General features: G+C 41.1%; 2 protein-coding genes across 2 annotated transcripts; both read left to right on the top strand.

Moving 5' to 3' along the window:
• Positions 1 to 214: 214 nt before the first annotated feature.
• On the top strand, positions 215 to 30721 carry LOC120433656. The gene is made up of 8 exons (XM_039600322.1): positions 215 to 313; positions 26650 to 26798; positions 26893 to 27029; positions 27322 to 27616; positions 29513 to 29664; positions 29752 to 30048; positions 30193 to 30338; positions 30594 to 30721. Exons 1-6 carry the CDS (start codon positions 215 to 217, stop codon positions 29871 to 29873), a joined length of 954 nt encoding a protein of 317 aa, XP_039456256.1. The 3' UTR covers positions 29874 to 30048; positions 30193 to 30338; positions 30594 to 30721.
• Positions 30722 to 49163: 18442 nt separating this feature from the next.
• On the top strand, positions 49164 to 58997 carry LOC120433654. Its single transcript, XM_039600314.1, has 10 exons — positions 49164 to 49236; positions 50339 to 50630; positions 50725 to 50861; positions 51167 to 51461; positions 56307 to 56458; positions 56542 to 56833; positions 56987 to 57132; positions 57423 to 57678; positions 58531 to 58709; positions 58806 to 58997. The coding sequence occupies exons 1-10, from the start codon at positions 49164 to 49166 to the stop codon at positions 58868 to 58870; spliced, it is 1887 nt and encodes a 628-aa protein (XP_039456248.1). The 3' UTR covers positions 58871 to 58997.
• The last annotated feature ends 1951 nt before the right edge of the window (positions 58998 to 60948 follow it).

Here is a 60948-nt window from a genome sequence, read left to right as displayed (position 1 = left end):
AACGAAAGGGGAGCTTCTGCACGATTGGGTTGACACTGTTGTAATAGTAATTTTACAATGTATGTTGAAGGAATATTACTGCCCTCTGTTGGTGTGTTTGTGCATTACATGCAATAAAGGTGTTCGTTAAAAATCAGGTTATGGGCCCAGAGGTCGCCAAAGGAAGCTGCTAACACGTTTTTTGGGAGTCATAAACAGGATTGTGGGATTCACAATGGAAGATAGAATGTTTATTGACAAGCTGAACGGACCGGAGAATTGGGCAACGTGGAAATTTCAACTGGAGCACCTGTTGAAGGCAAAGGACTGTGGGGTATGGTACAAGAGACGGAGCAGCTAGCTGCGGATGCTAATGCCCAAGTACGAGCTGAATTTGAACGGAAGAAGGAAAAGGCTTTTTCAGTGCTGGTACTGAATGTAAGTACACCCCAATTGTACTTGATAACAAACTGTAAGACCCCAAAGAAGCATGGGAGATGCTAAAAGCACAGTTTGAAAGAGATACTGTTGCTAACAAGCTATTTCTGAAGAAGAAGTACTTCCGTGTGAAATGAAGGAAGGAGAACATCTCAATGATCATTTAAAAGGATGAAGGAACTTACTGATCAGCTAGGGGCAATAGGTTCTGTAATTGAAGAGGAAGATCAAATTGTCACCCTTCTAGGTAGTTTGCCACCCAGCTATGCAACTGTTGTTACTGCTTTGGAGACAAAGATGGACAGTCTGACACTACAGTTTGTTCAACAAGCCTTGATAAATGAGGAACAAAAGCGAGTGCTTACTGACAACACCAATGTGTCCAGTAGTGTATCAGCTATGTCATCTCAGATGCATAGAAATGAGCAGAGTGGATCAAAAACAGGGGGAGCAAACAGCTCCGACTCATGGAGATGTTACAAATGTGGGAAGGAAGGACATATCAAGCGTGATTGTCCAAGCATTAAAAAGAAATACAAAACCCACAAGGCTAAAAGCGTGCTGTATAAAGACAAAGAGGACTCATATGAGGGAGCTTTTGTTGTAAATGAGTCATGTAAAAGTGATGCACAACAAGAAGAATGGTTAATTGATTCAGGAGCGTCAAAACACATGACATGGAATAAAGAAGCTCTACAGAACTACCAAGAGTTTTCAGAACCACAAACAGTGAAACTCGGTGATGGCAGAGTAGTTGAGGCTTTAGGCCTGGGCAACATAACAATGAAAATGTCATTCAGAGTTAGTGATGGAAAAGATGTCACAATGTTTGATGTGCTGTATGTTCCCAAATTATCAATGAACCTTTTCTCAGTGGGAGCTGCTGCCAAGAAGGGAAACACAGTGAAGTTCAAAAGGACTCATTGCTACATAAGAGGAAAGAATGGAGCTCTCCATGGAATGGGAACACAACGATCTGACGGATTGTATCAGCTGGACATCGAGGGAAACTGCACAACTTGTCATGGAGCGTCAACTGCATCAGTTCCAACAAGTATGTGGCATCAGCGCCTAGGTCACACTACAAATCTGAAAAAAGTCAAAAACTTGGTAAAAGGAGTTAGCTTTACAAATGAAGAGGAAGACATTTTTTGTGAAGCTTGTGTTGAGGGCAAATTATCAAGAAAGCCTTACAAATCAGTGGGAGAAATTCGATCAAAACGCAAGTTGCAATTAGTGCATAGTGACGTTTGTGGTCCTTTTCAAACTGAGTCACTAGGAGGAAAAAAAGTACTTTGTAACTTTCATTGATGACTACTCCAGATGTTGTAAAGTGTATTTCATAAGAGAAAAACGGAAGTCCTGAGCAAGTTCAAAGAGTTTGAAAGAATCTTCTCGAATGAATGTGGACAGGGAGTAATAAGACTCAGAACTGACAATGGTGGGGAATACACATCTAAAGAGTTTCAAGAATATTTGAAAGCTCAAGGCATCCACCATGAAATGACTGTACCACACACACCACAGCAAAATGGTGTCGCAGAGAGAAAAACAGAACTCTAGTGGAATCAGCTAGAAGTATGCTGTCACATGCAAAGTTGCCAAACACATTCTGGGCAGAAGCTGTTGCTACTGCAGCTTACATACAGAATAGGCTCCCAACATCTGCTTTAAAGAATGAAACACCCTATCAGAGATGGTATGGAAAAAAGCCAGATGTTAGCCATATGAAAGTATTTGGTTGTGTTGCTTATGCTCATGTTCCAGACACAGAGAGAAAGAAGCTGGACAAAAAGGCAGTGAAAGTTCGTTTCCTGGGATATGCAACCAATGCAAAAGGCTACCGACTGTGGGATGAGCAAAAGGAAAAATACTGATTCGACGAGATGTGGTCTTCAATGAAACAGAGTTTAAATGCAAACAAAGTGAAGATGATCTCTGTCTTGGGAATGAGGTGACACTACACACGGATGAAAGACAAACAAGTACTGAGGAGACTGTCGCCAGTGATGCTGCGAAAGGAGATCAGCGGATCAGAAGACCTCCAAAGAGATATGGATTTGAGGAGTTTGCTGATGTAGCTACAGTTGATCATTATGCAAACCTCTGTTGTGTCACAGAACCAAAAACACTGGAAGAGGCTATGACAAGTCCAAATGCAAAGGAGTGGAAAGAAGCAGCTGATTTGGAATATGAGTCACTGCTGGAAAATGACACATGGGACTTAGTGGATCTACCAAAGGATCGCAAAGCAGTTGGATCAAAATGGGTCTTTAAAGTTAAGCATCACAGTGATGGACAAGTGGAAAGATACAAGTGCAGACTTGTTGCCAAAGGGTATTCACAGATTTATGGTGCAGACTATGATGAAACATTCTCTCCAGTTGTACGATTTGGTTCAATTCGTACATTGTTATCATTTGCTGTGCAAAACAACCTGAATGTGCATCAAATGGATGTTGTGACCGCATTCTTGAATGGACACCTGGAAGAGGAAATCTACATGGAGCAGCCGGAGGGTTACATCAAACCTGGACAGGAACATCTAGTGTGCAAACTAAACAAGTCAATATATGGACTGAAGCAGTCTCCACGCTGCTGGAGCAAAGCTTTTACAGAGTTCATGAAAAGTATTGGTTTTACACAGAGTACCTCAGATCAGTGTGTGTTTGTTAGAACAGGTCAGGAGTTGGAAATATTGGCTGTGTATGTTGATGATCTGATTTTGATTACAGAATCAGCAGAGAGCATGACGAACTTAAAGGACACTCTGAAGAAACACTACAAAATGAAGGACATGGGTGAGCTATCGTACATTCTGGGCATCTCAGTGGTCCAAGACAAGGCCAAAAAAACCATGTTGTGCTTCATCAGAGACAGTATATTGAAAACATACTACAAAAGTATGGAATGTACAGTGCCAATCCTGTAGGAACTCCAGCCGACACAAATGTTAAATTGAGAAAGAGTGATGATGTCAGTCAACCTGTAAATCCAAGCATGTATCAGTCAATGGTTGGAAGTTTATTGTATGCTGCCATGGCCACACGACCAGATATTGCACAAGCAGTGAGTGTGGTGTCAAGATTCAATGCAAACCCAAACACTACACACCTTACAGCTGTGAAAAGAATCCTGAGATATTTGAAAGGAACTCTAAACCTGGGACTCAAATATCAAAGAACAGAAACAGGAACCTTGATTGGGTATTCAGATGCTGATTGGGCAGGTGATCAGGACGATCGACGTTCTACAACTGGAAACATCTTTCTACTTGCAGGAGGTGCAGTTAGTTGGCTTAGCAAGAAACAAGCAACAGTTGCACTTTCAACTGCAGAGGCTGAGTATATTGCTTTGAGCCAAGCCGCACAAGAAGGAGTTTGGTTAAGACGACTACTAACTGAACTTGGAATGGAAACCACAGCAACAGTGATCCTGGAGGACAATCAAGGAGCAATTGCAATCGCAAAAAATCCTGTTGATCATGCAAGAACAAAGCACATAGACATTCGTTACCACTACATTCGTGAATGTGTGCAAAATGGACAAATCCAGCTGAAGTATTGCTGTACAGAGAACATGAAGGCTGACATCTTAACCAAACCACTGCCTAGACAAAGGTTTGAGTATCTCAGAGAGAAGATTGGACTGTGTTCAGTTTAAAAAGGGTTATCCTTAACATGCCTATATTATGCTTATGTTAAGATGTCAAGCATATAACTGTAATGAAGAATAATGTTTTTGTCTAAGATGGACACAGTACATTTTTTTTTGTGTGAGTTCAAAACAAAAGAGAAAATGTTTATTTTCTAGTAACACTGTGATATAGGTGCATATTTTTTTTTGGAAAGAAATAAGCAATGGCAGTCAAGTAAGTGAACTCCATGGTAAAATTAAGTGGGAGTGTTGTAATAGTAATTTTACAATGTATGTTGAAGGAATATTACTGCCCTCTGTTGGTGTGTTTGTGCATTACATGCAATAAAAGGTGTTCGTTAAAAACATCAGACACCTCTTGCTGTGTCAAGGAATGAAAGTCCAGGTAGGTCTCCTTCATCCTTAGCCGAAAGAAGTTCCATCAGAAGATCACTCAACTTTGTTAACTTAGCATAGTCTCGATTTCCTACCTTTGGAAATGTGTCAATGCGCTTGAAGAGAGAATCCTCTATTGCCTCTGTTGAGCCGTAGGTTCTATCGAGTCTTTCCCATATCATATCCAGCCCAGCTCCTGGATGATTGACATGAATTGCTCTGATCTGCTCTGCGTGTTCTTTTGACTCCTTGCCAAGCCACTTTAAAGAAGATCCATCTCTTCACTCGCAGTCAAATCTAAGCCACTGGTTGCAGATAGAAATGAGCGTTTCCAGGCTCTGTAATTCTGTGGCTTGTCATTAAATTGAAGTAAGCCTGTAGACACAAGTTCACGGCGTGCAAGATATCTCACAAAATCATTTGGGTTGGGGCTGCTATAGCTGGCGTTAGGAGAAATGGGATAGGCTGAGGAAAATGCACCACTATAGTCATTTTGAGATCCGAGATTCGGGTTGAGTATCAAAACTGTGTTCAAATCTTACTTGTCGTGGCTCGTGAACATCTTCTTCCTTACAGATCTGAACTCCATGTGAGCTGGGGAATGGCTCTGATTTTATTGGCGTAACACTTTCATGCCGCTGATGCTCTGTCTCTGATACTTTGCCTTGGTCCGCAACATACTGTTGTGTCCGTTGAGTAGTTTCTAGAGGGTCGGAATCTAGTACAAGGTCACAACCACGTCTTTCACTATTGATATCAGCTGCAGCTTCTAGCACTTCTGCCTCCGCAATGGCTGCAGCAGTTTCTTTCTTATATTCTAGCATTTGCATTGAGGCTTCCAATTTAGCCTTTTCTAGTTTTAGGTTTATTTCCTCCTCAGCATAAGAAAGACGAGCCTTTGCTGCTTCTGCACGTGCTCGTGCCTTGGCTGCAGCAGACCCAGTTGATGATGCACAGGAGTGCACAGAAGGAGCGTCATGAGTGCGTTTTGACATGGTTGTTTCTTCTGACTTGGATTAAACAATTTCTTAGCGAATCTCTGCTCAGATGTGCTAATTGTCCATTAGTTGATTGTGATGATGGTCTCCCTACCATCTGTCGGCGTTTCCACGTTATCTTGCCCGCTAGGAAGTGTGGTTTCACTGTACTGCCTCTGCTATGGTTGGGCAGTCAGCTAAACTCCTTCCCCACATCAAGACTCTGACGACACGATTCCCGGTTCACAGGTTTATTGACACAGGAAAGGTGAAACTGTAACAAACAGTACAAGACATAATCACTGTACTTATTCACCATGTACATATATAATCTAAGAAAATATATTAACCCAGTTTTTTAATATGTCGACATGCAATGTTCATATGAATTACTTCCTTTTTAACTCAAATACAAACATCAAATTATGATTTTAACAAGTCTTGCTACAATGAATGCCTCCAATTGCTTTATCGTTCCCCTTTAACTAGCTCCATAAGCGATTGCTAGCGTAAACTGCATAAGATTGCATCATCATTAAACTTATAGAAAAATGAACTTACTTGAAAGAAAGTGGTCTATACATGCACATAAAATATAAAACAAGTTTGTACATACCCACAATGCTACCAAAGGCAAAGGATGTATGTGGATGCCACTGGATTTGTCTGACTAAGGCCACCATGCTGCACATGCCTTCTCCTTATTTCACAGACTTACTTCCTGTTTACTGACGACATCATGTCCTACTACCGACTACAGGTTTTAAGGTGGCACCAGAGAGTTACAATCGCATATTTAAACATTTAGCAAATCCAAGAAAACAGTCTAACTTAAAATAACTTTCAATATCAGAACATTACTCATTAAAGTGCTTTATGCAAAATGACCAGACTGTACATAAAGTATCAAAAGCAAAAGTAATGTTCGCCATCGGTGCTATATGGATCAACGCTACTGGTTAAGGGTGAGTCAAATCTATCAAATCATCTGTTTGTGAGTAATGAGCTCAGAAACATGAGTACACATGTTAATTTTAAATTCTATGTCAGAACAACCGTGTCAGCCGTGGGCAAAAGATGACAACCAATACAATTCTAAAAGATTATTTATTAGTACAATGATAAAAACAAACAAAGGGATAAAACAGTCCAGTGTCCCACTTGCAAAAGGGATAAAACACTCAATCCAAGGTCAGAGCCAGCTACGCCGCAAGTCATTTACACTTTACGTGTTGACCACTTTAACAGGGATCAGCAGTTGTCCTCCAACACCCACCATCCTGTAAGTAGAAGGCCGGTGATCACGCCGGCCTCAGCAACCCAACTCTGCCTTTAGGCTGCAGCATGTAGTAGGCCCTGGCCTGCACAGAGAGACAAAATATCACTGCAGTGTTTGTAAGTAGACCAGAGTATCAGACAATCAAATACACCCGCCTCCAACTAATACAACCCCATCACAACCATTGGATATCAGCAGATGTGGCACACATCAACATTAGTCCACCATGTTACATATATGTAAAAACAAAAAAAAATTACAGCTAAAATTATAATGTCTGAGTACTTTGTGAAATGTTTATTTGTTATTATCTATAAAGGCATTAAAGATATTAATAAAAAATTAGGTGGTGTATTAGCAAAGCAGCTCAATAAATGTGTTTTATTCAATCAAAGTTTTTTCTGTGGACGTTTGTTTCTGCCACTTAAAAAAATTTCTAATTTCAAGTGAATAAGTTGAAATTTGTCTCAATTTTGAGTTATTCGCTTAGAAGTTCAAGTAGGAAGTTGAACTTTTAAGGCAACGGCTCAAAGCGTTTGTATATATATTAGTGTTCAACACGTTAGCTTGTTAACATGTTAGCACCGTGCAGCCCTTGCAAGGGCGATCGGCGTTATCTATCTATATCTATATCATGGGACCACAGCTTCAGTTTCTAAAGCCCCAATGACATGTTGGATATTCCAGTGGCCCATCCTCATCTGATGGTTCATCCTCATTCAGTGGCTCAAGAGAGTATGCAAAATAGAACTAATGTTGGCTAAATCTGAAAAATCTGAATCTGAAAAGTTAAATCTTGTAGGCTAACCACTGTATATATATCTATTATGAGGGAAGGAGACGGGCAAAATATAAATTACAGGAGAGACAGCCTGAGTTTAATTAGCAGCGCTGTATTAGTGCATAGAGACCAAAAAGAGTTTAGCGAAGAAGAAACCCTCAGTGCATCATGGGAAACTCCCCAACAGTCTAGACCTATTTCACCTTAACTAAAGAAGGATTCAAGGTTACCTGAACCTGGTTCCACAGAAGAGCCTGAAAGCTGAAGGCTCTGCCTCCCATCAACGTCCCCTCTAATTTTTCACATGTGTGAGTGTTTCGATTAAGGTTGGAATTTTTTTTGTGCACAGCGCAGACTTTCTGTGTGTGGAGACTGTGTCAGCAGTGCACACTTGCGCACACGCACAGCTTAGAGAGAACATTGCCTCCCATTCTACTTTTAAATACTCTAGGGACCACAAGTAATCCTGCAGTCTGAGAGTGAAGGGCTCTAATGGAGTAATATGCTACCATACGGTCAGATAAGATGGAGCCTGACACAACACCTTGTATGTGAGGAACAGATTTTTTTCCCTGTCCAGCACTGTAGCGATCAGAATTATCACCTGAAGGCCAAGAAAAATGCCCAACAGATTTGTTTTCCCAAGGGGACCATTACGGGTTTTGCTATACTGGTCCACTTTTAGGGCCAAGTACAGTAACCGCAATTTTATCCGAATTCAGAAGCAGGAATTTAAAGATCATCCGTGTCTGAGACATTCCTGCACTTTAACTAACTGGTTTGTATCATCTCGCTTCATGGATAGATAAAGCTCGGTATCATCTGCATAGCAGGGAAATGGTCTAATGATACTCTCTAAAGGAAGCACATATAATGTAAACAGAATTAGCGTGTGAAGAGGACTCCACATTTACAAGAACACACTAAGTCTATTAAATAGATATTTAAAGTACTGCAGCCCAGCTTCTTTAATACCAATGGTGTGTTTTAGTCTCTGTAATAAAATATTATGGTCCACAGTATTAAACGCTACACTGATTTCTAGGAGGATATGGGCAGAGATGAGTCCACTCCTACTAAAGGTGTTTCAGTACTGTGGTGAGCTCTAAAACCTGACTGAAACTCTTCAAATAAACCATTCCTCTGCAGATTATCAGCTGTTTGAGATAAATGTTTGAGATAAAAGGAAGGTTAGCGATTGGCCTATAATTAGTTAAGAAGGCTGGTTCAAGCAATGGCTTTAAAAATATTGACGTTAACTCAACAGTTATTAAAGTTGTTGTACATGATACTTGTCATCCTGGCTAGTGCTGAAAAGACATATTGGAGTGTTCACATGCAAAACATGGAAAACAATGTAAAAGAACCTACAGGACCTGGCAGTGTTTGGAAATTGTGGGAAAGCGCAAAAGTAATTTGTTTGGAAGATGCAAATATCTACCTGGGTGTTTTGTCCTTTATACAAACACTGACTGCTGCTGTTGAAATTTTCAGACTAAATCAATTAGTACAGTGTGGTATTAGAAGTACTCTGAAGAAACTACAGAGAAAGTAAGCCGATCTACAAGTCAGCAGGGATATACCAATAATTAGTGTAATTTCTTTAATGTTATAATTGATTTGAGACTTTTTTACAAGACAGGAGTGGAATGGATTATATCTGGATCTTGACTGGTAAGCCAAATTACCTTAAATAATCAGTACCAGATAGTTGGTACTCATCTTTTCAACAAAACCCAGACCAAATACCTCAGCTATGGAGTAGAAAACACTCAATTACAAGATTTCCTCCACCTTTAATCATATCCTGGCTTACACAGACAAAATGAGGAAACACACACTGGACTTTAGCAACAAAATGTATTACAAGCAGTGATGAGGGAAGAACTGACTCATGCTCATGCAGATCAGTCAGTCAACAAAAACAACAGTAAGATAAATAACACTAAAAGACTCATTCAGCAGAGATATTGAGGAATATTCACTTCTCTTAACTCTTTCCTCACCGAGCACCTTTCTATTTAATTCCGAAACTACAGTTTCATTTGATATAAATGATATTTTATGTTCATATCACCGTCTATATGATTTTTAGAATCACTGCATGTGTTTACAGGGACTTTCTTCATGATGACAACTGGAGCATTTCCAGGTGAAGATTTTTAAACAATCTGTTTATTTTAAATAATAATTACTTATTTTTATCTCAGTATCTTCATTATCTAGCACTGAATCAAAAAGCTATCCCCTTTTCAGTCAATGATAATTTGTGTTTTAGGAAAAGGCAAAAGTAATTTGACTGTTTGCTTTAAATATCCCAAACAGGGTGTATCCCTGGGTGCATAATATACTGGAATTCTTCCTGACCTTCACACTTGACATGCTCTTTTCCATTTAATCAAAATATCAGCATTACTGCTGATCAGTTTGGTGTTATAAACATTGGGACAACATACAAACCACCATCTAGCGCCAGATACGTACACATTCGACCAGTGCCACAATGATCTTTTCTGATAAGGTTGTTGATGGGAAAAGAGACCCAAGCTATGAAAGTATGTCCTGCTCATTTACCACGTTACAATCCACACTGAAAAAAAGGGATTGGCCAACTCTTGGATTTACGTAAGCATCTTGCGTGTATTTAACATAAGTGCCTCATGCTTTAACGTTAAGTGTAACTATATAGTGTAGAAACTACATGATATGCAGAGAGGCTAGATTAAATTGTTCATATCATGTTCGAGTGAAGTAAGTCAATAACTTTCAGTCTCATACGCTTTGGATCATGGTTTCAGGAAGGCATCCATCTCAGTCAAATCGAGCAAATTGGGTGGTTGTTACATTAAAAAAGTCTAACTTGTAATGTAAACACAATAATATCATGTTTCTATAAACGTAATTAAATCATGAAGGCTCTGTATGAAATCCAACAACTTAATTTGTTCTTGTTGAGATGACATGATACAATCTAGTAAGAGTGGTTAGTTGTTGAATTCATGAAATTCACAAGATCGCACGAGATGTCAAACTGCAGGAAAATCACTGGAGTTATAAGAGGCAGACAACTACACACACACCATGTGTACGCTATTGCTATTTATTGTGGTTTAACCTGTCAAGGACGAAAACGTACAAAAAAATTCTGCATCAAGCCTTGAAATCATAGCTTTCCTACTTTTGTCAAGTCTAGATTGTTGGCATTGTGGTTAGTGCTGTTGCTTCACAGTAAGAAGAACCTGGGTTCAAATCCACAGTCTGGCTAGTCTGCACTGGTTTTTCTCTGGGTATTCTGGTTTCTTCCCACAGTTAAAAGTCATGCAGTTGTTAGAGTTAGGTTAATTGGTGATTCTAAATTACCTGTCAATGTAAGTGCAAATGGTTGTTTGTGATAGACTTATGAGTTGTCCAGGGTGTGCCCTGCCTTGTAACCTATCACTTCAGGGTTATTTCCCAGACCCCCTGCAACCGGGATAAAGATAGGAGGGTGGTAGTTGTTGTACATCCATTCAATTTTTATGGTAACCAGGATCTAGACTTTGTTGAACATTATATAATATGAAGAGAACATGTAGTATTTAAGTGACCAAGTAGTATTGGGGTAAAAGTTACTGAATAGTGTTGAAATAAAATGACAAAATTGTAAAGGATTAAAATATTCCAAGAGTTCAACTTACTTCATCTAAACATGTTTCAATCGTGTTTTATGAACACAAAATGCACAGGTTTACTGAATATGAAAAAGTTGTGTTGATTGAACTCAATTGTTTAAGTTTCTGCCAAAGCAAAAAATTTGTGTGCAACCGATGTCCACTATTGAATCAAGTAAATCCAACATGGCCTTTTTTTCAGTGCAGTTGCTTGTGCAGGGTAGACCTGGAAAAAGTGTACTGGCGCTGGATTAGAATTTTTTTTGTGACCCTGAAACAGACCCACATAACATAATAAATAAGGATAAATCCCAAATCACTTGTTAAGACTTTGATTTCTATCACTCTTTTTTTTTAGTATTGTGGTTATTGCTCACATTTGCTGTGCACAAATAAAACAATGAATCAGTCCAGGTTGTATCTCCAAAAGTTGAATCTGTTCATCTGGACGTAGCGTTTTGTGGGAGAAACGTTTCGTCACTCATCCAAGTGACTTCTTCAGTCTCAGCTGACTGCAGGTTTCCCCAAACCTTATAAACAGTACATTTGCATAATGACTGAAACCAGCCCACTGAAGGAACAATGGGCTGGGAGGTCAGTTCCTTAATCAGAATTATGCAAATTCTCATGACCATTGATCAACAATCACTGACCAAAACCCACTGATCAAAGAACACTGATTAATGGCCATGAGTACCATTCACAGAGAGTTGGGGAGTGGCTGCAATCACAGCATTGTAAGATGGTGACAGAGATGGTCTTTCCTTTTCACGTAAATGGCCTCCTTGACTCCCGCGCTCAAACCAGCGTTCCTCCCTGTCCAGGATGTGTACATCCTCATCATTGAAAGAGTGTCCACTGGCCTGTAGGTGTAAATAGACTGCAGAGTCCTGGCCTGACGAGGTAGCTCTTCTGTGTTGTGCCATCCGCTTCGCTAGAGGTTGTTTGGTTTCCCCGATGTATAAATCCTGGCAATCCTCCTGGCACTTAACAGCGTACACTATGTTACTCTGTTTGTGTCGGGGACCCGATCCTTGGGTGGACCAGTTTTTGGCGCAGCGTATTTTGGGGTTTAAAAGCCACAGAGACCCGGTGTTTAGAAAAAATGTGTCTCAACTGCTCCGATACTCCTGACACATATGGGATCACTACAGGTTTTCACTTAGTCAGCGGTTGTCCTTCTTTCCTGGATCGGCTGGAGCTTTCTTTTGGCGACTTCCCATCTTTCACAAAAGTCCAGCTGGGATAACCACATTTACTCAGGGCCTTCTTGATGTGCTGTTCTTCTGCTTCCCTGACCGCTGTGTCAGTGGGGATGGTGTTTGCTCTGTGTTGTAGTTTCCTGATGACACCCAGTTTGTGCTCCAGTGGATGATGAGAGTCAAACCTTAGATACTGATCCGTATGTGTAGGTTTACGGTACACGTCAGCTTTTAGATGTCCAACATTACTGATGGAAATCTCACAGTCTAAGAAGGCTAACCTGCCATTTTTCCTACCTCACTTCCATGACTGGGATGCAAGTGAAGAGAGATGTAACGTTGTACGAGACCATGGTTTCATCTGCCTCCATCATGACATCTCTCACCTTCTCAACAAAATCCAGGGTGTTCTGGATGTGGTGTTCAGAGCTGCCTACCAGCGGGTTGAGGATCGAATCCAGAAACTTGGAGATGTTATAGGTGACAGAGTTGATCATGCAGACAATTGGCCTTAAAGGTTCAAGGTTCTTTATTTGTCACATGCATAGTTATACAAGTATAACACACAGTGAAATGTATCCTGACACGCTCCTCGACATGTGAATGTGCAGTAGAAGCAGCAAGCAGGTGAATTCTGTACATTAATATGAATAGACATCTGACTATTTTACAGAATGGACACTATAAACATATTTAAAGTTAAGGGAATTGAGTGTCTGGAGGAGAGTCTCAGTCAATTATAGATGATGTGAGATGGCGGGTGTGTGTGTGTGTGTGTGTGTGTGTGTGTGGGGGGGGGTGTTGGTTTAGGGTGCACCCTTTTTGTGTATCTTCGGTAAACCATACAGACTTGGTGTAGACTCCCCTGGGTACAGCCTGTGGTATGAGGGCCGGTCAATAGCCTTGTCTTGTTCTAACTGCTTCAGACAGTCTACCACCCTCTTCCTGTAACCACTTCCTGGGTCTCGTTTCCGGAGCTCATAAGTATTTTCATCAATGAGTAGTGACAAAATTTTCTCATGATAGTTTAAGGAGCTTGGAAAGAAAAGTGTCTGGACTTCTTTGAGTTGCTTGAAGACGTTTCACCTCTCATCCGAGAAGCTTCTTCAGTTCTAAGGGTCAATGGTGGAGAGTCCCAGATTTAAACCCAGTGGGAGGTGAAACGTCTTCAAGCAACTCAAAGAAGTCCAGACGCTTTTCTTTCCAAGCTCCTTAAACTACGATGACCTGGATGACTGAGAACCTTCACAGACATATTTTCTCATGATAGTCTTTCTGGTTTAGCAATACTTTGCACCTACCCGGCAGACAAGGGTCTGCCGGAAGGATGATTATGTTGTTGTCATTACTAAGTGATGTGAGTGCCTTCCTCTCCTCCATGGTGATGTTGGATGCTGGGGGCTTTGCATTGCTGAGACAGGCCAAAACTTTCGTTCGTAGTTGCTCTGCTTCCACTTCTGCAATATTGCTGTTACGAATTGTTGTTTCTGTGGCTGTGATCAGTTCCACTAGTGGGAGTTAGGGATGGGTACCGGTATTTGGTGCCATGATGGCACCGGTTCTGACATAAACGGTAGTAACCAGACCGAAAGCAGCGCATTTTTCGGTGCTTTATTTCGTGCTTTTTTTTTTCGTGCTTTTTTCCTGAGATGTCACACACTTTGGATTCTAGCCAATCATTTTACCTTTGCAAGCGTAGTAGGCGGGCCCAAAAGTCTGGCTGTACTTCAGAGCCAAATATGCAAACTCAGCAGCCTGCAACAAGTGCTTTAAGGTGATACTGTGCAAAGGAGGTAACACCTCGAATCTGATGAAACACCTGGCGACGCATAGCGCTTTTTAAGCCGAGAAATGCACCGTATTTGATAGCTTGCTGCGAGACCTCACACCGAGCACATCTACTGAGGGTGTGGTGCCTGTTATCGGACCCGGAGTTAGCAACATCCCCCAAGAACCTGAAGAGTAGAGTCCTGGCCCCTAGCCCTGTCAGCCTAGCAGAAATGATGACGGATGATGATGGCAGCAGCAGCCGCTCTCCTCTGCGTGAGTAGCTTCATGTTGTTCGTGTGTAATTACCGTTGAGTACGCTAACCACGTTATTACATTAATGCATGTAAGGTGAACTAGCAAACACCGTCGTAGTTACATGCGGCTGTCTTCTTGTTTGATGTCATACTCCCTTCACCCTGGCCAAAAAGGCTAAAATGACCAAAGAAAAAGTGGGAAACGGCTAAACATGAGAGGTTTTTGGACAAAGTTTGTGTTTTTCCCATTGTTCAAGCACTGCTTCCAGCCAAGAGTGATACCATATATGCCCTATAGCTGCAGAAAAGGCTAACATTGTTATCTTTTTACAAAAAAAAAAAAAACAGCTAAAAATGAGAGGTTTTAGGACAAATTGTGTGTTCTCCATTCTTTAAGCACCGGCACCGTTTCAAAAGTACCGGTTGGGTACTGGTATCGGATAAAACCTAAACGATACCCATCCCTAGTGGGAGTTGTCTCGGCGTGACAGCAAAATTCATCCGTTTAGCAAGGATGTTTTTCTCTGTTTGGGTGAGCTGTCTATCAGACAAATTCTTCACCCACTTCTCCCCATCCTCGGTGTCCCATCCTTGTCTCTTCTGGCCGCTGGGGACACTCTCCGTATTTTGCTGTGGTTTCTGACGTACAACAAGTAAGTCAAACTTCCTTTGTTGCCTGGTCTTAGACTTCTTGTGCTGTGCTAGACAAGCCTTCTCAGGAAAGTCAAACACCTTTTTAAGAGTATTCTCATCTAGAAGCATTGTAAGTCTCTGTCGGATCCGCTCCTCTTGAGATTTCAGCATGTCGATGGTAAAATTTGTTTACCTTACCTGTTCCATTAAGCAGCTGGTGCTGTGCCGTCTGGAGGATTTTTGTTGCCCGGAAGCCTTTAACTGAAGAGCTTGTTTGCAGACTTTTAGGAGTAATCCTGTTTTTTCTCCATCTGAGGCTGAATCTCGGGTGGTTCCTGTAATCCGTCATCTTACGTGCTGTTTGCTCATACAAGCTTTAGGCAGTCCTTTCCAAAGTGGGTTAAAATGTCTTGATGCATGCTCAATCATCCTTTGGTGAGTGGGTTTTAGTCAGTGGTTGTTGATCAATGGTCATGAGAATTTGCATAATTATGATTAAGAACTGACCTCCCAGCCCATTGTTCCTTCAGTGGGCTGGTTTCAGTCATTATGCAAATGTACTGTTTATAAGATTGGGGAAACCTGCAGTCAGCTGAGACTGAAGAAGTCACTTGGATGAGTGACGAAACGTTTCTCCCACAAAACGCTTCGTCCAGATGAACAGATTCAACTTTTGGGATTTACTTAGCTGGATGATTGAGAATGCAGGAAGAAGTCCAGGTTGTAATGCATGTGCATTTATTATATATATATATATATATATATATATATATATATATATATATATATATATGTGTGTATATATATATATATATGTATATATATATATATATATTTTTTTTTTTAAATTTTAATTTAATTTAATGTCTTTTATGTATAAGACATTGGTGCAACCTATTTTTCCCCAGTAGTTTCTGTTCATGCTGAAGAATAACTAAAATTGAATGAATCTTGTTTGTTAACAGGCATTTCCTTCATGAATGCATCGGGACTACCAGCAGGTACAGCCTTACCCTGAACCCCTGTCGCACCACCCCAATCCCCAGTGCAATCTATGTATTTATGTGTGCCTATGCCAAGAGGCACACATATTACTATTCGTCGGATTTATTATTTTATTATGTGTGCCTATGCAAGAGGCACACATATTACTATTCGTCGGATTTATTATTCTTATTATTATTATTATTATTCTCCATCTTCCGCCTAAATTTCGGCACGTATCACGCCCCGCAGTTTTGAGACAAGCTTCATATATGTTACCTCATTTTGTGCGGCCGGATCTGGAATGGTGTGCTATGACTTTTGGTGTTTATGAATTTTATAGTTTTTAAAATATTAATATTTTAGTGAAAATTTTCCCGCTCCTCTGCCAAACAGTTTTGACATTAGGATTACATATGTTAGATCATTTTGTGCGGCTGGAGCTGGACTATTATGTTGTGACTTTTGGTGTTTATGACTTTTATAGTTTTTAAATATTAATATTTTAGTACAAATTTAGGCCAATTCATCTTTTGGCGCCAAATAAACAGACTTCATTTGTGGTGTCTTGGCTCTCTCTAGTGGTATACCGGAGTAGTACAGCCGAAAAGATTTATCCTTGTGTTGAAAACTCCATATCCCACAATTCATAGCACGCCTCTACAGAGTGAACAATGGCGCCACCACTTCGTTTTATATGTCTTTTATTCGTGTTTCTAGGTCACAAAATAAACTTTTAAGATATTTTCAGGCGAGAATGTAGGTGTGTAAACTTCAAATATCTGCTTGTTTTATCAAGACATCCCATATTTAGCGACAGTGCTCTGACGACGTCGGTCCTGCCTGACAGCTAGCCGGCTACCTAGCTAGCTGCCGCACTTGGCTGCAAATGGATAGCGAGGGGACTCTCTCTGTCGTTTCACCTCCCCGGTCTCTCGCAAATGCTCGCACAGAATCGGAGTTACAGCTGGATGTGGAAAAAATAACTGAGTTGTTTGGTGGTGCTATAACGCGGAGCTACAACAGTGGGCAGCTATCCACGGTGTATGACAGAAAGGACATGCCATGAACCGCCGATCGACCGGTGTTTGCTAACGCGGAGGTCAATCGTGGATCAGGGAAAGCGAAGGCAGGAGCGTGAGGTGAACTGAATTTCAGGTAAGAAGTTATGACCTGCACTCTATTTGGGTCAGATATAAACCGAGTTTAGGTGTAGTTTATTTAGCAGCAGTTCTCTTATGTGTTGCTGATAGCCGGCTAGCTAGCTAGTGCCGCTAGCATAGTTAGCTAGCACCGCTAGCGACCCTTCTTCGTGAAAAAGCACCCAGGCTTGGCTTATATTGAGGCGGGTGAAACTCGTGTCAGCACCGGTCGCTTCGCCGACAGTATGTGTTTTAGCTGGACTTATTTTTCGTTTATATGGACCGATGATTTATTTATTTATTCATTTTAGTAATGGTATAAACAGTGAAAGGTGGTGGATTGGCCAGATGTAAACTTCAAATATCTGCTCGTGTTACCAAGACATCCCATATTAGCTCTGATGTTTTCGGTGCCTGCAAAGAGCTAGACAGGTAGCTAGCTAACCCGAGCTGGCTGTCTTTTGACTCAGGGTCATAGCTGGACTTATTTTTCGTTTTATGAGCCGATGAGGGTTTTTTTTTAGTAACGGTACAAACAGTGAAAGGCGGTGGATTGTCCAGATGCTGGTCGATGTGGAAAAAATAACTGAGTTGTTTGGTAGTCGCTGACGCGAGCTACAACCGAGGGCAGCTATCCACCGTGTGTGTCAGAAAGAACATGCGGGGAACGAGGCGGCGAGGCGACCGCCGATCGACCGGTGGTAGATCGTGGATCAGGGAAACCGAAGGCAGGAGAAGCAGGCGGCTGCCGGTCGGAGCGTGAGGTGAACTGAATTTCAGGTAAGAAGTTATGACCTGCACTCTATTTGGGTCAGATATAAACCGAGTTTAGGTGTAGTTTATTTTTGTTGTGCTGACTTTTTACAATCAGTTATAATAACTCGTACTGCGTGGTAGCTAGCACGATGGAGTTTATGACAGCCTCCCCTGTCATTCTCTCGCCTGTTCAAACTTCAGTCATGAAACTGATCAATGATCGGCTTTTCTCTCTTGTTTGTTTATCGCGCTAAACAACAGCAGCACGTTTAAGCTTGATCAGCTGTTGTTAGAATTCATTTGATTTTAATTTCTAGTATCAGCTGATGTTTGCTGGAGCCACAGCTGTAGAAGCGGCTGGTCGAAACCAGGAGATGACCTTACTGAATCATCAGAGCTGAACTGGTGATGGAGAAACAGGTTTACCTTTTTTTTAGGTGACATGAATGAGTTGAAGGAAGTTATGAACTGTTTCTGAGAGAAATAAACACCAAGCTCCTTTTTTATTTAGCTGACAGCTGGTAACTGTGCAGGGGCGGATCTAGCAAAGCTTTTGCCAGGGGGCCAGGTAGGGCATTAACAGAGAAAGGTGGACACAAAGATATACTTTTCTTTCTTACTCTCATACAGGGAGTGCAGAATTATTAGGCAAGTTGTATTTTTGAGGAATAATTTTATTATTGAACAACAACCATGTTCTCAATGAACCCAAAAACACATTAATATCAAAGCTGAATGTTTTCGGAAGTAGTTTTTAGTTTGTGTTTAGTTTTAGCTATTTTAGGGGATATCTGTGTGTGCAGGTGACTATTACTGTGCAGAATTATTAGGCAACTTAACAAAAACAAATATATACCCATTTCAATTATTTATTTTTACCAGTGAAACCAATATAACATCTCCACATTCACAAATATACATTTCTGACATTCAAAAACAAAACAAAAACAAATCAGCGACCAATATAGCCACCTTTCTTTGCAAGGACACTCAAAAGCCTGCCATCCATGGATTCTGTCAGTGTTTTGATCTGTTCACCATCAACATTGCGTGCAGCAGCAACCACAGCCTCCCAGACACTGTTCAGAGAGGTGTACTGTTTTCCCTCCTTGTAAATCTCACATTTGATGATGGACCACAGGTTCTCAATGGGGTTCAGATCAGGTGAACAAGGAGGCCATGTCATTAGTTTTTCTTCTTTTAAACCCTTTCTTGCCAGCCACGCTGTGGAGTACTTGGGCGCTGCGTGTGATGGAGCATTGTCCTGCATGAAAATCATGTTTTTCTTGAAGGATGCAGACTTCTTCCTGTACCACTGCTTGAAGAAGGTGTCTTCCAGAAACTTGCAGTAGGACTGGGAGTTGAGCTTGACTCCATCCTCAACCCGAAAAGGCCCCACAAGCTCACCTTTGACGATACCAGCCCAAACCAGTACTCCACCTCCACCTTGCTGGCGGCTGAGTGGGACTGGAGCTCTCTGCCCTTTACCAATCCAGCCACGGGCCCATCCATCTGGCCCATCAAGACTCACTCTCATTTCATCAGTCCATAAAACCTTAGAAAATCAGTCTTGAGATATTTCTTGGCCCAGTCTTGACGTTTCAGCTTGTGTGTCTTGTTCAGTGGTGGTCGTCTTTCAGCCTTTCTTACCTTGGCCATGTCTCTGAGTATTGCACACCTTGTGCTTTTGGGCACTCCAGTGATGTTGCAGCTCTGAAATATGGCCAAACTGGTGGCAAGTGGCATCTTGGCAGCTGCACGCTTGACTTTTCTCAGTTCATGGGCAGTTATTTTGCGCCTTGGTTTTTCCACACGCTTCTTGCGACCCTGTTGACTATTTTGAATGAAACGCTTGATTGTTCGATGATCACGCTTCAGAAGCTTTGCAATTTTAAGACTGCTGCATCCCTCTGCAAGATATCTCACTATTTTTGACTTTTCTGAGCCTGTCAAGTCCTTCTTTTGACCCATTTTGCCAAAGGAAAGGAAGTTGCCTAATAATTATGCACACCTGATATAGGGTGTTGATGTCATTAGACCACACCCTTCTCATTACAGAGATGCACATCACCTAATATGCTTAATTGGTAGTAGGCTTTCGAGCCTATACAGCTTGGAGTAAGACAACATGCATGAAGAGGATGATGTGGACAAAATACTCATTTGCCTAATAATTTTGCACTCCCTGTATAAAATATTTAGCTTTTATTAAATAGTTATCTGAATCTTACAACCAAAGTTTGTATAATAATACACAAGATTGGCTGTAGACCATTGTTCATCATTCAGAACACTGTGTAAAAATAACAAAAACAAAAAGTGAATGCAAAAGTGCATAAATATTTATTTTACGTGTTTGATATGTGTGTCGGGCGTGGTCTGCAGTGCCGCTGCAGGGAGGTGGACCCACCTGAGGGGCATCTGCAATCACACCTCTCGGGCGTAGTCTGTGCTCTCTCGGCTGTTTTTGGGTGTGTGTCGGGCTGTGAGTTGAAAAGCTACAGCTGGCTGGGAGGGTACACCAACCATGTGTGAAAAGTGGTCCATAACGTACTGGTTCAAAGTGTGTTCGTGCAAACATTGTCGGGTCTGCCGTGGTACAGAGGGACTTCTGCTTATGAACCTGTGTGCACAGCGCCTGCAAATCCGGGCTGTACAAAGTGACCTCATCTTTACCCAAAACTGTAAGCTGTCATCTGTGAGGCGCGAGCGGTGTTTGTTTTACCATAATTCATGGTGGAGAATGGCTGCTCTTCTGAGTTTTGCTGTCTGTAGCCGTATGAATGGAAAACTACACAGATTAGCAGCGGCATAGGCACACATAAAATTTCTTCTGAAATTTTCGCTTTCTAGTTTGACTTATTATTTCTGTTTTTCCCATTGAGGGCATCTTCTTCCTAACCTGGCACTGAATAAGACAGCTGTGCAGTCTTCAAACGGTGACAACATCGGTTTTGCTTTCAAGGCCGTCGATGGCAACAGAGACGAGAACTATCAGAAAGGGTCCTGCACTGTAAAATGTAATTCTAGCTGTTTGTTATTTCAACATATTATTCTATATCAGTTTGACGATAGATGACTGAAGTTGTTGTTATAACATAGAATTACAAGTTAAAACGTCCCAATTACACCAAAAAAGCTAACTTGAAAACTCATGTTCAGCTAAATCAGCAACTTATGTGAACTTGACAATGTGGGTAAGTTGAGCACAGCAGGATTCAAAACTGCCTCACGTGACTGCTACCGAGGTGCATCATGGGGAATTGGCGGTTAACGACATGCTCACTTTACTTGGACGCTTTTCTAATCGCCTTCTTTGGAATATGCTTTCAAGGTGAGTAACATTGGTTATAACTATAAGGAAAGAGAGCTACAAAAGTTGGAACATGTTTTGAATCTATGGCATGATGTGTGTTTTTCTTTTACCGAAATGTTTGCTTTAGCTAATGTAGCTTTAGCGGACAAGGTCCAGCTTGTATGTCATGACCAAACTTGAGCTAATAAACTGACATGGCCTTTTTATGGGTTTAATGTGGCACTGACCAAATCACAAGTATTGTGCCGCTAGCTTTAAGGTTGTGCACTCAACCACTGTTGCGATATTAGCAAGCTAACTCAGCTAATTAATAAAGCTTATTTCATATTGTCTCTGTACTTGTAAATTTCTTTCAAGTTCACAGGCTGTTGTATTTTGGTGGAAGTTCATTTTGGCAATATTTCCAATAACTGGCTGGGTTCAAAAAGAACTTTTGGCAGGACTCGGATGCTTGTTGTCATCTGTTTACCCCTATGTAATCACTTAAGTTGTTATGAACTGCTGCATGCTAAGCTGCAAAGAGTGCACTGAGGACTGAGACAAAATATGGTCTACAAACCAGCATTATATTAGTTTTTATCAGATAGTCCTCCAGTGTGTTTAGTTTTTGCTTTAATTCTATTGTGCAGTTATTTGTTACCCTGAAATGCTTTATGCTTAACAACAGCTCACTATTTTGACTTATTTTTGAACTCTTGTGATCAGTATGACTAGTTTGTGTGAGTTTCCATACTAAAAGAGCTGTAGTGATAAAATAATTGGCATCAGAGACACTGATTTTTGGCATGGTATACTGCAGAAGTTTTTTTTTTTTTTTGCATAATTTACCTTTTAATTAAACTGCATTCTCTGTATTGTAACAAAACTAACATTGTTTATATGTCAGAAAATTAGCAAACATGAATAAATGGCGAAAACAATATAATTATAACATATATTTTTATTTTACTTATTTTAGGTCTGTGAAGCCAAACTTGATGCTGGGGATTTATTTTTGTCAGTGGAGTCAAATGGTAAGTTACAATTTGTGCATTTTGTCATACTGGAAACACCACAGATTATATTGTAACTTAATAGCTCTGTAGAACAAATGATATAAAGATTGTAGTGTCAGGGTACTTCTTAAGAAGTAATATGGCACTATTGATGATCACATGCAGGTGGCATAAACTAAATATTCAGACCTGTTACCAACAAGTGATTCATTAACAAAAGCAATGGAGCAGACTGTTTAGGTTCTTGTGGTTGTAATAACATCCATAACTGCAAGTTTGTCATTAATTTATTTTCACAGATCTAGATGATCACATCTGTCTTTGTCATTTAAATGAGGTGGACTTGCAAACTTTGCACTCTTTTGGGTAAATTGTTGTCCACTACATATACACAGAATGTGCACAGTATTTCAGATCTAAAAGGGAGCATGTAATGGACTTGCTGGCTTTAATGTAAAAAGCCTGTTGTGTAACTTTAATGAGGCAGTTGGACTAAAACAGTATTGCTCATCAAGGTAAACATCTGAGGAATAAGGAAATTGTTACTTGTCCTTTTACTCAGTGTTCTTTTAATCGCACGTTTACTAAAGTTTTACATCACATAAGTCATTTTCACAATCATTCTACTTTAAAAGATTTCAAGACAGAGCTTATTGTTCTCTGAACTTCCTTGTTTGCTGAACGGCAGGTAAAGTGCATCTTTTGTTTGTTTGCTTTTGTGTGTTTGTGTTTTCTCTAATGGGCCTCAGATGACTGTTTGCTTAAATTTGGGTCTCAAAGAATCTTTTTTTTTTATTCTGCCTGTACTCTCCACCCCTCTTCTTCTATTGCTCAGGTTGAAGCAGAATTTGCCCGTCTTACATCTGTTGACCTGAAAGGGTTCCTTTTGCTGTGCTTGACCATTATGGAGAGGTTCGTGGAGCTGTACAAAATCAAGAGCGGCATAGGAGGGCTAACTAGGCTCATAAAATGCTTCGGAGATGATGTAAGTGTTCAACTGCGAAATGTTCTCCTTTGTTTAAGTTTTAGGTTATCCAGTTCAACTGATGAACTCATTGAAAGAAAGCTGATAAGTAAAGTCTGTCATCATATTTCACAACTGGACATTTAGTGTGGTAACTTTTACAGAATCTGTGTATATTGGTGGTAGGTTGGATATCATATTCTACTTGAATGTCCTGATAAGCCTGATTCAAAATCTCCAATGATAATCATATATTGATGGAATTATGTATCAAAAAGCTGTGAATTTGGAGCTGTCTACATGCTTCATAAACACTGTTTAAAAAGTGTTTTTGTTTTCTTTTTGACTTCTTTGACCAGAGCCCTACACAAAGGAAGAGGACAGAGGACCTCATTTTCTAAAGGAAGAGCCCTCACACACTTTCAAGACTGTGAAGGTTAGCATTGTTTCTTTTAGTAAATTTAATAATGACAGCACCACAGTGGATTTTAAATGAAACGTGTACTTTTTCCTCACCAAATGTATTATTACAAGATCTTTGACACTGGATTTGGTCTGGGTTTCAGAGAAACTAACTGGCAAGCTAGCATTGATATTATTAGTGTCTTGTGTTTATTCATGTCTTCACCAGGGTCTTTGACATTTCGCTGCTGTACTGTTCACTTCAGCTTTACGTTTGATTTCTCACATTGTATATTGTAATGGCAGAGATATTAGGATATTTAAGGGGCTGCAGTGGCTGCTACAGCTGTGGGGGCAATACTTTGGTGAAATGTCCTGGACCCTGGAAAAGAGACTGTGTAGACTGGGTAAGCAATTAAAGGTTACTGGCCGAGAGTCATTGGGCAGCTGGGTAAAGGTGGATGTTGATATTCAGTGCCAATTATGCAACCTGTTCAGCCACGTCTATATGCTCTTTTTCATGCTGTTAATATAGGGGAAAAATAAACTTTAATCAATAAACTGATTAAAGAAGCATTGTCTATGGAGCCACAATCTGATCCTGTAGTGTAGCTGCAGTTTGCACATTTCATGTATTCTCAGCCAGATTTGGTTTAGAGCACAGCCAATATTTAGCATAAGTAGATTTAAATTCACACACTGGTGATGGCAAGCTACATTGTAGCCACAGCCGCCCTGGGGCGCACTGACAGAGGTGAGGCTGCCAGACATTGGCACCACCGGGCCCTCTGACCACCACCAGTAGGCAACAGGTGAAGTGTCTTGCCCAAGGACACAACGACTGAAACTGTCGGAGCCGGGGCTCGAACCGCAACCTTCCAATTATAAGACGAACTGTCAACTCTTGAGTCACGATTCAGTCATCACCCATGTGTGTGAATGACTGAATGTGTAAAGCACTTTGGTCCTTAGGGGACTAGTAAAGCGCTATACAAATACAGGCCATTTACCATTTAAATTGAAAATTTTGTTTGAATTCTGCAATTGAAGACATGCTCAGTTATTTATGAACATGGTCTTTGTTTAAAGCAAGAAATGGATTTGTAACATGGGGGGTGCATATCTCATTCTGAAAAAACTTTAACAACTAATAAGTGTTACCCAAAGCCAATCACCATCATCCAAAGCATCAGTATGGCTCTTCTTTGGAAAGACATGAATTCTTAAGCACAAGGGATATTGTGTAATTGTAATTGTGTAATTTTTTTTTTTTTTTTTTTGTCTTTGAACCCTTTTATAGCCGACAGGTATTGAAGACACGTTTTCTAAGAGGATGAAAGTTGGCATTGCGATGGTGAAAGAAGAAGACATCATCGATGTGTTGGTTGTCCTTGAGGCGGCAGTAATCCTGTCTAATCTGAGGGATGTCTCAAGTGCCATTTCCATGCTGATGGGCCTTCTTTTTGCCCTCAACATAGACTATCCAAAGGAACTTAAGGACATCTTTGAAGTCATTCAGAACATCCTAATGAACATTGGTGGAAGGCAGTGCATCTCACTAGTGCATGGTCTAAGAAACAGACTCTTGCAGAAAGCCATGCAGAACTGTAATTGTATGTTCCTTAGTGTTAAGGACAGTTTTATTTTACTGTTTGTTTTTTTTATTCTTGCAAGTTCTCATTCTCACTTTTGTATGTCACTAAATGACTACACTTTACATTCCAGATTAGACAATTACTCATTTGTTCATGGTTTAAGAAACTTATGTGAACAACAATATAATGCTGGACTTTGCAGATGCTTATCTCATGCAAGTCAGTAGTTTTCCTTTGTTTTGCAATTGAGCAGACTCAAACTGATGTTTCTGAAATATCCATATTATCAAATGTTTCAGAAGCATGCACTCATTTTCAGAGATATTGGTTCTGTGGAATTTGTTGCAATTGTAAACGAAGACAAATACAAGAGTTTGATGTCTTACGTGTTATAAACTGATCTTTACTGTCACTTATCAAAGGTTTTGTACTATTTTAATATTTCAAGTTTTATGCTAACAGGTGTGACTGAGCACAATGAAGTTTAAAAATTTTGCAAATGTAAAGAATAACTTTTCTAAAATAGCAATTGTCCCGTTGATACATTACATTAATGCAGACTTTATGTTGTTACTTCACAAGAATCACTACTGCTCCTAGAGTATTGGTCAGAATTTAATCTTCACCCAAACTGGGCTCAAGACCAAGTTCAAATTTATTGTTTCACAGGGAGCAGCCTTTGAGTTTTGATGGATTGTGAGCCTGATGAGCTACGTCACTGATTTTTCTGTTTCTCAGATGACTAAGATGGCACAATAAATGGTGAATGTTGGGTGCTCATGAGTAATTGTCTTGTCATGTTCTTAAAACAAACTTTCTGTATGAAATGATCAGATAGACTTTAATGGAATCTGTGGGGTTTATTTTTTTTTTCTGTAAACAACAGAAAATTAATTTAAAGGAATGTAGGTATTTAAACCTGAGCTCTAAGATGAACCTAACAGGTAGTTTTGCTGAAATGGATGTTAGAAAGCTAAAAAACAAAACAAAACTTAAGATGCTTAATACACATTTTTCTTTACATCCAGTCAATCAACTCTGATAATTAAAATGAAAATGATTTACAAGTTCACTCAGCTACCTTAAGGAGCTCAGTTAATTAATAAACTTAAATCAACTTAGCTAACAGATTATGTTAGTTAAGCTAAAATAGATTCCTAAGTTAAAAGAACTACTAAAGTATTTGAATTAACTAAAAACCCAAGTCAACTGAACTAGGACAAGAGTTTAAACAATAGATTATTTTAATTTAGCTGAAAGGGTTTTCCCAAGTAAAATGACAATTAAAGGAGTTGAACTGACTAACAAATCTCAGTCAACTAAACTAAGATGAAAGTTTAGACAACATGTGATTTTTCATTAAGATAACAATTGGTTGTGTTATAAGAACAAACTCTATTTCTTGACTTAACTTAAAATTTTAAGGCAGCCCTTTACCTCATATTTTTAAGTTGAAACAACAAGTTATATTTTACAGTGTGCACACTTACTTTATCACAGTCTGATCCGTGGTGGAGGGTAGACCTGGCAAGAGTGTATACAATTGGTGCTGTTGTGATAACCAATAGTGCAGGATTTGAAAACAGGTTGGATGGTGCAGAAATCTGGATTGGAAAGTCAGCAAACTTCAGTGACCCTGAGCGTGAGAGGTGAAACAGCTTGATACAGACTAACATAATAAATTTGCAGTCAGTCATAGTTCCTTCAATTTCTTTCTGCATTTCTTTTGTTGTTCATACACAGGTGTGCCGTCATCTCTCACATCCCCAGTGGGGAGACGTTCTACTTTCCATGTAGCTCTATTGAGGGACGCTATGTCACTGTGTTTCTCCCAGGAAGTGGGAAGGTCCTAAATCTCTGCGAGGTTGAAGTGTACTATGGTAATCACATTTTTATTCTGATGCTGATACAGAAGTCTGATAGTTCACAGACTCCCTGGACTTGTTGGCCTTGGTTGTTGGTTGACTTTGAGCAACAGAGTCAAATACTAAAGAAAAAAAATCAATCGGTGTTTCATTTCAGGTTGTTTCGGATTTAAGAAAGTTTTCTTATGGGAGAATATGGGTGAAAGTGTTTTGAGCCAGAATGTGTCATGACAGCCAAATGCAATGTTTAAAATCACCACACAGTGCACCTTGTGCAGAAATGGGCTCATACTGATTATCCTTCAAGGATACCCATTATCCAATGTGGCACTCAAAGGAGAAGCTACCCAGTCATCTACACTCTCTTTTGCCACTGCGTCCAAAGCCATCGATGGCAGACGGATCTCGTTCTACAGCAATGGGTTCTGTAGCCACACCGCTGAAGACGAGACCGACCCCTGGTGGAGGGTGGACCTGCAGCGAAGCTTTACAATCACTGCTGTAAAAGTCACCAACAGAGGAGACTGCTGTGCTGAAAGACTGGATGGTGCTGAGATCAGAATAGGAAACTCACTGGAGAACAACGGAAACAACAATCCCAGGTAATGACGTGAATTAATATTGGTCCATTTTTATTATGAAATTCATTTTTAGAATAAGTAGAACAGCAAAATGTTAAAGTTTATCTGCAACATGACAACTAGCATACTGTGGTGCTAATAATAGCCAGATTTCTGGCTTTCATAGAATGAGTTTGAATTAGACATAAATCAGTCAATCAGTTACAGACAGTCGTGATCTTCGATGTGTATAAAGCACACATGTCCACAAAATAAATTTCTTCCATTCCAAACTTTCCACCACAATGGGCAAGAGCAAAGAGATAACTAAGGATGTGAGGGATAAGACTATAGACCTGCTCAAGGCTGGAATGGGCTACCAGACCATCAGCAAGAAGCTTGGTTAGAGGTTGGTTGATGTGGTTATTCGCAAATGGAAGAAAGGCAAAATGACCATCACTTGCCTTTGGTCTGGAGAGCCATGCAAGTTATTGACTCATGGGCAGAAGAAGATCATGACAAAGGTGGTGTATGAGCCCAAAACTATACCTGTTAATGATGTAAAGGAAATTGGGACCACAATCACCAAGAACACTATTGTTAACCTACTATGCCACAATGGACTGAAATCTTACAGCACCTGTTACACCCCTCTGCAGCCCCTAATCTCTTTGCAGTGGCAGTGCAAGAATGTTCAGCTGTTGCTAATTGACCACACCTAGTCAGGTGTAGATAAAGGCATACCTGAGGAGGGCTTTCGTAAAGGCTCACTAGTCTTTGTCTTAGTGGTACCAGCTATTTTAGCCAAGTTGTTATGTAATTTAAAATAAAACCTCTTCTCTGTGAAATTCTGGTATTAGTCTCCATATTTATGTTGCAGCTTTTGAGCCGGGTCGTAACAGCACCTGCAAGGTCTTTCTGCTCAAGACGGCGCAGTACAGGCCTGTCATAAGCCTGCCAGTAAACATGTAAATGAGAAGGATTGAAAGAAAGTGCTTTGGTAGATGAAACTAAAACTCAGCTCTTTAATATCAAATTGACCTGCTTTAATTGCTAGAAGAGAAATGCTGAGTATGATCACCAACTCCACATTCAAGCACAAAGGTTTGTAATGCGATTAACCTGCTGGCATGTTTGGTACTTTGCCATGGCCTTCATCTTTCTCTTTTACTTATATCTGACCCTCTCGTATGTTAAGCACTTTGTTATACCACTGGTTTTTAAAGGTGCTATATAAATAAAGGTTGTTGTTGTTGTTGTTGTTGTTGTTGTTGTCGTTGTTGTCGTTGTCGTCGTAGAGGTACAGGACAACTCTTCACCACACTGAGGGGTCAATAGACAGGCCATGTACCATAAAATATTACACTAGAACTTGCACATTTTCAGCCAGAACACTGAAAATGGGTAATGAATGGGTCTTCCAACATGACAAAGACCCAAAACATACCACCAAATAAACAAATAATGACTAAAGAAGAATCATATTAAAGCCATGGAGTGGCCTAACGAGTCTCAGAACTCAGTAATACAGAAAATTTGTGGAGGGAGCTAAAGCTTCAAGTTGGCAGCTGAAAAACTTAAATTATTTAGAGCGTTTCTGTAAAGAGGAGTGGGCCAGAGTCCCTCCTGAGATGTGTGTAAACCTGGGACCAACTACAAAAAACATCTTACTACTGTACTTCCCAACAAGGGTTTCTCTACCAAGCATAAAGTTATGCTTTCATTCAGCATCAAATACTTATTTTAGTGATAACTTCTTAGTTTCAGTTTTGGAACAAAAACTCAGACATGTTCATACTGGTTCTTGAGACAAGATGATGATAACAAGAGAATACTTCGGGGGGTAGTTTATTTTCTAGTCCTTGAGTCTGTTACATCTCTTTTAACATGAGGCCCATAATACTAACATAATATTGCGCTAACCCTTTCTGCTGTCAGGTGTGCTTCCATCTCACATATCAAAGCAGGTAAAACCTACACATACCGGTGTGACGGAGGCAGCATGGAGGGTCGCTTTGTGAACGTGTTTCTTCCTGGACAGAAGAAGACTCTCACCCTGTGTGAAGTGGAGGTGTATGCTGCCCCAGCAGGTAGAGCTTTAAGTGACTGGATCTGATCTACTGAAACACATCTGCCTGATACTGTTTCATACTTGTTTGTTCTTTTCATCAATTTAGTTGAACCGCTTCCAAACATGGCCTTAGGCAAACAAACAGCACAGTCATCGACTTGGCCCAATAAACCTTTTCTGTCATCAAAAGCTGTTGATGGGTACAAAATGGAAACTTGGTTGATGTAGGCTGTACCCATACTACAGAAGAAACAAATCCCTGGTGGAGAGTAGACTTGTTAGCTGTCTATAAGGTCAGTGTTGTCACGATCATTAACAGACAAGATAATTTAATTGAAAGGATTCTTGGGGCAGAGATTCGGATCGGGGACTCACTGGATCAAAATGGAAATCAAAACCCGAGGTGAGACGTGATTTCTGACAACTGGAAAATTTCTCCATCATTATTTATTCATTTTTTTCTCCCATTTAAACAACAGATAAATGTTTGAACAAATATTAGGTAAAACTGACACATTTCTCTTTGACGTTTCTACAACTCCATCAGGTGTGGCATTATTGAATCATTGGATGGTACACCAACATACACATTCCAGTGTAATGAAATGGAAGGTCGCTACATCAATGTGATCATGCCAGGATCTCAGAAAATTCTGACGCTGTGTGAAGTGGAGGTGTTTGCTTCTCTGCCTGGTATAGTGGTTGTTTTCTAGTGGTATATGTGGAAGCTGCTTGTTTTTATTTTCCCTTTTTATATTTTTTCTCATATTTATTATTTTACATTAGAAAAATTGGACTCAATTCACCTTGCTGACTTTCTAACTTTCAGTGTTCATTTTCATTTACTTTGGAGCTGAAAGAAACATTACAGTTGAACCTGTCAAAATAAAATAAAAACAAATAAACACGGTTGAAACAAACAGAATCCTAACAAACTTTGCTCTCCAGCACCAGCAGCTGTTACTCCTTCACCAACTCCTCCAACACCTCCTACTGCTCCTCCCACTGTGAGTGTGCAGCTTGGTGGTAGGAACGTGACGGTGGTGGGAGAGAGGCTCTGCTGGTCTGATGCTCTGATGTACTGTAGACGTTATTACTGGGACCTGCTCAGCCTTCGCAGCCAACAGGAGCAAAGCGAGTTGGAGCAGCTGCTGGGCCTCATTCCTTTCTCCCTCACAGACCACGTCTGGCTAGGACTGCGCAGGTACTTAGACAAAAGATACTTCTAACAGCTCAATGAATGAACAGGGAGGACACAGAGTCATCCAGGATTCAAAAGGTCATAGTTCAAGTTTTCTTGTGCAGGTACTCAATTCCACCAAATTAGCCCTGATAGTACACTATCAAAACACAGATATCAAAAACACATCAAAATAATTTCACTCCCTACCAGGGCATCTGTATCCACTAAGGGTCCCCAGGCTAGGCCCCCAAGCCTACCTCGGATATGAGCGAGAGAGATATAACTGAAGCCATACCAGCTCGGATGGTGCTTGGATTAACAAGGTCTACATCAGGTGTTAAGGAACCAGGACACCCTGATAAGTGTGGCTACTGGACCAAGAATGCCAAGAAGGCATAGGTGGACAAGGGATGAGGACAGGGTGCTGTTGGAATGGTACTATGCAAATAACACCAGCGGAAGGGGTTCCATGAAAAGGTTGTGGGACCTATGGAATCATTAATACCCAGCATCCCGACTGACGGTGAAACAACTAGTAGCCAAGTATTCCAAAATTCAGAAGAACCAACTGATGATTTACAACTGTCACATCTAGAGATTCGTGATGTACAACACAAATCATATGTCAAGAGGGAGTCAGCTGTACGAGATCAACAGGAACCTTCTAGAATTCGATGGGGATGGGGCAAAAAGCACTAGAGGCCAACTTCAATCCAATTACAAGTCACCATCAAGTGTGGGATTTACCAAGGAGATGCTCCATCTTCACTGCTGCTCTGCATATAAGATTATTGACAAGACTGACTACGTTCACTGCCTATGGAATGGAGCAATTGTCAGCCGCCTCCTCTATATGGATGATATCAAGCTGAATGCCAGGAGTAAACAAGACATCAATTTACTGATCCACATCACTAGGATGTACAGCACTGATATTGGAATAGCATTCGCACAGGAGAAGTGTAGTTGGATGGTAACAAAGCGAGGGAAGGTAGTCAGAAGTGAGGGGATCACACTACTATAAGGCATCATTGCAGACTTCAAGGACAGCTACAAGAACCTGGGAATTGCACAGGAAATAGAAACCATGAAGAGGCTGCTAGGAAAGCTGCAACCATTAAATACCTACAGAGAGTAAGGCAAGTCCTGAACAGTCATCTAAATGAGAATAACAAGGTCCAGGCAACAAGAACAACAACAATCTTTATTTATAGAGCACATTTAAAAACCAGCGGTATACCAAAGTGCTTAACATAAAAGACAGAGAAGTAATATGAGTATTATAAGGCCTCAGCAAAGTATCAAATATACTCACAGGTCAGTGCCACTAATACACAGGGGTAGTATAAAATGCATATCAAGTAAAAACATAGTAAAAGCACAAGCCATAAAAAATATGTATAAAGAAAAATAGAGTAAGTCTAAAAGTCAGGTGCGAGCATTAACAAGCGGGAAAGGCGAGATTAAACAAATAGGTTTTTAACCGTGATTTAAAAGATTGGATAGAATCGGATGCCCGGATTGCAATCGGAAGGTTATTCCACAACTCTGGTGCAGCCAGGGCAAACGCCCGGTCACCTCTAGACTTCAGCCGAGATCTATGCTGCACCAAGAGTAACTGAGTAGATGATCTTAATGCTCTGGCAGGAACATATGATTTAAGGAGTTCCCTAAGGTAGCTCGGTGCTGTGTTGTTGGTAATTTTAAACGTAAGCAGCAGTATTTTAAATTGCATGCGGTATTCAATGGGTAGCCAGTGAAGGTCAGCTAGAACAGGGGTGATACAGGCAAACTTCCCAGTTCCGGTCAGAATGCGTGCCGCAGCATTTTGGACTGTCTGCAGTCTATGAAGGAGGGCAGAATGAAGACCAAAGTAAAGTGAATTGCAGTAATCCAGCCTTGAGGTCACAAAGGTGTGGATGAGCTTTTCCAGGTCCTTATGCGGAACATACTGCCTAGCCTTAGATCTAGTTTCTACCAACTGCGTCTCATCTCTAACTACAGCAGACACTTGTTTATCGAATTTGAACGAGCTGTCAAGCAACACGCCCAGACTGCTAACAGTGTCAGAAAGGGAGCTGGTAAGGGAACCAAAGGCATCACAAAGTTGGCCACGAGGAACGTTGCTGCCAAATACTACGATTTCAGTTTTCTTATCATTTAGGATAAGAGAGTTTGCTAAAAGCCATTCTTTGACCTCGCGCATGCATTCTTGAAAGCAGTGCAAGGACAAAGCAAGATCATCATTTAGTTCAAAGTAGATCTATATATCGTCAGCATAGCAGTGGAAAGCGGTGCGGTATTTCTCAAAGATTGCACTTAGAGGGAGCATATACAGTGAGAAAAGAATAGGGCTCAACACAGATCCTTGAGGCACGCCACAGCAGACAGGTGCAGCAGAGGAAGAACAAGTGCCCAGGTTGACCGAGAAGGACCTATTGGAGAGGTATGATTTAAACCAATCAAGGGCAACACCTTTAATGCCTACAGTATGCTCAAGCCTCGCTAATAAGATGTTGTGATCTACCATATCGAAGGCCGAGGATAAATCCAATAAAACTAGGACCGCAGAGCGTCCATTATCAGCAATTAGAAGAAGATCGTTAAGGACTCTAAGCAACGCTGTTTCGGTGCTATGATGTGGTTTGAGGCAGACTGGAATTTATCATTAATGTCGTTCTCATCCAAGTACACCTGGAGTTGTAGAAGAACTATCTTCTCAAGGATTTTGGACAGGAACGGGAGCTTAGAGATCGGCCTGTAATTCACATAATCGTTATAATCAAGGTTCCTTTTGTTAAGAACAGGCTGAACTATAGCATGTTTAAAAGCTGACGGGACGCAGCCAGAGAGTAAGGAAGAATTCAATAGCGATAAAATACTGGGTCCAATTACATCGAAGCAGTCCTTAACTATGCGAGATGGGAGAGTATCATGTATAGGATTAGTATTGTTCAGTTGTTCACAGTGTTGGGACTAACGCGTTATTAAGTAACGCGTTACAGTAACTACGTTATTTTTGTGGTAACGAGCACGGTAACTAGTTATTATGCCAAAACCAGGAACGCGTTACTCGTTACTGGGATTTAGATAGGCTCGTTACTCGTTACTTTGTGTGGTGGATATCGCGGAGCTTCCACAGATTCAATAACATTAGCAATTGGTGGAAGCCAGCAGGTGGATGAAGGAAAAGGGAGGCAAGAGGAGAGACCCGAAGCGGCCGCGGTCCGCGTGTCAGGTGAACTGAACTTCAGGTAAGAAGTTATGACCTGCAGTCTATCTGAGTCAGATATAAACCAAGTTTAGGTGGAGTTTATTTTCGGTATGCTGACTTTTTTGTACTGCGTGCTAGCTAGCATGACGGAGTTTCTATACAGCTGTGTGGGTGCTATGTTACTGATGTTGAACTTTATTTTGTTCATACGGTTAATTATTAGAGTTGCCAACCGTCCCGTAAAAAACAGAATCGTCTGGTATTCAGAGAAAATATTACGCGTTTCGTACTGAGGTGAAAAGGAACACAGTTTGTCCCGGACTTCAGCTACAATGAAAAAGACACAAAGCTGAAGCTGCACAGCTGCCTCTTCTTCTCTCATTCTCTCCCGTTTCTACTTCAATCAGAAAACTGATCAGTGATCAGCTGATCGGCTTTTCTCTCTTGTTTATTTATCGCTCACTTTGCGCCAGAAAGAGGAAACCAGCGGATGTCGCGTTAAACAACAGCAGCACGTTTAAGCTTGATCAGCTGTTGTTAGAATTTATTTAATATTAATTTCTAGTATCAGCTGATGTTTGCTGGAGCCACAGCTGTAAAGCTGCTGGTCATGATATCGGTTTGGTTATCTGGTGAGAGGGAAACATGCAGATGAAACCAGGAGATGTCCTTACTGAATCATCAGAGCTGAACAGGTGATGGAGAAACAGGTTTACCTTTTAGGTGACATGGATGAGTTGAAGGGAAGTTATGAACTGTTTCTGAGAGACAAATAACACCAGGATCCTTTTCTATGTAGCTGACAGCTGGTAACTGTGCAGGGGCGGGTCTAGCAAAGTTTTGCCAGGGGGCCAGGTAGGGCATTAACAGGGAGAGGGGGGCACAAGGAAATACTTTTCTTTCTTATTCTCATTTAAAATGTGTAGCTTTTAAAAAAATAATTATCTGAGTCTTACAACAAACAATTGATAGATTGATACATATATACCATCAGAACAGTGTACATCACTGTCACAACAGTGTTTATTTTCATTCAAAGGCTTTATGATTTTTCCTATAATGGTGGGCGGTCTCTAGTCAAAATGCCCGGGGCGATTTTTTTTTGTCCCAGTCCAGCTCTGTATGCAGCTCATCTGCAGTCTGGTGTTACCTACATCTTCCTATTCAGAAGGCAGAATTTCCAAGTTCTGAGTACAATCAAAAGCACCACGACTGCAGTTTTGTGTTGGATGTAAAAAGCAGGCTAGAATCATGGCGGCGGTCAACGACGGTCCAGGCGTGGGATTTCTCTCGTGAAATGTGCACATTATTTTTCCTTTCTATTGGTAGGTGGCACAATGCACTTGTGGCAATTAAGCAAGCTAGAAGACTGGCAGTCTGGCTGGGTATCCAGTTACGGAAGCAACACATTAACAAGAGAATTCTGAGTAAAACCAAAGTTACTTTCCTAGTAACTAGTTACTTTGAAAGTAACGAGTAACTTGAAGTAACTGAGTTACTTTTTTAGAGAAGTAACTAGTAATGTAACTAAGTTACTAATTTAAAGTAACTTACCCAACACTGGTTGTTCAACTAAACGCTTAAGAGTAAGGAGTGACACGGGCTCAAACTGATGGAAAGTAGACGAACAACCAGGGGTAAAAACAAACTTTATCTAAGAAATGATTTAAAAATTGTTCACAAAGAGCCGGAGACCACACCAGCGGCATAACAGGGCAGGGATTGACCACTGAATTAAAAATTTTAAATAGTGTTCGGCGGTTGTGACCATTAGCTAGGATAATTTTTGATAGGAAAGCCGCTTTGGCCATTTTGGCAGCAGTTTGGAATTTCGAGCGGCTGGTACGTAGGATTTCATAAGATACCTGGAGTTTATCTTTTCTCCACCTCCTCTCATCGCGGCGACACATACGTCGTGAGGCGCGTGTAGAGTTGTTTAACCAACATTGGGAATAAGTTGTAGGGCGCTTCATTTTAATAGGTGCAACAGTGTCAAGGATAGAGGAGCATATGGTTAACAAGGTGTTGGCAAAGTCCTCAACCATATGAGAGGTAAAGCAATCAAACGTAGTGGATGCAGAATTCAAAAAAGGAGCAGAAAAATTTGCCACAGTTTCAGCATTAACTATACGCATAGGGCGAAGGAGGGCCTCAAGGTGCAGTTCAGTATTACCTAAGTCAACATCAAAGATGACCCGGGAGTGGTCAGAGAACCCAGCATTGTTTATATCCTTGATGCAAATGTCCAAGCCATATGAAAAGACCAGGTCAAGGGTATGGCCTTTAGCATGGGTTGGTTCATTAACCCGCTGAGTGAGGTTAAAAGAGTCAATCTTTAGCTAATGGGTTGTTCTTACAGCAGACATGTATATTAAAATCGCCAGTAATAAGAACACAGCCATATTTAAAAAGAACAGATCCTAAAAAGTCAGCGAATTCAGAGATGAAAGTCTTGTTGTATTTAGTCAAAGAGTCAGTCATCTCCAGTAGCTGTGCTTCAAAGCTAGGGTAGGTAGGGGAGGGTAGCAGCCGAACTTTGTTTATTTTTAAAAACCGAAGCTAAGCCACCACCTCTGCCAGTGAGCCTCGGCGAGCTAAAAAAGACACAGTCTTGGGGGAGAAGCTCAGAGAAGGGGATGAACTCACCAGGAGAAATCCACATCTCCGTCAGGAGTAAAACGTTCAGTCCCGCGGTGAGGAAAAGGTCATTTAAAAGAAAAGCCTTGTTCGCCAGCGACCTGACATTAAATAAGGCCATCCGTGTCCGAGGAGCTAGGTCACCAGCGGTGGCACGTCGCAGGACGCTGAGGTTGTTGTGATGGACACCACGACCGGAGGACGTTATCCAGGACCGAACAGGGAGGCAAGCCACTGGAAGGGCTGGGTAGGCTTGAAATCCAGCGGGGCAGATCCACCGATTCCTCAGCAGTTTAGCATCAGGGCGACCTCTGAAGTAGGGGATAAAGCGTAGAATATCCCGGCTTGCATATGGATAATCCGTAACCTTGGCTTTGAAGTAAGCCTTAAGACGGACGAGAAAACCACTCTTTTTACCCCGTTTCCTGTAACGTTTCCTGAGCAGGTTGGAGAGAGGTAGGCAGGACATACTGGTGAGGGAGTCTGGCCATAGAAGGGTGGCGTCACCTAGGGTCCAACATGCATCCGGGCGATGGGAGTAAGAGAATCGGAGATTCAAAAGCATATGTCTGTCGTAAGTTATTAGTGCACAGCCACCTAGTGAGCATAAAACCAAAAACAAAACAATAAGGAGTACTAAGCCAAGGCGGGGGCGAGGACGGCCTGCCATACACACCGGCGCCATCTTTTTAAAATCAACACCTACACCCTGCTGGTGATTATATACCTTGCTAGGATAATAAGATGGGTTAAGGAGGAGATAGAAGCCACAGACATTAAGACAAACAAGCTCCTTACCATGAATGGAGGGTTTCGCCCCAAATCCAGCACCCTGAGACTGTACACTAAGTGAAGACTGGTAAGTGTCAGAACCACTCTCCAGGATGAAACAACACAACATACATGAGGAAGATGACCACAACTGACTGCGCACTTAGTGAATACCTCAGACAGCAGAAACCCAAGAAAGAAAAGGAGCAACTAGAAGAACCATCATGGAAGGACAGGCCCCTCCATGGTATGTACTACCGTCAGATAGAGGAAGTGGCTGACATCTAGAAATCCTACCAGTGGCTGGACAAAGCTGGACTGAAAGACAGCATAGATGCACTAATTATGGCAGCACAGGGACAAGCTCTGAGCACAAGATCCTTTGAGGCTGGGGTCTATCACACCAGGCAAGACAAGACAATCCAGCACACAACAGCAGGGTGCTAGATGTCGGCAGGCAGGACATACATGGAACGCCATAACCCAGTGGCCTGTAAAGTATACAGGAACATATGTGCTGAGAATGGTCATGAGGTCCCAATGTCAAAATGGGGGACTTCTAGATACATACTGACAAACTGCTGATATCTAACCAACCGGAAATGGTAGTTGTGGACAAGCAGAGGACGACGGCTGTTGCGACAGATGTAGCTATACCAGGTAACTGCAACATCAGGAAGAAAGAACATGAGAAGATCGAGAAGTACCAAGGGGTGAGAGAGGAACTCAAGGAGATGTGGTGGGAGACAATCTCTGTCCAGAAGAGTGCAGTTCTTGAAGGATCAAGATCGGGGTTGTGGGAAATTTCTTTCATAGTGCCTGCAAAATACTGACAGGGCAGAGGTCCTGTTACCATTGAAAATCAAAGTCACAACAGTTCAGACAATGATTGCTTGCATTTTCTTATTTTCATCGCTGCCGTGCCAAACAGATAGCTTTAAATACCCTAACCCAACCGCACATGACCCTGAATAGGTAAGAGGAAGAAGATGAATGAGTAATTGGAGTGTTCTTTTTTGTTCATCATAAAGACAGTGTCATAAAGATAAATTTGGATCATATAACTTGAAAATGTGAAACAAGTGTTAAAATCAGTAGGCTACATAATTAGTATTTTGATTCACTATGTCCAACAGATCCCTAAGAGGAGACGACTGGTTCTGGATGTCTGGACATCCCATGAGTTTCTTTAATTGGCCACAAGATTTTGTCCCTCACTATTACTCCAGCATCTGTGGAGCTATGGGCAATGGAGAGCACTTCCTGTGGCAGGACCTGCACTGTGGGGAGCAGCTCAATTTCATCTGCCAATCAGGTTGGACTTATACCACACCAATGCATCTGTACACTTTATTGTAAACTCTGGGTTCCTCAGAAAGTTTTGTGCTTCTGAGGATTAATTACTCTACCTCCTGTTCATTTAGGTGCTGGGGACAATGTGCAAAGAGTGGACTTCTACAGCACCAAGAATGTCACAACTGTAAAGTAAAGCCATACTCTTAGACTTTACAAGTGAAACTTTTTTTTGTTGGTTTGTTTTTTTCACTTTAACAATGTAAACCATTCTGTAGAAGACTCAATAAAAACTTTCATACTGAATTTAGCTGTAATTCTCAAACAGTTAGTATGGTACCTTGTGTTTTAACCTTTAAATGAAATCTGAAAGAGTGCAGTCAAATCACATTTTGATCACTTGATTTAAAAATCAGAGAGGTAAAATCATACTATAATCATCATAACTTATGTATATATCTATGTATGTTTGTATATTCCCTATTTCATCCTAGATGAGTGGCCCAATCTTGATGAAACTTTGCATAAACATTGCCTAGGGCACCATGAATGCCAAAATCTATATGGCGTGTACAAATATTAGATACAAATCCCACAATCACACACACACACACACACACACACACACACACACACACACACACAGACAGACAGACAGGTAGATAGATGTACACCTGTTCAGTTGAGCTCAGAATATAATGTCATAGTACAGAATGAAATAGTATAGAATGAAATGGAACAATGTAGTGGTATCATAGCATCATAGTTTAACGATTGTAAATTATTATTTCTATGAGATGTTTTAACTGTTTATAGTCAAATACTATGTAATTATGCATTCATGAGTTCAATACACTGGAAATATATAAAGGTAAAAAATGGAAAAAAAATAAAAGTAACAAATTTTGCCAAAATCTTTGAGCTGTTCTGCTTTTTCACTGACACATTAATAATTTACAAAATTATATCTAAGAGATGAAAGCAGTAAACCTGCATGCTAATCAAGTGACACACTTAACAGTTCTCTTTCTTATTTACTATCGGTGGTGGCTGAAGCTCAGGAGGTGGTTAGGCCTAGGTCACCTACCTAGGTTGGTGGTTTGATCCCTATCTGCTCCAGTCCACATACCAAATATCCTCGGCAAGATACTAAACCCAGCTTGCTCTCTGATTGGAGTATGAATGTGTGAGAATGTTAGATAGAAAGTGCTTGTGAGAATGGGTGATTGTTGTAAATTGTAAAGCGTTTTGAGTGCTCAGAGTCGAGAACTGTGTAAGAACCAGTCCACCATCTAAATATTAACTATTAGATCGTTGTACATAAAGTACCAAAAATGAAAGTAATTATTCTGGAGAATAATGTTCCCTATGACTTGTGGTGGGTAATTTATTTAGACCCATTCCTTAAAAAGTATTAATAAAACACAATGAAAATTCTGTACTACTAATAAAAGTGTAGGATTGTCAAACTGTACATAAAATACAAATAAATAAACAGCTTTTAATGAGCTCAGAAACATATTTATGCATCAAGCACAGCTAAAATAAAAGGCTTTAACACTGTGTGTTGCATTTGTCAAAGGGATTAAAAACATGAAGGAAAAATTAGGGTGTTGTATTAGCAAAACAGCTGATGAAAATTTGTAAAAACTTTCTATAGAAGTTTTTTTCTGCCATCCATCAATTAAATGTTTGTAGATTGCTTCTATGATCTAGCCAGCGACCATGGAGGAAAATTAGGAAATTAACCTGGCTAAAAACAGAGATTTATCTACAATGCACAAGCAGAAAAATGTGTTGGCCACTCAGCTTGTCCATGGACATCCACATGAAAAAAAAAAGAAAAGTCAATATTTCTCCGATCCCACAGCAATATGTAGTGGGATCGGAAGGAAGCAGGGTCAAGCCTGCTTCCATAGACGACAACCATTGCAGTCACAAGATGGCAGCATTTTAAAGAATGGATGCAAACAGGGAAAAGCTTCATAAGAGAACAGTGTTAGCAATGAAAAGAGAGAAATTTCTTCCACGTTGGTAAAACTGCTTTCTGACTTAGACAAACACAACTGTGTTCTAGAGACAACGACTGTGTCATTTGTTAAAGCCTGATGTAGGTCAGTAAATATTTTCAAACCTGCATAGATATTTAGCATGAAAATGAAGTGGACACCAGACACAAAGACGGTGATACATTACTTAAAATACAGCTTGTCTATTTAAATTTTGGGTTCCTGCACATATATGAACATTATACTCTTCTCAGCCTGTAGAGTTGGGGAGGTCTGACAAACCAAAGCAAACACTGACCTTGTTTGTAACTGTATCAACAGTCTGGGATACAGTACTACAACAATGCTTTTTGTTGTAGTACTGTGGATGATCATGGTGGAAAAAGTGGCAGTATAGGTGAGCCCTGTTCCACTCTCAATATTTCCGTGGCTGACATCTACCAGCTGTCTCCTTAAGCCCCAGGTAAACTCAAAATTTGTTATATTTCAGGTTTAATAATGTGCTATGCATTATAATTTGCACGCAAAGCACAGTAACCCTCCCCAAACTTCACAAAGAATTGTGTGCATTTACTTATGCAACAATGCTAACAGACAGGAGCTTGATATTTAAGCAGAGATAAATATCTTTCAAATATTGGTACACCCAAATGGCTATCAAAAACGTATAAGCCATTATTTAAAAATCAAATTTCTCTCCCGACCGTAAAAGTGGGAGTAATCTGGATTTCCATCAATCCGGATCAAAACTTCTGGACACAAATATACTTAAACACCTTCAAAATTACCAAAAGCCCCAACTAAAACTTATACAATACAGAGTTCTCCATAAAACACACCATACAGGACAAAGGATGTTCCACATTGGCCTTACACACTCAAACATATACACCCATTGCAGAGACAACTCTGCTGACAACTATGTGCATGTTATATGGTTCTGCACGCCTGCCCAGAGGTTCTGGTAGAGGATAACTGAAGACCCATCCACTTCATTTAAGTCAGGGGTAGGCAACTAATGGCCTCAAGTGCTGGTATCCTGCAGGTTTTAGATGTGTCCTTGATCCAACACAGCTGATTTAAATGGCTAAATTACCTCCTCAATATGTCTTGAGGTCTGGTAATGAATCAATCGTTTGGTTCAGGTATGTTGACCCCAGCGTTGGGCAAGTTACTTTGAAAAAGTAATTAATTATAGTTACTAGTTACTTCTTCAAAAAATTAATTTCTGTCCACTATAAAGGAGAACATCACAGCCTGATACCTGCAGGTCTGACAGCAGCAGGTGTATCACTCCTCCTGTTTTCTACCTGGAGACAGCAGTCGCCTCATTGTTCTGACACACAACACAAAACTATCCACAACACTACACAAGGCAACACATGACCTACACACTCCAAACACGCTAAACGTCACAAATATTTCAACATCTCAAAATGCGCTCTCTTTTTCTGCTGTCTCTCTCTCTCTCTCGCCATCACTCCTAAAACTTCCCCTCTTCCTAAACAACCAAATGTCATGTTACCATATCATTTTTGATTGATCAACATGGTACATTTTTCCACCAACACAAAAGGGCTGTTTTTTTAGTTTTTTATTTTTGTTCATAAGCAGAGAGTGCTTGCTAGTGCTGTCCTTAGACAGTAAATGTGACGAAACTATTGAGGAAAAAACACACGATATATTGTTTATCATGACTCTGGTTTTACGTGGCCTATCAACACAATTTAAAAACTGGTATATATCACCTTGTTGCTTTGTCATCTTGGAGTGGTACTTTATTCGTCCTCAGTCAAACAGCAGCACTCATCCGATTATTTTGCCCCTTGGCTCCAAAAAGTGATTTGTCTGCCAGAAGGTGATTGCCGTCTCATGGAGCACGCAGCTGCTGAAAACTGTAGCGCCCAGATTACTTACAGCTACTTCCGTGCAACTGATATAAGATGCGGTAAGCTAAAGACAGCTTTAACTGTCTATTTGTTGAAAAATAGTAATGTGCGACCGCACCGCATTTTCTTGTTAGTAAAGGTTACGGCATTGTAACGATAGGAATAGTAATTAGTTAGATTACACGTTACTAAAAAAAAGTAACGCCATTAGTAACGCCGTTATTCTCATCATTGGTTGACCCAGGGTGATATCTAAAACCTGCAGGACACTGGCACTTGAGGCTTGAGTTGCCTACCCTGGTTTAAGTGGACTGCTTCCACTTAAACCAGGTGAACCAGCCAAGGTGTACTCTCAGTGGCAGGGGAACAATATGAGAAAAGCACCACCAAGGCTGGAGATGGAGCAATACTGGAAGAGGATGCTCAGTGGCTAGTGGATCTGAGGGCAGACCACAGCAACCTCCCTGAACAGGGTCCAGTAAACATCACAGTGGCAAACATCCAAGTATGAAGAGCTGGACAGCACCAGGCCCCAAAATGATTCACACTACTGGCTGAAGAAGCTGACTGCACTCCAAGAGCACCTGGCAGCACTAGTTGTTGAGAGACACCGAATGGCTAACCAAAGGCCGGACAGTCCTGATCCTCAAGGACCCCCACAAGGGACCGGACCCATCCAACTACCTGTCAGGCATCATAGTGGCTAAGATGAACAGACACATGGGTCAATACACGACCATTTTTTCCGTCTATATCGGCAAAGATGCTTCTGTATACTATGCAGGCCAGTTGGTTAAGGCGTTCCATGCCACCTCTTCTATCTGCCGGTGGAACATACTGTGCAGGGATTGTCCTTCCATGATGGTTCCTCCTCTTTCTTGGGTTTCTGCTGCCAGAGGTATTCACTGAACACACGGTCAGTTTGGGCCATCTTCCTGATGTATTTGTGGATGTTCATTGCCTCATCCTCCTTCCTTCCGCTTAGCGTACAGCCTCAGGGTGCTGGATTTGGGGTGAAACCCTCCATGAATGGTCAGGAGCTTCCTTGTCTTGATGTCAGTGGCTTCTATCTCCTCCTTTGGCCAACTTATTATCCCAGCAGGGTACCTGATCACGGGCAGGGCGTAGGTGTTGATAGCCCAGATCTTGTTCTTACCGTTCAGCTGTCTGCTCAGGACTTGCCTGACTCTCTGCAGGTACTTGGTGGTTGCAGTTTTCCTAGCGGCCTCTTCATGATTCCCATTCGCCTGCGGGATCCCCAGGTACTTTTAGCTGTCCTCAGTGTCTGCAATGTTTCCTTCTGGTAGCTCGATCCCCTCAGTTCTGACTACCTTCCCTCACTTTGTTATCATCCGACTACACTTCTCCAGTCCAAACAACATTCCAATGTCATTGCTGTATATCCTGGTAGTGTGGATCACTGAATTGATGTCGTGTTTACTCTTGGCATACAGCTTGATATCCATGTACAGGATGTGACTGACAACTGCTCCATTCCATAGTCGGTATCCGTAGCCAGCCTTGTCAATGATCTCACTGAGGGGGTTCAGGCCTATGCAAAATAGCAGCGGGGACAGAGCATCACCTTGGTAGATCCCGCACTTGATGGTGACTTGTGCTATGGGCCTGAAGTTGGCCTCTAGTGTTGTCCCCCACATCCCCATTGAGTTCCTGATGAAGGCTCTTAGGGTCCTGTTGATCTTGTACAGTTCTAGGTATTCCAGGATCCAGGTGTGGGGCATTGTTATGTCCCCTGGCTAGTCTAGGGGTTTGAAGGACTAACATAAAAGTAAATAGTGAAGGAGGAGCCAAGATGGTAATTTTAAAAGGTTTATTTCATGCTAGTGTTGAAATTCTGGTTCAGACTGAGGGTTAACTTCAGGGAGAGCCAAGGCCAACATAACAAACAAAACATCCCTGATATGAAAACAAAAGAAACTTACCTAACTCCAAAGAAAACAAAATATACAACCTTTAACCATAACCCTACCTAACAACACATAAACAGGAGAAAACAGGGTGTCAAAACAAAAGGCAGCTCTCCCCTACAGGCAGTCTGAACATGAAAACACAAAAGGCACATACAAGTCAAGAGGCATGCAAGCCTGCACAAATATGGCAATCAAAATGGCCAGAGGGCCCAGAAACACAGCTCCACAGGCCTTAAGTAGTGCTCTGCTGATTGACAATTAGCTGGATTCTGTGAGCAGCATCCAATCAGGACAGAGGAGGTGGAGCCTAGACAGAACATAAGGAGTTAGTTGAAAGAAGAAAACCAACATCCTCCTGGGGGATGTAACATGCATTGAGTCGTAGGCCTTCTTGTAATCAATCCAGGCAGTGCACAGGTTGGTCAGCCTAGTCTTGCTGTCTCGGCTGAGTGTTCAGTCTACTGGTAGCTGGTGTTTTGCGCCTCTGGTATTCTTGCCAATTCCTTTCTGTGCCCCACTCATGTATGGATTCTTGTGCCTGTTCATATTAGCCGCTAAGATGCCTGACAGGAGCTTCCATGTGGTACCCACTTGTTCAAAATAGCTTATCCCACATAACCTCTCCATTTGGCTATTTTAAATTTGTTTATGTCTTATGATTGTGTAAACTCTTTGCTTTTATGTTGCTTTTTTACTCTACTGTGTACAGCGACCTTGAGTGTTTTGAAAGGCGCTTTCAAATAAAATGTATTATTATTATTATTATTATTACTGAGGCAGGTTATTGGTCGGTAGTTGGATGGGACTTGTCCCTTGTGGGGGTCCTTGAGGATCAGGACTGTCCGGCCTTTGGTTAGCCATTCTGGGTGTCTCTCGTCAACTAGCATCTGGTTCATTTGTGCTGCCAGGCGCTCTTGAACTGCTGTCATCTTCTTCAGCCAGTAAGCGGGAACCATATCCAGGCCAGGTGCTGACCAACTCTTCATACTGGAGACCCTTTCTTGGATGTCTTTCACTGTGATGGTTACTGGAACCTGTTCAGGGAGGTTGCTGTGGCCTGCTCTCAGATCCACTAGCCACTGAGCATTGCCGTTATGGGTTTCGTCGTCCTCCCATTTGCTCTTCCAGTATTGCTTCGTCTCCAGCCTTGGTGGTACAGTTCACATGTTGTTCCCCTGCCGCTGAGAGTACACCTTGGCTGGTTCTGTGGAGAACAGCTGATTTATTCTCCTGCCTTCAATCTCTCTGGTGTACCTCTTCAAGTGGCTGGCCAAGGCTGTGAGTCTTTGCTTGGCAGTTTCCAAGGCCTCAGGTATGGACAGCTTGCTTGTACTTGTTAGGCACCTTCTTCATCGCACCTTTCTGCAGCTCCGATAGTTGCCTAACCTCCTTCCGTGCTACCTTGATCTTCGCCTCTAGTCTCCTTCTCCATGGAGGGTACTGCTCCTTGTGGCTGTTAAACTTGCAGCCAAGCATCTCACTGTTCACTGCTGCCGTGGTGTAGATGAGCTTGGTAATGGTGGCGGTAGGTATCGTCCGGTGCTGCATTCACATAATCTAGTAGATCTTCTGAGGTCCGCTTTGTGTTTACGTGTTTGTGCAGAATCCGTGTACCTGCTCTCATTTACTGTTTTAGCTGTTTGGTGGTTGTTGAAATTTTGTGAGGTTTAACCTGAGATTCTGGCGTATATATATATATATGTATATATGGAGAGAGAGAGAGACCAAAAACAGTTTAGTGAAGAAGAAACACTCAGTGCATCATGGGAATCCCCTGGCAGCCTACACCTGTTGCAATGTAACTGAGGGAAGATTCAGGGCCACCTGATCCAGTCCTAACTATATGATTTATGAAAAAGGAACATTTTTAGCCTAATCTTAAAAGTAGAGATAGCGTCCGTCTTCCGAATCTCGCTTCCTGGATAGGTAAAGCTTGGTATCATCTGCATAGCAGGGAAATGCATGCTATGCCTTTTATTGATACTGCCTAAAATATAATGTAAACAGAAATGGTCTTAACATTGAATCCTATGGAACTCCATAATTAACGATAGTGTATGACTCCACATTTACAAGAACACACTGGACTCTATTAGATAGATATAGTTAAACAACTGCTCTCAGGTCCTTTAAAAGCAATGTTGTGTTCTTGTCTCTGTAATAAAATATAATGGTTAACATTATTGAGCACTACACTGAGGTCTAGGACAGGGGTCGGCAACCCGCGGCTCCGGAGCTGCATGCAGCTCTTTAGTCCTTATAGTGCGGCTCCGCGTGGTTTGGGAAAATAAATTAGAAGTATTTCCCTGAAGTGTATTTTATTTATGTTAGTTCTTTTAAACTTGTAGTTCTCAATTGGAAGATTATTGTGATATTGAAATATAAATATAAAATTATATTCTATTATTTTTTCCTCGCTCAATATAAGCGTCACACTCATGGAAGCCGGTATTCCCTTGAAACACCGTGCATTTATCGAGACTTTCAACCCCAGGTAGGCCAATTATGGATCTTTGGATCCACATTATGTCAGCAGCTCCACCGTGAACTATGTTAAAGACAAACACTGCTCACGCCTCACAGACGACAGATGACAGCTTACAGTCCTGCATAAACTGACTTCGCACAGCACCGATTAGCAGACGTTGTGCGCAGAGGTTCAGGAGCAGAAGTCCCATTGTAAACATATCACGGCAAACCCGACGATGTTTGCATGAACGCGCTTTTCAGCATCTCTTTATTGACCACTTTTCACACACGGTTGCTGTATGCATACAGCCGGCTGTAGCCGCAGCTCACAGCCCACACACACCACCAACACAACAGCAGAGAGAGCACAGACTTTAAGGCGGCGAGCGTGATTGCAGGTGCCGCTCAGGTGCGTCCGCCTCCCCTGCAGCGGCGCTGCAGACCACGCCCGCCAAGACGCATTAACCAGGTAAAATACATATTTAGGCAGAATTTTGCAAATATCTATTTTCAATTTTTCAGCAGCATAGAGCTTTTTTCCAATTATTTTTTAAAAGTCAGGTCAAGGCTCCAAAAGCCCAAAGGAGATATAAGGGTGGCGGCTCACAACAGTTTTTGTTTGCTACATGGATCATTTTAGTTCAGCTGGGTGTCTTTGCTTTTGTTATATTTCTTTAAGAGTTCAAAATGTGTTGATTACATAAATAAAATGTAATTTTCTCTATAGCACTTCATGGATTTCATAAGCAGCACACCTTAGTTGTTCACACAAAGGTAAAAAACAATACATACAGTGTTATCTTCATTTTAGATGTCAAAAAGTATTTGCGGCCCCCAGTGATTTCTTTTGCGTGGAAACCGGGTCCAAGTGGCTCTTTGGGTGTAAAAGGTTGCAGACCCCTGGTCTAGGAGAACAAGCACAGAGATGAGTCCACTCCCACAAGGGCTGTTTCTGTACTGTGATGAGTTCTGAAATGTGACTGAGTTTTCAAATAAGCCACTCCTGTGTGGATCAACAGTTTGCAGTTTTATAAATACTCTTTAAAAATGTTTTGAGATAAAAGGAAGTTAGTGGGTGGCCCATAATTATGTAAGACTGCTGCTTCAAGTAATTGCTTTAAAAAAATACTGAAGTTAGGTCACCATCACATGTGTGTGAAACAGAGAGAGAACAGAAAAGCTCGGTGAACTGAACATAAACAACTTTGCGAACAGGGCACACAAACATGAGGACGAAATGATGATGTGACCAGAAGCAGAGACAAACTGAGGGCTTAAATAGACAGGATAGCAGAAGGATAGCAAACAGGTGGGAAGACGGCTGGACTTAATCTAACTAATGAAGCAGAGGAATTAAAACTAAACATAATGCACACAGGAAATAAGACTATCACAATAAAACAGGACAAGACACGGAAAAACTAAACAATGACAAAAAGTCTAAAGTCAGAACACTGTGTCAACAATCCAGGTACCATGACAAATTGATTCAACAGTCGTTAAAGGTCTTGTACTTAGTGACACTTGTCATCCTGGCTGGTGCTGAAAAGACATATTGGGGTGTTCCCATGCAAAGTTTTTATAGGAAAGCACAAAGTAATTTGTTTGGAAAATGCAAATATCCATTTGGGAGTCTTATTCTTTATGCAAACATTGACTTGTTCTGTTGAAATGTTCAGACTATATAAATTAGTACAGTGTGGTATTAGAAGTACTCTGAAGAAACTACAGGAAAGTAAGCCGATCTACAAGTCAGCAGGGATATACCAGTAATTAGTGTCATTTCTTTAATGTCATAATTTATGTGAGATTGTGAGAAGACATGAATGGAATGGATTATATTTGGCTCTTGACTGGTAAGCCTAAATTTATTTAATTTTAAAAATAATCATTACCAGATATTTTGTACTTTTTCATCCTTTAAACCAAACCCAGACCAAATACCACAGCTATGCAGTAGAAAACATACAATTACAAGATTTCCTCCTTCTCATTCCCAACATGTAACATCTCAAGGCATCCAATAGGAACGCATAAAGGTAACCTTCCGTGTCCCTATGATATGCGCCAGATTGTGTATGGAATCCAGTAGCATGACGTTCCCATAACACACGTTCCAGCCATGTATTCCAGCCCTAACCCTAGTCCTAGTCCTAACCATAACCTTATCCCTAACCTTAACGACAACCTTAACGGTATTAGATAGTGTTTTCCAAATTGATTCATGATGAGAAAGTAAAATAAATGTACATGTGTTGGTTAATTCCAAACGGTTCTCATGTTTCCAAACGTGTAACATACAGATGCGTAACAGCGTAACATGCTGACGATTTGTCACATAGCACCTTTCTATTTAATTCGAAACTACAGTTTAATTTGATATAAATGATATTTTATGTTCATGTCACCATTTAAATGTTTTTAGAATGACTGCACATGTTTACAGGCACTTTCTTCATGATGACAACTGGAACATTACCAGGTAAAGATTTTTTTCTCCTCTTTTGAAAACAATCTGTTTATTTGAAATAATAATTACTTATTTTTATCTCAGTATCTTCATTACCTAGCACTGAATTAAAAAGCTATCCCTTTTCAGTCAATGATAATTTGTGTTTTGGGGAAACGGCAAAAAGTAATTTGACTGCTTGCTTTAAATATCCCAAACAGGATGTATCCCTGGGTGTGTAATATACTGGAATTCTTCCTGACCTTCACACTTGACATGCTCTTTTCCATGCTGCTCATTTAACACTTTACAATCCAACTGCTGATGCAGGGTAGACCTGGATAAAGTGTATTGGTGCTGCAGTGATAACCAATAAAGTGGAATTGAAATTGGTTCTGAAATCTGGATCAGAACTGTAAAAAAAATAAGCAACCCCAATACAGGACCCATATAATATAATAAACAATAATGGTATGGGGTCATCTCTCACATTCGCAGTGCACAAATAAAACAAACAGATTTGCAATAAATTAATGTTGACCAAAAAAAGAACCAATCAGGCCAGGTTGTAATGCATGTGCACTTATTATTATTTTTTGTTTCTTTTAATTTTCTTTTATATCTTTTTTATGGATAAGTTATTGCTACGATCTATTTTTCCCAGGAGTTTCTGTTCATGCTGAACAGTCAATAAAAATCAATGAATCTTGTTTGTTAACAGGCATTTCCTTCATGAATGCATCGGGACTACCAGCAGGTACAGCCTTACCTTGAACCCTGTCCCACCACCCCAAGCCCCCAGTGCAATCTATGTATTTTGACTTATTATTTCTGTTTTTCCCATCGAGGTCATCTTCTTCCTAACCTGGCACTGAATAAGACAGCTGTGCAGTCTTCAAACGGAGACAACATCGGATTTGCTTTCAAGGCCATCGATGGCAACAGAGACGAGAACTATCAAGGAGGGTCCTGCACACTTACTTTATCACAGTCTGATCCTTGGTGGAGGGTAGACCTGGCAAGAGTGTATACAGTTGGTGCTGTTGTGATAACCAATGGAGCAGGATTTGAAAACAGGTTGGATGGTGCAGAAATCTGGATTGGAAAGTCAACAAACTTCAGTGACCCTGAGCGTGAGAGGTGAAACAGCTTGATACAGCCTCAGATAATAAAGGTGCAGTCAGTCATAGTTCCTTCAATTTCTTTCTCCATTTCTTTTCTTGTTCATACACAGGTGTGCGGTCATCTCTCACATCCCCAGTGGACAGACGTTCTACTTTCCATGTAGCTCTATTGAGGGACGCTATGTCACTGTGTTTCTCCCAGGAAGTGAGAAGGTCCTAAATCTCTGCGAGGTTGAAGTGTACTATGGTAATCACATTTTTATTCTGATGCTGATACAGAAGTCTGGTAGTTCACAGACTCCTTGGACTTGTTGGCTTTGGTTGTTCAAATCACTTTTACTTTTCCACCTCCATGAATTTGAGTCAAATACCAAAAAAAAATTTAAACAGTGAATCATTTCAGGTTGTTTCTGATTTAAGAAACTTTTCTTATGGTAGTATATAGGTGAAAGTGTTTTGAGTCAGATTGTGCCCTGACAGCCAAATCCGATGTTTAAAATCACCACACATTGCCCTTCTACAGAAACTGACTCATACTGATTTTCCTTCAAGGATACCCATTACCCAATGTGGCACTCAAAGGAGAAGCTACCCAGTCATCTACACTCTCTTTTGCCACGGCGTCCAAAGCCATCGATGGCAGACGGAACTCGTTCTATAGCAATGGGTTCTGTAGTCACACCGCTGAAGACGAGACCAACCCCTGGTGGAGGGTGGACCTGCAGCGAAGCTTTACAGTCACTGCTGTAAAAGTCACCAACAGAGGAGACTGCTGTGCTGAAAGACTGGATGGAGCTGAGATCAGAATAGGAAACTCACTGGAGAACAATGGAAACAATAATCCCAGGTAATGATGAGAAGTTAGTTAATTTTAGAATAATTAGAAGAGCAATATGTTAAAGTTTGCAAGATTACTACTGGAACATGACAACTAACGTAGTGAGGGCTAATAATAATTTAAACCCCGCTGAAATCAACAGGCTCTAATTTATGGTAGTTTAATTATAATCGCAGGAAACATGATATAACTGAAAAAACAAACTATATAAAAGTTATAAATTGGTTTGGTATTTGATCCCCTACAAATCATCCAGATTTCTGGCTTTCATAGATTGCCTGAGTTCCTATTAGGCACAAATCAGTTAATCAGTTACAGATAAAACTGATCTTAGTTGAGTATAAAGCACACCTTTCCAGAAAATCAATTTCATCCAGTCCGACCTCTCCACCACAGTGGGCAAGAGCAAAGAGCTTTTAAAGGGACAAGACTGGAAAAGGCTGGAAAGAGCTAGAGGAGCATCAGCAATAGGCTTGTCGAGAACACCAGACATACGGCCAAATCAACAAACTAGTAATTGTCCTAGCCAGTCTCCAGATAGAAAATCTGTGGAAGGAGCTAAGGCTTTGAGGTGACGCAAAGCAGCTAAGAAACCTAAAACTCCTGACATGCTAAAGTTCCTCTTTAGCAGGAACTTAAGGAAAATTGAAACCACCCTGACCTCTGTCGTTTACGCTTCACTGCTGATCGCTTGTCGATGACACAGTCTCGCTCTGCAAACCACCTTGTTGGGCTGGAGCTTGGCACGCTCTCATTGAAGCATGCCTCACCTCTCACTCTTACTTTGTGTTCCAACATAGCCATAAGTGATAAGGACAGAGCACATCGTACACACTGTTTGTCTTGTAGATATCTTTTTACTTATTTGGGTAATTACTGTGATTCTAGAAATAACCCAAAGAACAGATGTCAGGGAATGGAATGTCATCATGGCAGCAGCTGAGGACACTGGATATCTTAAAGGCTGCTTCTGGTCCTGATTTCTTAGCTGGTGCCAGCCTTGATGTGGGACCCCAGGACCCCCTCAGTGCAGCAGATCTATCTGTTGCAGACTGAATCAGCCACTTTCTTCCTCCAATAGCACCATACTTTGCCTGAATTAGTTCCTTAGATGTGCTCCTGTGTAACTGAATCCCAGTTGCTGCTGCTTTCCTCTCTCTGTGCAGTTAGTCTGTGTGATGAGTGATAGGTCCTGCTCGGCCCCCTTGGTTCTGTGGAGAATGCTGTGGCCCAGGAGGTAATAACGAAGGGAGTTGACCACCCACTGTATCGTGAGGCACTCTCTCTTTTTCTGGAACAAGTGGGCGGTCGACCCAACTTACCTGCTGGGACAAAACTGCCCCCAGCCCCCAGTGATGTGCAGAACAACAGGGATGGAAAAATTGGGCATGTGGAGCAGAGATTCTCCACAGAGAGTCTTCATTTCCTGGCACTGGTCTGCCAACTGGACCAGATCTGGAGCATTCTTTTGAGTGATGTCGGTCAGGTGGCTGATCAGGTCTGCGAAATTTGGCACCATCCAGTGGTAGTATCCAGCCAGCCCCAAGAACTGCCTTACCTCCTTCTTTGTTTTGGAATGCGGTCAGGATGCAATTGCTGTGTTTTGTCTACCAGTGGATGCACCTGCCCGCCTCCCAAGTGGTACCCCAGATACTGTACCTCCCTCTGTCCAACTGCACACTTCTTCGGGTTGGTCACGAGCCTCACCTGCCTCAGAGAATCCAGGACCACGGCCACCCACTGCATATGCTCTGCCCAGGTGCTACTGTCGATGATAACGTCATGCAGGTGGGTGGCAGCATATGCAGCATGTGAGTGCAGCACCCAGTCCATGAGGTGCTGGAAAGTGGCTTGGGCTCTGAACAAGCCAAACGGAAGTGTGCCAAATTAGTACAACCCAATAAAGTGGAGAAGGCAGTTTTCCTGCAGACAAGGGAATCTGGATTTCATTCTTCACTGGTCTTGGACCTTCCTCCCAGTTCCTCCCAACAGAGAATCTACCTGGCAATCCTAATTGCTTTTATCTTTGTGAATGAACCTACAAATGGTGATTATGAATGGAGTGGCTTATTCAGCTGCTCCACCAGCCCAGCAGTCTGAAGGCGGTTGACTCTGGTCTGAACAGCTTTAATGCCCAGTAATTTGTACAGTTCTTTTAGTGTGTGAGAAATTAGTCTGGTCAGTCTGGATCTCTTTCGGGAAACTGACTGTGGGAAATGACCTCAAACAGTGTCATCTCCCAAAGAAATGTTGCGCAGTGGCACTGCTTCAGGATATCGCGTTGCATAGTCCACCAGATATCACAAAGAAATACCAACATGCACTCCAGTGAAATGGCCTGACAAGGTCCATGCCAATCCATTCAAACAGGACCTCCATTAATGGTAATGGGTGCAAAGGCGCTTTTGGAACGGCTGGCGGGGTAACCCGGTTACACTCTGGGCAATAAAATTGGACTAGCTCCAGAGTTTTGTCATATCCCATATGCCCTGCCATGGGGGTATAACGCACCAACAACTAGGTTTGTCTCTCTTCTGTGCAAGTGTCATGATTTACTCAATAGAGCCCATCTTTCATCAATATGAAAGATATCATCATAGTTATGCAAATTCTCATGACCATTGATCAACAACCACTAATCAAAGCCCACTGATCAAAGACCATTGATCAATGGCCATGAGTACCATTCACAGAGAGTTGGGGAATGGCTGCAATCACAGCATTGTAAGATGGCGAAAGATGTACCCTTAGGCCCCCTCCTCAATTCAGAGATGGTCTTTCCCTTTTCACGTAAATGGCCTCCTTGACTCCGCGCTCAAACCAGCGTTCCTCCCTGTCCAGGATGTGTACATCCTCATCCTTGAAAGAGTGTCCACTGGCCTGTAGGTGTAAATAGACTGCAGAGTCCTGGCCTGATGAGGTAGCTCTTCTGTGTTGTGCCATCCGCTTCGCCAGAGGTTGTTTGGTTTCCCCGATGTATAAATCCTGGCAATCCTCCTGGCACTTAACAGCGTACACTATGTTACTCTGTTTGTGTCGGGGGATCCAATCCTTGGGGTGGACCAATTTTTGGCGCAGCGTATTTTGGGGTTTAAAAGCCACAGAGACCCGGTGTTTAGAAAAAATGCATCTCAACTGTTCCGATACTCCTGACACATTTGGGATCACTTCAGGTTTTCGCTTAGGCAGCTGTTGTCCTTCTCTCCTGGATTGGCTGGAGCTTTCTTTAGGTGCCTTCCCAGCTTTGACAAAAGTCCAGCTGGGATAACCACATTTACTCAGGGCCTTCTTGATGTGCTGTTCTTCTGCCTCCCTGGCCGCTGTGTCAGTGGGGATGGTGTTCACTCTGTGTTGTAGTTTCCTGATGAAACCCAGTTTGTGCTCCAGTGGATGATGAGAGTCAAACCTTAAATACTGATCTGCATGTGTAGGTTTACGGTACACATCAGCTTTTAGATGTCCCCCATTACTGATGGAAATCTCACAGTCTAAGAAGGCTAACCTGCCACTTTTCATATCCCCCCTGGGGAATTTGATGTGTTGTTCCAGCGAGTTAATGTGATCCGTGAAGTGTGGTACGTCCTGATTTGATTTTCACCCAGGTGTCATCCACATATCTGAACCAATGACTTGGTGGTGTTCCAGGGTAGGATAACAAAGCCCTCTTTTCCACTTCTTCTATGTACAAATTGGCCACGATGGGTGAAACTGGGAGCCCATGGCACACCCATGTTTTCTGCCTGTAGAACTGACCCTTGTATGTGAAGTAGGTGGAATGAAGACAGTTCCAAAAGCAAACACACTTGGTCGATGCTGAGAGTGGTCCTGTTGCTGAGGTTGGGGTCATCCTGTAATCTCTTACGAACTACTTCCAACGCTTCCGTGACTGGGATGAGTCACTTGGATGAGTGACGAAAACGTTTCTCCCACTGAAAACTCTATGTCAAGATGAACAGAATCAACTTTTGAGATTTACTTACCTGGATGATTGAGCATGCATCAAGAAGGTTTAAGACAAATTTTAACACTTTAAACTTTAAAATCACCTCATTACATTTTCTCTTTTCTTCTAATGTTCTATTATTCTTAACACAGAAAATTCCATTACATTTGAATATTCAGGCACATATAAATACGCTTTGTGTTTTATTCAGTTTATCATTCTTCAATTAGTTTTCATTAGCACATTCTCACAAAAACATTCATTTAAACATAATCCACTTTAATCCAATTATATAGAAATACTTCCTTTTACTTTGTCTCTTTAAAACTCTGTTTTTGTCCATCACAATTTTCTCAATACAGTTTCTTTGTACGAATCGTACACTTTAAAGAGTAAGAGAAAAGAATAAAGATGATTTACTATTAGCAAATATGGAAAAGCTCTGTTATAGCACTCTATGTCATTTTAAACATAAAATGCTGGGTTTCAAGATGTCTCTCAGATGTGATAAGAGGAAAGCTGCGGGGGACTTCAATGTCTTTCAATCCCACCTTTTCAACAGTTAAATAAAAACAAAGAAACTTTTCTGTGGAGGGAGCTGAAGCTTTGAGTGCCAAGTGGCAGCTAAGAAACTGCAAGGAGGGTCGGCCAGAGTCCCTCCTGTTATGTGCACAAACCTGGTGACCAACTATAAAACATGTCATACTGCTGTGCTTCCTAACAAGAGTTTCTACAACAAGCCCTGTTTTGCTTCAGGATCAAATACCTAATTCACCGATAACTTCTTAGATACAGTTTTTGAAAACTTATAAGAACCCAGTGATGTTCCTTTTGGCCGTCTATGTTACATTTCTTTTAACATGAGGCCCACAATACTAACACAATACTGCCCCCACACTCTCTGCTGTCAGGTGTGCTTCCATCTCACATATCAATGCGGGTAAAACCTACACATTCCAGTGTGATGGAGGCAGCATGGAGGGTCGCTTTGTGAACGTGTTTCTTCCTGGACAGAAGAAGACTCTCACCCTGTGTGAAGTGGAGGTGTATGCTGCCCCAGCAGGTAGAGCTTTAAGTGACTGGATCTGATCTACTGAAAGACATCTGCCTGATACTGATTCATACTTGTTCTTTTTAACACTTTAGTGGAGCCGCTTTCAAACGTGGCTTTAAAAAAGCCAACAGTACAGTCATCAACTGCGTATGCACATCTCTCTTCAAAAGCTGTTGATGGGTACAAAAATGGAAACGTACGTGTTGCAGGCTTTTCCCACACTAAGGAAGAAACAAATCCCTGGTGGAGAGTAGACTTGTTAGCTGTCTATAAAGTCAGTGCTGTCACCATCATCAACAGACAAGACTGTTGCTCTGAAAGGATTCTTGGGGCAGAGATTCGGATCGGGGACTCACTGGATCAAAGTGGAAATCAAAACCCGAGGTGAGACGTGATTTCTGACAACTGGAACATTTCTCCATAATTGTTTGTTCATTTTTTTTCTTCCCGTTTAAGCAACAGATTAATCGTTGGACAAAGATTAATTGGTGGGTAAAACTGACACATTTCTCGTTGATGTTTCTACAACTCCATCAGGTGTGGCATTATTGAATCATTGGATGGTACACCAACATACACATTCCACTGTGATGAAATGGAAGGTCGCTACATCAATGTGATCATGCCAGCACCTCTGGGAGTTGTGACGCTGTGTGAAGTGGAGGTGTTTGCTTCTCTGCCTGGTATAGCTGTTCTTTCTAGTGGTATATGTGGTAGCTGCTTGTTTTTATTTTCCCTTTTATATTTTTTTCTCATATTTATTATTTTACATTAGAAAAACTGGACTCAATTCACCTTGCTGCAGTGGAGAAATTGAACTTGAGGCACTTTTCTGACTTTCTAGCTTTCAGTGTTCGTGGGTTTTGGGTTTTTGGAGCTGAAGGCAACATTACAATTGAACCTGTTAAAATAAAATAAAACAAACAAACAAACACGGATGAAACAAACAGAAACCTAACAAACTTCTCTCCAGCACCAGAAGCTGTTACTCCTTCACCAACTCCTCCAACACCTCCTCCCACACCTCCCACTGTGAGTGTGCAGCTTGGTGGCAGGAACGTGACGGTGGTGGGAGAGAGGCTCTGCTGGTCTGATGCTCTGATGTACTGTAGACGTTATTACTGGGACCTGCTCAGCCTTCACAGCCAACAGGAGCAAAGCGAGTTGGAGCAGCTGCTGGGCCTCATTCCTTTCTCCCTCACAGACCACGTCTGGATGGGACTGCGCAGGTACTTATTGGTAGATACTCTTAACAGCTTGGTGATTAAAAAGGGGGTACACAGAGTCATCCAGGATTCAAAAAGTCATCGTTCAAGTTTTCTTATGCAAATTAAGAACCTGTTTGTGTGTTAATGAGATCGGAATAACATTTAGACAGGAGAAGTGGAGTCGGATGGTAACAAAGAGAGCGAAGATTGTCAGAACTCCAGTCTCACCTACGGTTTTGATTTCCACTTTTACACAGACAGAAGGCATTACATTACAGACATCAAGGATAGTTGCTAGCACCAAGGAATTCACAGGTAAATGGGAAGCATGAAGAGGCTGCTAGGACAGCTGCAACCATGCAAAACCATGCAAAACATTCTAAGTTGTTAAGTGTGTAAGCACTTAAAATAGTTTTCATATATGTGTGATTGGGTGAATGAATTAGTTGTATAAAGCGCTTTGATAGCACTCAGAGTAGAAAAGCACTATATCAAGAAATAGTACAGCTGTTGTGGTAGATGTAGCTATACCGAGCAACATCAGGAAGAAGGAACATGGGAAGCTGCAGAAGTACCATGGACTGAAAGAGGAACTAGAGAAGATGTGAAGGGTGAAGACAGCAGCGGTCCTCATGGTATTTGGAGCTCTCAGGGCAGGGATCCCCCGAAGAGTGCAGTTCTTGATGGGGTTGAGGTGAAAAGTGATGATGCTGAACTGGGTAAGAGGAAGAAAAGGAATGAAGGCTTGGAGTGATTTGGTTTGTTTTGTTTTTTTAGCCCATCATAAAGACCACATAACTTGAAAATGTGAAAAAGCAGTTAAAATCCATAGGCTACATAAATGGCAGTATTTTGATTCACTATGTCCAACAGATCCTTGAGTGGAGACGACTGGTTCTGGATGTCCGGACACTCCATGAATTTCTTCAACTGGCCACAAGATTTTGTCCCTTACTATTACTCCAGCATGTGTGGAGCTATGAGCAATGGAGAGCACTTCCTGTGGCAGGACCTGCACTGTGGGGAACACCTCAACTTCATCTGCCAATCAGGTCGGGCTTAGACGACGCTAATGCATGTGTGCACTGTTGTTCCTCAGAAAGTTTTGTGCTTCTGAGGATTAATTACTCTACCTTCTGTTCATTTAGGTGCTGGGGACAATGTGCAAAGAGTGGACTTCTACAGCACCAAGAATGTCACAACTGTAAAGTAAAGGCCAACAATATACTGCATATCGGAATACTTCTAAGTTACTAATAGTTTTCATATACATATACATACATATATATAACTGACAGTTAGGTTGCTCACCAAATGGAGCGTCATAGTCTACAACTGAATGCCAGATCTAAATCGCTTGTTATATTGTATCGCAGCATCATACTATAATGATCATAGAATATGTACTCATGTTTCCTGTTTGTTAGTTTAAAAACAGTAATTAATATTTATGAACCTCATTCAATTAACAGATGTAACTCTGAAGATGGTTCTGGATTATATGAAAAACTTTAGGAATTAAATGTAGATTACAATGAAAAAACCCCCGACACACAGAACTTAACTCCAAATTCACCAAATGAATTGAATTTGCATTAAAAAATATACAAGTAGGGCCCTGTGGTGCTCTTAGGCTCCTACATCCACTTGTAGGTTTGTGTGGCTTGTAGTGAAGCAGCTTATTTAGAGTAATAGTTGCCATCTTGGTTAATATATCTTACCAGTCTATGCCTCTCTTTCTTTCTCTCTTTTTCAAGTCATTTGGCTGTATTTGTCATTAGCTTGCTTAATCTGTTGATTTGCTTACAATTTATGACGTGTTCAACTTTTGGGTTTTAATAAATTTGCCTCTCATACAAGTTATGTCATGTGTGGTCTCCATGCTTTGCCCTTTGCTTATACTCACTTTCTTTAGGTATTTCAAAGCAGTTGAACCAGTCTTGTAGAGATCCAGAGTTTCTATCGATGCTTCATCAGGGAAGTTCTGATGTCATTTTTACCAAATTAACAAACACTACATTTATTTCCTCTATAATGTCACTTTTGATTTAGTTACATCACAAAACTCTTTCAGTATGTAAAAGTTTCATCTTATTTGTTATTTTTAGTTAATTATAATGATCTTGATGTCACAGTCCTGGGTCAGTGACCCAGTGTTTTGATTTTGACTTTGATTTTGTCAGTATTTATCATTTCTAGTTCTTTGGTTTCAATATTAGCATTCTTAGTATTCTGGGTTTCAGTGTTGGGCAAGTTTCTTTGAAAAAGTAATTAATTATAGTTACTAGTTACTTCTTCAAAAAAGTAACTGAGTTACAAGATTCTAAAAGTAATTAATTACTTGAAAAGAAACTATTGCGTTACTTAAAAAAAACATTTAACCCTCTGGGGTCCAGGGTATAATTGGCCATTTTTAACTACTTTTGATTTTCCTCCACATTTCACCTTTAAAAACCATTTACTTTACTTGTTTGGTATCATCTTTTCAGCACAACCTCATGTGTCTGATTTTACAGTTATGTTTTCATTTTGACATACTGTATTAACACAATTGATCTAAAATCGGACAAAAACATAAAATCAGAGTAGAAAAAGTTATATTTTACTGTAACAACCACAAACATGTTTAATGAATCATATTTCATAACTTTAAATGCAAATATAAATTGTCAATTTTAAATTCATATGCACAAGTTTTGCAAACAACAAAGTTATTTGCATCCATTTACCTTTTACCCTTTTTAAAATAACCATTTCAAACTATTTACAGAACAATCAGCTGTTCTTCAATAAGATGCCACACAAAGTATTTGTGCCACTCCAAAAACGAATTTCTGTCCACTATAAAGGAGAACATCACAGCCTGATACCTGCAGGTCTGACAGCAGCAGGTGTATCACTGCTGTTTCTACCTGGAGACAGCAGTCGCCTCATTGTTCTGACACACAACACAAAACTATCCACAACACTACACACTAACTACACAAGACAACACATTAACTACACACTCCAAACACGCTAAACGTCACAAATCTCACATCTCAAAACTCGCTCTCTCTTTTTTCTGCTCTCTCTCTCTCTCTCTCCACCCTCCTAAAACTTCCCCTCTTCCTAATCATATCATTTTGATTGATCAACATGGTACATTTTTCACCAACACCAGAGATGGGCAGTAACGCGTTACTTGTAACGCGTTACTGTAATCTGATTACTTTTTCAAGTAACGAGTAATGTGAGGATTACTATTGCAAAAACGGTAATTAGATTACCGTTACTTTCACGTAGGAACGC

This window comes from Oreochromis aureus, linkage group 3 (assembly GCF_013358895.1).
Source record: "Oreochromis aureus strain Israel breed Guangdong linkage group 3, ZZ_aureus, whole genome shotgun sequence".
In the NCBI taxonomy this organism is placed as follows: domain Eukaryota; kingdom Metazoa; phylum Chordata; class Actinopteri; order Cichliformes; family Cichlidae; genus Oreochromis; species Oreochromis aureus.
Note: the sequence above shows the minus strand (reverse complement) of the source record. Positions and strands in the feature narration are given on the sequence as shown.

Bases quoted from the DNA above. Each gene is read 5' to 3' on its own strand.
- LOC120433654 (XM_039600314.1), top strand. From the start codon at position 49,164: ATGTATTCCAGCCCTAACCCTAGTCCTAGTCCTAACCATAACCTTATC. The intron at 50,862-51,166 runs GTAATCACATTT...TTTTCCTTCAAG, and splicing joins CGAGGTTGAAGTGTACTATG to GATACCCATTACCCAATGTG. The intron at 57,679-58,530 runs GTACTTATTGGT...TATGTCCAACAG, and splicing joins GTCTGGATGGGACTGCGCAG to ATCCTTGAGTGGAGACGACT.
- LOC120433656 (XM_039600322.1), top strand. From the start codon at position 215: ATGGAAGATAGAATGTTTATTGACAAGCTGAACGGACCGGAGAATTGG. The intron at 26,799-26,892 runs GTGAAACAGCTT...GTTCATACACAG, and splicing joins AGTGACCCTGAGCGTGAGAG to GTGTGCCGTCATCTCTCACA. The intron at 27,617-29,512 runs GTAATGACGTGA...TTCTGCTGTCAG, and splicing joins AACGGAAACAACAATCCCAG to GTGTGCTTCCATCTCACATA.